Here is a 54709-nt window from a genome sequence, read left to right as displayed (position 1 = left end):
AGAGAGAGAGAGAGAGAGAGAGAGAGAGAGCGCATAAATTTAACACTTCGCTTACCAGGTTCATGTACATAACACAAAGTTCTGAGGAAATAGGGCAATTGGACAATATATGGAAAGGTGGACTTGCGGTCAAAGGCCCTGGGGCTCAAATCCAGGCTCTGTGACCCTGGACAAGTCACTAACTCTGACCTCTGTGGACCAGCTATAAAAATCCAGCACTAACTCTGATTTTAGGGGAAATAGGGCTGAATTGAAATATTTGCTTCTAGGGGCCATCTCTGAGACCAAGCTGCCCTACTTGCTTTCAGCTGACCACATGACCTCTCTGGGGATGACCAAGCAGTTTTCTTATGAACTGTTGAGTCAAAAGAACCAATGATTCAGTGGATCTTTAAAAGTGAGTGATTCCGCCCTCACTATTCTTTTCCTTTGCAGTTGAGAATCTCATCAGGATTGCTTCTATTTTCCATAAAGGGTAAAAGGAAGGTGACTTTCCCTATCCCCTACCCTGGGCACCATGCAGCTGTGACATATGGTAGCTAAAGCACATCTGGGTTCTGCTTAGGTGAGCCTAAGCCTGGGTTTGGCAAGGTGGCCTCTTTGGTGCTTTTTCCTTCCTGATCTTGGGTGAATGAATATCTAGCCTGAAGCAGATCTGTCCAGGCTTGGAGACCATCTTGTGAGTTTGAGAGGCCCAGGGGTGCTGGACCCTCTGGCTAGAGCTGAATAGGGACAGAGACCCCAGAAAAGTTTTTCAGGGTTCTTAGAAAAAGAGAATCACCCCTCACCCCAGAGGGTGAGCCCAGTCCCTGGCCAGATGTTCCAGAAAACATCAGCTTTGGAGAGAGACTGTGCAGAGCTGAGGAGAGATGTGAAATACCTAATCAACAGTCTGGCTAACTATTTCATCTTTAGATGGCTTTAAATTTCTATCATTGTATACCGAATCTAGCAACGGTTACGTTATAAGCCACTGTATCCTCATCTGTCTTTCTGTGACAAGTTTGTAAGAGCCTTGTTAAGTGTTTCTTTAAAGTGTAGGAAATAAATGCCTGGCCCATATGTGATCCATATTGTCTGTTGAATACAATTCTTCTCTCCTCTTTGGGAGGCCCTTAGACACGAACCGATGGCTACGCCTTAAGTAATGTTCCCTGGAGCCCCAGGATGGAGCTTTAATAAGCCGAAGAAAGTGCCAAAACAGAGTTTAACTCTTCCCAATAGAGGCTGCCTCCTCCCAGGACTGAATCTAGTCTGGACTGTGTGTATGGGTGCAGAACAGAAGAGTCCCTTAGGAGAATAGGAGTAGGAGATTGCCATAGCCCCTAGGGCCCAACAGTATTTTCTCTGTTAGATTATGATCTTGTAAATTCCGTCTGTATAGATAGCCAAACCCAAGAAGTGGCCGACAGTGTCAATTGTCCCCTTTACTTTCTACTGGATTAGCCTAACCTAAGGATCTGGTGGTGTCTGTTTGGTGTATGAGGTTTAGGTCCCTGTGGCATGGTAATCTGAAACTTGAGAGAAGTGCACTTTAGATTTCAAGTCTGTCCCTGAACAGTTGTCACCTTTTACTAGATCACTGCCCCACCTGAGACTGAGGGCCACCCCCCCATCAAAACTCCCACTTCACCCCCAGGCATCCCCCATCCCTTACCCCACACAGGGGAGGGAGGCAACATTCCTACTGGGCTGCTGGGCAGAGGGGCGGGGGCAGTGAGGAATGTCCTCAGGCACATGGAGAGGTTGGGGGGAACAGCTCTGCCCTAAGTTTCTCTGGCTTTCTAGTAATGAACTCTGGTGGGGCTACAGGCATGTCCATAGAGAGGGCTCTATGTGTCCTTTTGGGCACATGTGCCATAGGTTCACCATCATAGCTTATACTAAAACCAACCAAAACAAAGAAAATAAAGAAGACAGGAGGAGCCAAGATGGCAGATTAGGGCAGCCACCAAGCTGAATTCTCCCAATGTTCCCTTTCAAACAAGGTTAAAATAACTCCCCAAATCAAATTTTGGAGTGGCAGAGCCAACAGAAGGTCAGAGTGAGACATTTTTCCTGCCTGTGACAACTCAGGAGGTCTGCAAGAGAGGTCTGTAACCCCAGAATAGGAGTTGTTGACTCAGAGTACAGTAGCAGACCCAGTCATGGAAGCTGCTGCAACAAGGGTGGCAGCAGCAACTTGAGGAATTCTCAGCCCAGAGGTGGTAAAAGAGTCAATAGATTGGTCAGAAACTGATTATACCATAAAATGTGATCATGCTGGCAGTGGGTACGGCTGGGGCTGATTAGCAACTCTATTGCTCATACACAATTCTGGGCCATAGTGCCAGGGCAGAGAGGAGTTCTTTTGGCTGCAACACAGCAGGGGCCCTGATTACAGTGCCAGGGCCTAGAGAAGCACCACACTTGTGGTTGCAAGGGAACACACTTCTCCCTGGAATACACCACCTTCAAAGCACTTAGAAGCTGCAGAGCCCTGGAGTTACCTCTGAAAACAGCTGCACCAAAAAAGCCTGAAGTCTGGGACAGTACTTCCCCACCCCAAAGTGAGCAGAGTCCAACTTCCATATAACAATCAAAGTCAAGAAACAGGCTGGGAAAAATGAGCAAACAACAAAAATAGAACTAGACCATAAAATATAGCATGGTGGCAGGGAAGACCAAGACATCAACTCAGAATACAATATAGTGGGGGGGCAGCTGGGTAGCTCAGTGGATTGAGAGCCAGGCCTAGAGACGGGAGGTCCTAGGTTCAAATCTGGCCTCAGACACTTCCAAGCTGTGTGACCCTGGGCAAGTCACTTGACCCCCATTGCCTACCCTTACCACTCTTCTGCCTTGGAGCCAATACACAGTATTGACTCTAAGACAGAAGGTAAGGGTTATAAAAAAAAAAAAAAAAAAAAAAGAATACAATATAGTGAAAACAGCTACAAGCAAAGCCTCAAAGAAGAATGCTAATTGGACCCAATTACTAGGATTCAATTACTAATTGCAGCACTACTAGTCTGTACCCCAAAGAGGTAAAAAAAAAATGAAAAGGACCTCTATGTGTTTATCATGTACTTATATCAACCCTTATGTGCCAGCAAAGAATCAGAAACTGAAGGGATGCCTATCAATTGGGGAATGGCTGAATAAGTTGGAGCCACAGTCAGTAGCACACAAGATTTAGTGGCTTCCACATTATAGGAGTGGTAGACATGATTGTGATGGAGTACTATTAGTCTATAAGAAATGACAGAGTGTGGCTTCAGGGGAAAAAACATGACAATACTTGTATGAATTCATGCAAAATAGTGAGCAGAACCAAGAGATCATTGTGCCCAGTAATAGTAATGTAATGATGATCAGTTTTGAAAAGATTTGGTTACTCTGATCAATATGATGATCCAAGACAATTCCAAAGGGCTCAAAATTTTTAAAAATGCTCTCCTCCTCCAGAGAGAGAACTGATGAACTCTGAGTACAAATTGAAGTATAATTTTGTCATTTTGTTTTTTATTTTTTTGTGATTTTTGTTATATGGCTAGTATGGAAATAGAGTATGACTTCACAGGTGAAATTGATTATTATTTTGTCTTCTCTGTGAGTGTGGGAAGTGTGACAGAATTGGGAACTCAAAATTAAAAAAAAAGAATATTAAAATAAATAAATAATGAATTAAAAACATAGAAAGGTTTAGAAAGACAGAGAGAGAAAGGCAGAGAAAGAGAGAGAGAGAGAAAGAGAGAGAGAAGAAAGAAGGCAGAAAACCCTTTTTTAAAAAAGATAACAAAGAAATAGATGTGGGAGAAACCCAGAAATTGTTCTTGGGGAATACAGGGAAAACCTCAAAGCATGATACTAATTAATAATTCTAAAAGATAAATGACAAATGATCAAGGTAATAATACTTTAAAATAGGGGTTGTCATCTGGTGTTTGTGACCTTTTTAAAAATTAATTAATTAATTAGATTTAGAATATTTTTCCATGGTTACATGTTTCATGTTCATTCCCTCCTCCCTCTCAGAGCCAACAAGTAATTCCACTGGGTTTTACATGTGTCACTGATCCTGACCTATTTCCATATTATTGATATTTGCACTAGGGTGATCGTTTAGAGCAGGTTTTAATGGAGGTGTGTGGCACTCAGTCTCAGGTGGGGCAGGAGCCATAAAGTCCATTTTTTTCAGGCGCTGTTACAGAAGCAGCACTGTGAGCACTGTACGGCTCTCACGAAATGACATTTTAAAAAATGTGGCGTTTATGGCTCTCACGGCCAAAAAGGTTGCCGACCCCTGGTTTAGAGTCTACATCCCTGATCATATCTCCATTGAACCAGATGATCAATCATATGTTTTTCTTCTGTGTTTCTACTCCCACAGTTCTTTCTCTAAATGTGGATAGCTTTCTTTTTCATAAGTTCCTCTGGATTGTCCTGGATCATTGAATTGCTGCTAGTAGAGAAGTTCATCATGTTTGATTGAGCCTGTTTGTGACCTTTTAAAAAAATTGCTAACTGTATTTCAATATCATTGATTTTCTTTGTAATCGTATGTATTTTATGCATTAAAAATGTTGTACTGAGGAAGGGGTCCATAGGCTTCCTCGGATTACCAAAGGGGGTCATGATACAAAAAAGGGTGACAAGGCTCTGCTATAAACATCTTAGATTTAGAATTAGAATGGACCATAGATGGAATCTAGTACACCCTGCTCATTTTACAGAGAGAGAAATTGAGGCCTTAGAGAGGTTAGGTGATTTGCCCAAGTTCACACAGGTGGCAGAGGCAATACGTGAATCCAGGCCTTCTAAAACCAGTGGGCTTTCCCTTGTACCAAGGTTAACATTTATATCTTGGATCAAGAAATCTGTAGGGGCAAATCAGCACAATGCCTTCAATGATCGTTCCTTCAAATGATAAAATAATGGTTTGCAATTTAAAAAAGTAACTCACTTCTCCTAACTGAGTAACAGGAATCAGCAGATGTGGGCAGGAATCCTGACTATCCGACTCACTGACCATAAGATACTGGATGAGATACATTGTGTTTCTGAGTCTGCTTATCTCTTCAGTGAAATGGGTAGAAGGATCTTTCTGTAACAGGACATTGGAGATAGAGAGATAGACTTGCATTTCTAATTTCACAGGGTGATAAAGAGGATGGCTTGTAACCTTGAAAAAGACCACAGAAATAGAAGCTTTATTGTTCTCCCTCAGGCTTGTTCTGATAATGATGCTGACTTTCTGAAGTGCTGTTGGGAGAGCACTGGGATTCTAGCACCCTCTTGTGGCAAGATTCAGAAGTTCTCGCTTCCAGTTGCTCTGCAGTCCTAGTATTGAATTTTCAACTTTACCAATTCCCTAATAGTTCAGTTCTGTTTCACTGCAAGCTGGGCTTCCTCATCAGAACTTATGGCACAAAAGAAAAAAGTCCAGTGTAAAGGATGAAGTAAGTGTCAGTTGCGTGAAAAAATACACAATAGCAAAATGAGAGAACTGTTCTTCCCTCTGTTCCTACCACTTCCAGTCTCAGTGCCTTTGCACTGGCCATATCCTCTGCCTGGAGTACACTCTTTCCTTACCTCCACCTTATAGAATACCTGTTTTCCCTTAATATGCAGCTCACATACCATCTTCTGCATGAAGTCTTTCTTGATTCCACCAACTGCTAGGACCCTTCCTAACAGACTGCCTGGAATGTAACTCCTTTGTAGAGGCTTCAATTTATTCGCCTTATGGCTATACCATATTTGGTTTTTTACATATACTTATGATCTTCCCCACTAGAATGCACATAAACTCATTGAAAGCAGGTATTATATCATTGAGTGGACTTGTATTCTGTAGGGCAGTGATGGCAAACCTTTTAGAGACCTAGTGCCCAAATTGCAACTCTCATACCACATGGGAGCCACCTGCTTTACCCCAGACAGGGGAGGGAGGAAGCGCTTCCATTGGGCTGCTGGGCATGTGAGAAGTGTCCTCAGGTGCATGTGGAGAGGGAGAGAGGAGCAGCCCTCTCTGGCACATGTACCATAGGTTTGCCAACACAGTCTTAGGGTATAACACAGAACATGTCACCTATAGGCAGCTAGGTACATTTGCTAGAGCACCTAGTCTGGAGTCAGGAAGACCTGTGTTCTAATCCTGTCTCCTGCCCTGACTAGCTGTGTGACCTCAGTTAAGTCACTTAACCTCTATCTTGGTTTCCTCTTCTGTAAAATGGAGATAATAATAGCACCTATATCCAAGGGTTGTTATGAGGATCAAAAGAGATATTTGTAAAATACTTTGCAAATCTTAAATACTATATAAATACTGGTTATTATTAGTAGTAGATTAGGAAATATATACTAATTGAACGATAGATACTAAATGTTAGAATGGCAGACAAAGTAGGTTGCCTTGGAAAAAAAACAACCTGACAGTTGGAACCCAGGATTTGGAACAATGGACAGAAGGTACAAAGAGGTAGATTTAGGTCCCATGTAATGGAGGGACTTCCAAATAGTTAGAGCTATCCAAAAGTGGAAGAATCTGCCTTAGGAAGGAGTTCATTATCCCCTGTCTAGGGATCTCCCATCAGTACCTGGGATACCCACTTGGCCAATGGGGATCCTAGGATAATAGATTCAGAGCTGAAAGGAATTTCATATGGTCATTAGAACCATAGCTCAAAAGTTGGCAGGCAATACTTAAATTTCACTGGAGCATAAGAGACTAGATTTGAGGCTTGAAGGGACAGCAGAAGACATCTTAGGCCAGCCTCTATCATTTATTTATTTATTTTTTTATTTTAAACCCTTAACTTCTGTGTATTGACTCTATAGGTGGAAGATTGGTAAGGGTAGGCAATGGGGGTCAAGTGACTTGCCCAGGGTCACACAGCTGGGAAGTGTCTGAGGCCGGATTTGAACCTAGGACCTCCTGTCTCTAGGCCTGGCTCTCAATCCACTGAGCTACCCAGCTGCCCCTCCCTATCATTTTATTGATGAGGATATAATTAAGATATAAAGAGGTCCAGTGACTTACTTAAGGTCATACGTATCAGAGGTATCAGAGATGGGATCTGAACCAGGGTACTCTAACTTCAAATGCATCACTTTTATATATAGAATAATCAAAATTTAGAATTAAAAAAAATTAAAAATTAAAAAGCAAAAGCTGATGACTCCATGACTCCAAGAAATATTAGAACACAATCAAATGTGTGAAAAAGATGAAGAAACTGTAAACTGGTCGACATAAAAACAACTGCTTTGGAAAATAGGTCAAGGAGAGATAAATTAAGAGTGAACTCCCCGAAAGCCATAAAACTGAAAAAGCCCAGACACTATATTTTTAGGACATAAAAAATGAAAACTGCCCAAATCTATTAAAACTAGTGATGATAGGAAAAGCTCCAGGAATGTCATAGCCCAAATCCAGAGCTCCCACATCAAAGAAAAAATGCTACAAGTAGTCAGAAAGAAGCATTTCAAGTACATTCAGGATCACATTAGACCTGGCAGCTTCTATTAAAAACGAGGAGAGATCTTTGAATACAATATTCCAAAAGGCAAAAGAGAAAGGTCTACAACCAAAAAAATAAGCTACCTTAGCAAGCTGTGAATAATCCTACTGGGAAAAATGGATTTTTAATGGAAGAGAGAACTTTGAAGCATTTTTGATGAAAAGACCAGAGCTGAGAAGGAACTTTGAAATAGAGATGCAAGAATCCAGAAAAACCTAGACAGGTACATTTCTTTGAGCAGCTGGATATATGATGATGTAGATGTAGCTCTCACATTCTAATAGGGACAGAAAAAGAAAGTGTCCCTTGAGAGCTTTAGTGTCTTCTAAGAGTATTGAGGAAGTTAAATAAGGAAAACAGAGACCTGAAGATGGATGGGTTCTATTCTGAGGTTTTGAAAAGGAGAAAGAAGAGAGTAAAAGGAATACATTAATTTTAAAAGGAGGAAGAAGGGAGGATAACTTGCTTTAAAAAAATTGAGATTCATGAGAAGAAAGGCATGCACACAGGGGGGAAGGGGTGGGGGAGAACTGAACATCAGATCTCTTATCTTATTTCATCTCTCTCTTAGCTGAAGTGGACAGGGGAGGACTGAACATACACGGACAGCATGCTGGAAAAATATATCAAACTCAACAGGGAAACAAGTGGAGATCTAGACAAAGGCATTGAAAGGTAGGATAATATCCAGGTGGGAAGAGTAAGAATGGAAGCAAACTTCCTGATACTGAAAAGGGAAAAGAAGAAAAGAACTAGCATCTAAGAGGAAGGATGTCCATCCGCTGTGCAATGGCCGAACAGACTGTGGTATGTGAATGCACTGTACAAGATGACAAAAAAGGATGACTTCAGGGAATGCTGGGCAATACGAGCTGATGTAAAGTGAGCAGAACAAGCAAAATGGTTTCTAAAAGGACCACAGCATCGTAAAGAAAATAACTTTGAAAGGTATAAGAACTCTCCGCAGCGTAGGGACCACCCATGTATCCAGAAGTCCCATGATAAAGCACGTCACTTACTTCCTAACAAACAAGGAATAAACTCAAGGTTCAGAAAGACCACATACATTTATGTATACGGCCATTGTTTTGCTGGTCTAAAAATGATATGATACAAAGATGTTTCCTCCCTTCTCTATTTTAGCTTTTGATTGGGGGGAGATAGGGAGAAGGGGCTAGCAATAGTAATGCAAAAAAATAGAGGACCTTTGAAATATTTTAGAAAATACACAGAAAGGAGATAAAGGAAGTTCAGGAGGAAGCAGAGATAAGCAGAACAAAGAAACCAAAGGCGGTTTGACCACTTGTAATGTGTATCCTAGTGATACACACACACACACACAGATATGAATTCAGTTAGATGGGGATTGCAGTGCCTCCTGATGCATATTCTGTATAAGAGATAGTTTTAAATAGAAAAAAATGAAATGAGCTTGTACAAGGAAAATTTTCCGAGTGTCCCCTTAAATATACTTATATATCTTGCTCTTTGTTTTCAGAATCCTTGAGGTAATAATTGTGTGTGTGTGTGTGTGTGTGTGTGTGTGTGTGTGTGTGTGTGTGTGTGTTTGTGGGGAGAAGAGTATAGACTCCTAGGCAACTGCCAAGATGCTTATTTTTTTTAATTAACTATAACTATGCATCAGTCCACCGGGAGGAGTGTGCCCAGGGCAGAATCTCGGATCATGTGTATAACCTTCTAGAACAGGGTTCTTTACCTTTTTCTGTGTCATGGACTCTTTTGGCAGTGTGATGACATCTAGAGGCCCCTTCTCAGAATGATGTCTTTAAATGCAAAAAAAAGCAAACACATAGGATTACACAGGAAATCCACGTGTTGAAATTCAGTTGTCAAAATTATTCTTATAAGAATGCTGCTTGTGAGAGTCAGTCTTCCCTGGGTCAGAACCGAATAGACATCAAACGATGGAGAAAAGTATTTGAAACAGAGAAACACAGACTTCGTTCTGCCCACCCAAAGTCTCTAAATTAGTTCTCAATGGAAGAAAAATGGGAAAGCTCATACCCTATAGTGAGGTCCTCTCTACCCCACCCCAGACAAAGAGGAGTAAAGATGGATTTACTCCTAGCATTTTGGCCAAGCTTGGAGGTCTATGAAGTGCAGCATGACCATGTGATGGAGGGAATCAATGGGCAATGGGCAATCTTTGAAGGAGAAAGGATCATAGATCTGTTATCTAGAGAGACCTCAGAGACCACTTAGTCTAACCACCTTGTCTTGGTATGAGCCACTTAATTTCCTGCCAGTTGCTGAAGAATTCATGCATGTAAATAATTCAATTATACAAACCTCTCCTCATCTCCTATTCATACCATGGGAGACACAGATGAATGAAACGCCACCCTTGTCCTGATGAGCCTACAGTCCGGTAATAATGACTTATCATATCAAGGAGGGGCAGAGAAGGGGATGTATAGCCGGGCCTAGATTCACTGTCACTAGGAAAACAAGATTTGGTATGGATAACTAACTGATGTTTCCCCATGAACCCTTTTCACCGCAGCATCCAAAGATAATATAAAAGACAGTGATGAAAATTCACAAAAATCCCCCAATGACCTCATCTTCAGCAGGAAGGTGGATGCGATGGGACCTCTAAGCAAATTCAATGCAATGTCATTGTCCCTTTAAGAAATCTTCCCAAATCTACTCAATCTGGAAAGTCTCTTGGACACGTTAATCGTGTTGGGCTTTGTCTGCATGCATGGCGTTGCTCCTCCATTGAGTCCTAGTTTCTTCTTCTATAAATCCTTAGCAAACCAATTTCCCAGTCTGTGCTGTATGCCGTAGCAGGATAAGGACAGAGCTTGGCAACATCCTGTATCCACATTGCTTTTCTCTGTCCCCAAGCCTTTTGCTAGTCTGGAGGCTCTGTAAAGTATAAGCATTTTGGCCTTAGAGTTTTGCTGGACTCAGGATCTCAAGCTTATGAGTAATGACACTCTGCACTAATCAGATTGTCTTTTCAATTCGGTTCCCACAATAATAGGCTAGCTCAATTTTGAGCAGCTTCAGGATGGAAGATCTAACATATGGGGGTAATTAAAAGGCGTATGTTCTAGTTGGACATCATTCCTTAAACATCTGGCCTAATGTTACAGGTTGAGGACCCGGATTTGACCTAACCTTGACTGGAAACTCTTAAGTGGAAAAAGAGAACCAGCAATCTGGAAGGGAATGGAGAGAGAAGTTCATTCATAGGCCACATGGGGAGAAATTTCACTAGGAACAGTGGGGATGCCATAGTCTTATAATTCAGGAAGAAGATCTGTCCCCCCTGAGTCTGTGCTGATGTATTTATTTCTTATCTACACTCATGGTGTTTTGTGGGGATGGTTTGGGGGGAACAGCGCTCTGGCCTTGGTCTCTTTTTCCCATCCCATCCTGTAAAAGCAGATGTTGCATCATTTGTTGTAGATAACATAAAAGTGATCTCATGACCCAGAAGGTGAGAAGAGACTAAAGAGAACGTAGGATTTTAATTCTATTCACCTAACATTTATTAAGCTGTTACTCTGTGCTATGTGCTAGGGTTACAGTTGAAACAACATGTATAAAGATACATTTATTCATGCAATAAATATTGATTAAGTGCCCACTTTGTTCCAGGCACTCTGATAGGTGCTGGGAATATAGAGACAAAAATTTAAAAGTACTCCCTTCCCTTAAGGATCTTTCATTCTGTTGATGGGGGAGACTGTATGTAGGTAAGTATAATGAGGCAGAATGTAGTACGAGTCAAAGAGAGAACCAGATTAAGTGGCCTAAGAAAGTTTAAGGAATGAGAGATTCTGTTCAGCTAGGTGAGATCCTGGTATGTTCCTGAGGGCATGGCACCTACCTATCTTGTTTAACCTCTGCATCCCTTTCGGTGCTAAGCACAGTACTCAGCACAAAGTAAGTAATTCCTCGTTAGGGATAAGGATTGGACTTCTAATTTCCTTGGTAGAGGAAACTTCCAGGTGAAGAAAGGACCACTACCAAATCAGGATAGCATCTTCTCTGCCACTTATATTTTTAGACACCTGCCTGGACCACTGAGAAATTAAGTGACTTCCCAGGGTCACTCTGCCAGTATGTGTTAGAGGGGGGGCCTTAAACACAGGTCCTCCCGATTTTGAGTCCAACCATCTATCTAGTATGCCAAAGTGATTCTCTTAAGTTAATTTATTAAATTTACTTATTCAATTTATTCAAATTCAGTTTGCTTTTAGAATTTCAGGTTGGACACCAACTCATAAATTGAGATTAGTAAATGACACTAATTGCATTAATATATATGCAGTTGACAAACTGGCAAAGTTCTCTTTCACAAGGAATTGATAAGAAAAGCTCCAGTGGGAGCTATAGGCTAATAAGGTTATCAGGCATATGTGTGGAAAGAGGTAAGAATGCAAATAAAGTGTATTTAAATAAATATGGAACATACTACATAAAGTGTATAAATAAGTGAATAAAGTATAGAATGAAGGCCACTTCCCAGAAGGGACAATGCCTTCCTCATTGGCCTGAAAACAGCCCAACCCAGGCCAAACCAACAGGCTCTTTCCCCTCCTCCTATTCCATCCCATTCCCCTACCCACCATCTCCAAGATCTTCCCAAGGGGTCTGGCTCATATCTTTTAGATCAGTGGTTCCCAAACTTTTTTGGCCTACCGCCCCCTTTCCAGAAAAAATATTACTTAGCCCCCTGGAAATTAATTTTTAAAAAATTTTAATAGCAATCAATAGGAAAGATAAATGCACCTGTGGCCATCACCGCTTTCCCTGGATTGCTGCAGCACCCACCAGGGGGTGGTAGCACCCACTTTGGGAATCACTGCTTTAGATAATTGCCTGTCTAAACCACTAGGTTTCTACTGCAAAAACTCACCTGCCTAAATGTATGGTCTCCTAGTTAGCTAGTCAGGGTGATGCTGTGAAGATCACCAGATATAGAAGCAGGAACCTTGGGTTTTTCTCAGCTCTATGATTTAGTACCATTTGTAACTTTGGTCAAGTCACTTAACGTCTAAGCCTGATTTGTGGAATGAGGAGCTAAACGGGATAAACTAATAAGGTTCCTTCCAACTCAATCCTACTCTGTCCTGTGACCTCATTCTTTGTCCAATGGAAACATGTTACTAAGGATGGTCCGTCCAAGAATTTTTTGAGCTAAGCATCTTTTGGTTGGTAATAGCTCCACTTGGCAGGCCTTACCCAGCAACTCACACAGAACCTTCTTGGAAAAGAGATGTGCTTTTGTTAAACAGAATGTCTTAAAATATAGTTGGATTTCTTAGGGGAGATTTTAGTTAAAAGATAAATATGCGAATCATTGTTTAGCAATGAAGAGGGAATGACTCACTCAGAACTGTTTTTCCTGAGGAGTTCATTTGCTCTCTCCCTCCCTCCATGCCCCCATCACTGTACTGTAGGCTGAATGTCAGGAATGCTACAGATCAGAGGTTCTGAAAGGAAATCTGAGAGTTCAAAACTATTTTCATAAGAATACTACATTTGAATTTCCAATATGGTAAATATCAATAAAAAATAAAAGATCAAAAGATCAATAGATCAATCAATATCAACAAAATCAACAAACAAAAGCTCTTTGTGGGGTCTTCAATAATTTTTAAGACGGTAAAGGGGTCCAGAGACCAAAAAGTTTGAGAACCTCTGCCGAGACAAGGGACGAGGAATGCTAGTGGAGAACTAGATGCTGAGATCCCTTTTAGCTCTGAGATTGTGTCAAAGTCCACAATATCTCCCTGAGGCCATTTTACTGTGATAGCAGCAACTGGTATGCCCTCTGAGTTTTTGTTGTTCAATTGTGTCTCACCCTTTGGGACCCCATTTGGGGTTTTCTTGGCAGAAATGCTGGAGAGGTTTGCCATTTCCTTCTCCAGCTTGTTTTACAGATTAGGAAACTGAGGCAAACAGGATTAAGCGAGTTGCCCCGGCTTACATAGTAAGTATAGTGTCTGTGGCCTGATTTGAATTCGGGTTTTCCTGACTCCAGGTCTGGCACTCTATCTGCCCCGTCCTCAGTGTTAGCTTATTTCTTTTGCTCACTTTTCCCAATCAGCCAGCTCAATGCTAATATTATTTACACTCCTGGTGGAAGGGTGTGTATGTGCGCGCGTGCTGCATTTATTACCCCAGTGTGTCAGGTGCCCGGGTGTGTGGAGTGGAAAGTAGATAACAGAAGTGTTCATTTCCTCTTTCTCCTGGTTGGGCCTGCTGCCTGGGCCTGGCTTTTTTCTCTGGGGTTCTGGTGCTCAGGTTCTCCCTGCACAGGTTCCCCGGGGAGTTTGGGGCCAGAGCCAGAGCTCCCCTCATTCCTCTCCTAAGCCTTCGCTGCCAGTGGATAGATCGGTAAAGACACGCCTTCTTTTTTCAACCCTACAGGCTGCTAAACCCCAGTTCCGACCCAGTTCCCTATGGCTAGCTGGGCACTGGGCGCAGGCGCGGCCCGGGTGGGCGGAGCCAACTGAAATTCTCTGTAAAAGTCGCGGGTTCTGCCGCACCTCTTGAATATACCCTAGAGATTGGGGAAAAAACTCGTAGGCTTAAAGCGCCCAGATCCTGACGGAGACGAAGGGCTAGAAAAGGACGACAATGCCGAACCTGGGCCCGTGGTGTCTGGGGCTCACGCTTTCGCTGGCCTTCGTGCCTCCCCTGCTGAGCGCTCCTACAACTGAAGGCCCAGGGTACAGGAAGCCCCAGAATCTGTTGGACGTGGTCGGGGTCGACTCATGGAAAGGTGCTGCGGCGGAGCTTGGGCCCAGAGGGGGTGGGGGTGGGGGTGGGGCCGGGATGAGGTGGATGGAGGGACAGGTGGGTTGGGTGGAGGCCGCCACGGTATGGGTGCCTCCGGTTAGGCTGTGGAGCTGACTGGGCCCCGAGGCTCCGCCCCTTCCCGGCCTGGGCCGGCCTGTTTCTACTTTCCCCTCCCCTTTTCTCGCCCTACTCCTCTCACCCGGGTGGAGGGAGGGAGGGGTGGCCTCTCTCTTCGCTACCTCTCCGGGCTCTGCCCCGGCCGCATCTCCATCCTGCCCTTCGCCTGCCTCCCCCTCTTCCCTTCTGCTTTGAAGTCCAGCCCCTCCCCGGCTCCTCCTGTATTGAGTTTATGGAGCCTTCTGTCGTTGGGCCATTCAATCCAATCTCCAGGGGACCCAACTTGTTACCAGATAGGGCTGGGGAAATAATAGGTGTTGCCCTCTCTTCCCTCCACTTAGATGGCCTGAACGTTCTCTTGATCGTCGTGGATGACCTTCGGCCTGCCCTAGGCTGCTATGGAGAGGTTCTCGTGAAATCTCCAAACATTGATCAGCTGGCCTCTCGGAGTGTGGTGTTCCAAAATGCCTTTGCCCAAGTACGTTAAAAGAACTGGCAGTCATTCTTATTTTTCTATAAATTGGCCACCCAGCTGACTGTGATTATTTCAGCCTCCAAGCCCAAACTATAGGGCTCTGCTGAGATAAAAGGCAAAAGTGGCTGGTTCCATTGGGTGTGAAGGAATTTTTAAAGACTATTAACTGTAGCTTCTGAATATTGTGTCAGATCTTTATGATTTCTTTCCAGAAACTCAAACTGGGACCACTTACATAAGGGAAAACTTGCTGGGGAGAGTGTATGTGAGACATCAGAATGTCTTAATGGTATTATTCCAGTTGGTGGAAATTAGACTTCTGGAATAAGAATGGGGTCTGGTGGAAATAGCTCTGAATTTGTTGTCAAAGGACATGGATTCAAATCTCTTCTCTGCTATTTACTGTGATACTACAGGTGACCTTTGAGCCAAATTACTTAATCTCTCTAGGCCTCAGTTTCCTCATCTAATAAAGGAAAGGAGTTGAGTGAGGTGACTTCTGAGTGTCTAGCAACACTGGACTGAGAGACTGAGGTCTCTCCTTGCTCTAAAAATCTGCAAACTCACTTCTTTTTGGTCTAGATGAGTTGCATAGATGGAAAGACTTTAAGTTGAAGAAAGGAGTAACTCTTCTGTAACTTAGTATTAGAGTACTACCTGTAGCAATTAAATGTTATTGTGGCAATTGTATATGTACAATTGTACATATGTACAATATACAAATGTAGCAATTAAATTTTAAAAAGTTAAATGACTTGCCTATAAAATGGTACTTAAACCCAGGTCTAAGGCCATCCCTCTATCTGGAGTCAGGAAGATTCTTGAGTTCAAACCTGGCCTCAGATACTTACTAGTGGGTTGATCCTGGAGAAGTCACTTAACTGCTGACTTCCTCAGTTTCCTCAACTGTAAAATGGAGATAATAGTGACCTTTGCTTCCCAGGGTGTTTAATTCTCTCACAATTTGATCAATATGGAAATATGTTTTGCATGCTTATATATGTATAACCCAGATGAAATTGCTTATCATCTCAGGGGGAAGGAAGGGAGATTTGGATTTTATATTTTTGAAAAGTGTATGTTAAAGCTATTATTATATATAATTGGGAAAATAATTTTTTTAAGTAAAAAAAGGGCTTATCCCAGTGCCTGGCACAGGCCTTCCTTCCCTCTATTCACTGTTACACTACAGTATCCCTCAAATCCTTTTTGCTCACTCCTACCTAAATAAGCACTACTCTCTGACTTCATTCAAAAACTCACTGGAGTGATCTTAATGCTCTTTTAGTTTCGGAACTAGACAAAGGTCCTCTAAAGGTCTTGCCTGAGTAAGAAGGTAGGGCTTGCCTCAGAGAAGAGATGTTACATGCCTGGAATTTAGTAGGAGTTTAATAAATATTTATCCAATGAATGAATGAATGTTGCTAGACACTCTTTTGAGTCGACTGACTTACTACTACTGAGCCTTTGGGGAGCTTAGCTAGTTTCACCTAACAGGCAGGACCTTCTGATGCTATTAAATTATGGAGCCAGTTTTTGATTGACTGTACCAACGAGGCATATCTTGCCAGTGACATAATTTAATGACATTGAGAAGTAACCAAGCCACTTAAGATGTCACATATAGAAATGTGTGACATCTGTTAGTGTGCTGCCTTTGATATTAGACTATCAAGTGATGATTAATAGTATTTTGGCTTGAGTTACTAAATTCAGAACATTTGTATAGTTAGGCCAGACACTTTTATTTCTGGGAACTGAGCAGGTAAGAGATCTGTCTGCCTGAAATGTTATTTATCTTAACCCAACAGATTGTATGACAAAGCTTCACTCCTGGCCTAGAAAATTATTTGCTTCTTCTACACTTTAGTGTTGTTTTATTTCTTCCTTACAGCAAGCTGTCTGTGCCCCAAGTAGAGTGTCTTTTTTAACTGGGCGAAGACCGGACACTACCAGATTGTATGACTTCAATTCCTACTGGAGAGTGCATTCGGGAAACTATTCTACAATCCCTCAGTATTTCAAGGAGAATGGCTATGTGACTTTGTCAGTTGGAAAAGTGTTTCACCCTGGTACTGTATGTTTTCAATGCTCATAAAGTCAAGTCTTTTCTTTTTTTCTTTTTAAATGCTTCAGTGAAGACTCCTCCCTCTAGTTGTTCAGGGTTATTTTGCACAAAGTCAGGTTTTCTAAGACTGGTTGTAGTTTCTTTGTAGTCACTTTTAGATCCAAATCAAACATGTAAGTCAGGCAGCTTGAATTCTAGACCTAACTTGGCTACTCACTAGCAATTTGACATCACCACTAGCAGTATTTTTCATTTGACATGGAAACTCTAGATTTTGATTCTACCATTTCTGGATGTTTCAATTTGATGCTTCTTTAAGAAAGTGACAAGGGGATTCTTTCTCTTTGTAGTTTGACAGTTCTAATAAATTCGAGCAGTTTTTAGAATTTCTTGAAAGGCATGTAAGTTTTCTGTTTGGTCATAGTTTGAGGGGCCTCTGAGGGTGTTTAAATGATCCCTCCTTGGCATATTTCCCAAATCAGTGCTTTTTTGTAATAGATATTTTACATATTATTCTAATTTTTCCATCTTTTGACTTTGTTCTCATTTATGTTAGTATACTCTCTCTTTTTCTATATCATCTTTTCTAGATCCTATCTATTTCTTTTTTTGTATTATGATTTTAATTATTTTTTAGATATTTCATTTTTACCCAATTACATGTAAAAATAATTTCCAAAGTTTTCTTTTAACTTTGAGCCTTGAATTCCCTTCCCCCACTGAGATGCTAAGCAATCTGATTTTTGAATTTTAATGTGATTTTAAAATAACATTTTACATGTGAAATCCTGTAAAACAGTTTTCCATATTAATCCTTTTGTGGAAGGAAACTTTTAAAAAATTCAGAAAGTGAAAAAAGTTTGCTTTGGTCTAGATTTAAACTCCCTCAGAAAGCACAAGGTATTTTTTTAGCATGAGTACTTTGGCATTGTTTTGGATCATTGTATTGTTGAGAATTGCAAAGTTATTCACAATTGTTTATTGTACAAGATCGTTATCACTGTGTACACAGTGTTCTCCTGGTTCCGCTAACTTCACTCTGCTTCAGTTCATGTAAGTCTTTCCGGGTTTTTCCGAGCTCCTTCTGCTTGTCGTTTCTTATAGCATCACAGTATTCTAGTACAATCATATACTGTAACTTATTTAGCCATTCCCCAATTGATGGGTATCCCTTCAGTTTCTGATTCTTTGTCCCCACAAAAAGAGCTACCTTACACATTTTTGTGCATATAGGTACTTTTCCTTTTTTTAAAATCTCTTTGGGATGTGAATCTAATAATGGTATTGCTGGGTCAAAGGATATGTACTGTTTTATAATCCTTTGAGCATAGGTTGAAATTGTTCTCTAAAATGATTGAATCAGTTAACAGTTCTCACAACAATGCATTAGTGTCTCAGCCGATCCACATCCCCTTCAAGTTTTGTCATTTTCCTTTTCTAACATATTAGCTAATCTGATAGGTATTGGGTGGTACCCCAGAATTGTTTTAATTTGCATTTCTCTAATAGTGATTTACAACATTTTTTTTTCACATGACTATGGAGAGCTTTAATTATTTTGCCTGAGAACTTCCTGTTCATATCCTTTGACCATTCATCATTTGGGGAATGACTTGTATCCTTATTCATTTAACTCATTTCTCTATGGATTTGAGAAATGAGGTCTTTATTAGAGAGACCTGTAAATTTTTTTTGCCATTATGATTAACGTGTATTACTCCTCATCCCATTCCCCCCACCCCATTTATCCTTTTCTCTCTCCTTTTGTTCACTCCATCTTTAAAAATGTTTAGCTTCTGACTAACATATCCCCCAACTTGCCCTCTTTTCTATCAGTACCCACCATCTCTTATCCCCTTCCCCTCCTATGTTCCCATAAGATAAGATAAATTCCTATACCTAGTTGACTATATATGTTCTTCCCTCATTGAGCCAATTCTGATGAGAGTAAGATTCAAGCACTTTCCTCCCCACATCCCTTATCTTCCCCTCCACTGTAAAAGCTGTTTCATGTCTCTTTTATGTGAGATAATTTACCTCATTCTTTCTTCCTTTCTCCTCCCAATGCATTTCTCTTTCTCACTGCTTAATTTTATTTTTTTAGGTATCATTCCATAATGTTCAACTCACACCCTTGCCCTCTGTCTATGTATACTACTTCTAATTGCCTTAATAATGATAAAGTTCTTAGGAGTTACAAGAATCATCTTCCCATGTAGGTATGTAAACCATTTAACCTTATTGAATGTCTTTTGATTTCCTTTTCCTTTTTTTACCTTTTTATGCTAATCTTGAGTCTTATGTATGAGGGTCAATTTTTCCATTCAACTCTGATCTTTTCATCAGGATGTTTGAAAGTCTTTATTTCATTGCATTCCCATTTTCCCCCTAAAGGATTGTACTTGGTATTTCTGGGTAGGTGATTCTTTGTTGAAGTCTGAGGTCCTTTGTCCACCAGAATATCATATTTCAAGCTCTTTGAACTTTTTATGTAGAAGCTGCTAAATCTTATGTTATCCTGACTGAGGCTCCACAATATTTGAATTGTTTCTTTTTGGCTGCTTCTTGTGATATTTTCTCCTTGACCTGGGAGTTCTGGAATTTGGCTACAGTATTCCTAGGAGTTTTCCTTTTTGGGATCTCTTTCAGGATATGAGGGGTGGATTCTTAAAGTTTCTATTTTACATTCTTTTTCTAGAATATCAGAGCAATTTTATTTGATAATTTCTTGAAAGATGATGTCTAAGCTTTTTTTTATCGTGGTTTTTGTATTTTTTTTGTCCATTCATTCTTAGATTATCTCTCCTGGATCTATTTTCCTGGTCAATTGTTTTTCCAATGAGATATTTCACATTTTCTTCTATTTTTTTTATTCTTTTGACTTTGATTGTTTCTTGATGTCTTGTGGTGTCATTAGTTTCCAATTGCCCAATTTTAATTTTTCATGCATGATTTTCTTAAGTGAGCTTTTCCACCTCCTTTTCTATTTGGTCAATTCTACTTTTTATGAAGTTCTTTTCCTCATTTAATTTTTGTACCTTTTTTTTTCCTTGTGGCTAATTCTACCTTTTCTTCATTGGATTTTTGTGCCCCTTTTACCATTTGACCTATTCTGTTTTTTTAAGTATTATTTTCTTTAGTATTTTTGGCGCCTCCATTACCAAACTATCTACTCTTTTTTCATGATTTGCTTATATCACTCACATTTCTTTTCCCAGTTTTTCTTCTGTGTCTCTTATTTGAATTTAAAAATTCTTTTTGAGCTCCTCCATTAATTCTTTTTGTGTTTGAGACCTATTCATATTTTTCTTGGAAGCTTTGGATACAGAAATATTGACTTTGTTGTCTTCTGTTGAGTTTGTATTTTTGTTTTCCCTGTCACCAAAATAACTATCAGTGCTGTTCCTTTTTTTCTTAATTATTATTTGCTCATTTTCCAGCCTATTTTTTTGTCATTTAATCAAAAAAACTGTGAAAGTTGGGCTCTGTAACTGTGGTGAAGGGAGCACTATTCCAAGCTTCAGGTTCTTTATGCAAGCTGCCTTCTGAACTGGCTCTGGGAATTTATGTTTTCAGTTCTTCTAAGGTGGTACAATGTAAGGAGAAGTGTGTTTAATACTCTCTTAGCCTGTGCTCTGGCCTGTGAGCAACAAGCCTTTTTTCTACCTTACAACTATAACCAGGGTTCCCTGTGTCCTTGGAGTTGCAAGTAGTGGTGTGCTAGTGCTCCTACTTACTCTGGGTCCATGACACAGGACTGTGACCTGAATCTGCATATGAACAATGAGACATGAGTCTTGTACCCAGACCCAGCAAAAGGACCCCTGTAATCTCTTTCTTAGCAATTATCTGATTCTCCCTACATTTACTGTCTGTGGCTGAGAGCGCTGGAAGCCTATGCTGCTGATTCATCTGCTTCTAAGGCTTGTTGCTGAAGAAGGGCCTGTCTTGGCATGCTTTTTGGTGCTTTACTTCTACCCCATGGATCTTTCATGCCAGGCTTCTAAGTTGTTTTGGGCTGAAAAATTATTTCACTGTATCTTTTTGTGGGTTATGCTGCTCCATAATTTGTTTTGAGGCATCGATCTAAGTTGTTTGGTGGGTAATTTGGTAGAGATCAGATGGGTTTGTGTACCCTCTCTACCATCATGGCTTTGCCCACCCCCCAATCCTGCAGTTGTTTCCTTTAGATGTAGCTCATAGAAGCTTTCTATGAATAAACTCAATCTACACTTATAACTCTTTTCCATAAGATTCTTTGGCACTTGTGCAGTCTATCCTATATTATTTAATTGTTTGTTGGCAGCACATTTATCTTGTCTCCCCAACTAGATTGCAAAATATTTGAGGTGAGGAACTTTTTTTCTATTTAAAAAATATCTTCTAGAGCAGTGATGGGCAAACTATTCCCCGCGGGCCAGATCCAGGCCGTGGTTTGCCCATCACTGCCTGCGGGGAATAGTTTGCTCATCACTGTCCTAGAGTGTTTTCATAGGACTGAGCACCCAACAGGCACTTAACAAAAACTTAGTCGATTTGGATGTAGGTATGAGGAAGTGAATCTCTATATAGAATTGGAAAGGGACATTAGAGATCATCTAGTTTAATCTCAACCTTCCGCCATCTATCTGAAAGATGAGGAAATAGGCTCAGAAAGAAGAAGGAAGGCCTTGTCTTTTTGTATACAACTCCTACTTCTTTCTGGACCTTTGTAAGATTCTGTTTAACAATTTTTTTTATTTTTCTTCAAGGAATTTCTTCTAATCATAGTGATGATTTTCCATACAGCTGGTCTGTTCCACCTTTTCATCCCTCCTCTGAACAGTATGAAAATAGCAAGGTAAATATGTGAGCAGATCAGTTTGAAGAGTATCAGCTTTCTTTTTTGTCTAGAAACTGAGTATTTGGGCTAATTCCAATGTATGATTTATTTTAGACATTTTTAAAAGTTTATGATACAACTAAATTTACTGATTTTATGTAAATATTTGTGTATACATATGCATGTACACATGTACATATTGAAGTATAAATCTATATATAGACAGCCTTTTTTTGAAAGCAAAAACACAGTACCTCTCTAACCTTTTTTTTCCCCTTTAGCTTTTCCTAAAGTGCAGGTCCAACAATGTTACACACTCCCCCTTCCTCCCTCTGCAAACCCCCCCCCCCAAAATTAGTGTTTCCTTATCACTTCCAGGATCAAATTTAAAACCTTCTCTTTGGCATTCAAAGCCCTTTATAACCTAGTCTCTGCTTGCATTCCTTGAATTTGGCCCTCCATTTCTTGGCTTTGGGCATTTTCATTGGCTACCTCTCGTGGCTGGAGTGCCCTCCCTCCTAATGTCCATTTCCTGGCTTCCTTCAAGTCCCAGCTAAAATCCCTCCTTCTACTGGAAGCTTTCCCCAAGCCCTCTTAATTCTAGTGTCTTCCCTCTATTGATTATTTCCCATTTATTCTGGCTATAGCTGGTTCGTATGTAGTTGTTTGGATGCCGTTTCCCCCATTAGACTGTTGGCTCCTTTAGGGCAAGTCCTAATTACTTTTGTTCTTCTTTGTATCTCCAGTGCTTAGTACAATGTCTGGCACATGGTAAGTGCTTAATAAATGCTCGTTGACATAATGACCACATCAGATCAGCCTCAAAGGTAGCTGCATTCTAAAAGATGCTACACCCATTATACCATCCTGATATGATGGTCTAGTCTACGGTAAAGTGCCAGGATAGGAACTGTGGGGATGTGGAAATAGATAAGCCATAGTCCTTGTCCTCAAGGCACCTATAAGCCAAAAAGGAAGGTGATATCTACACAAATTACAAGAATCAAAACAGTTTCTAACTGTATTATGAGAGGTAAATAGAAGGGTCCTCATCCTAACATATGAAAGTGTTGAGTCTTTTTGCCAAATGGGCTACACACATTAGACAGTTGGATTAGAGAAAAGCTCATGGAAAAGAAATAGAGCTCCTCAGTGGGTCTGTTTTCCCTTAGTTAAAGTGAAGGAGTGCATCCCTAAGACTGCTTGTAGCTCTAACATATTGGGAGAAAAATTGGAGGTTGAAGTCAACTTATTTTAGTTTGGAGGAACAACAAATCTGTACTAGGGCCGTGACCTGAGGGATCATAATTAAAAGGTAAATTAGAAAATCAGATGGAATTCTGGGGAAAATGACTGCTCAGAAAAAATTGTGAAGGTTGATGACTTTAACATTGAATTTTCCTTTTCTCCTTTCCCCCTTCCCTTCCCATAGTACTTGAAATGTGACAAAATAACACCATCCCTCTTCCTTTTTTGAGGGTTTGATTAGTATTTCACTGCTCTCTAGGTCTTACCTAAAGACATGGGACCTGGAGACAGAAAAACAAAAGGTTTTCTCAAAGCAGCAGGCTCATCGGTGTAACCAACACTGTAGGCACACAAAGGACTTGTACTACCCACTAAGGCAGGCTCTCTGAACTTTACTGTTGATGTCCTGGCAGCAAGGTTGTGAAACTGACTTTTTGTATTTAGGAAAAAAGTGTCTCTCTCACTCAATAAGCACCATTAAGCCTCTGTACCTAAACACTGATGACAAAAAAAGGCAAAACCTCACCCTCAGAGAGCTTCCTATGGAGGCAAAGAACATATAAAAAGTGCCATAGCACAAGATAGAGTGTAAATGGGAGATCATCTCAATAGGAAGAAGGCAGAGGGAAAGGAAGGCCTCTTGCAGGAAGGCCGGGAAGGCAGCAGGCAGAGGTGAGGAGAGATAGTATTCCAGGAACAGAAGAAAGGCCCAGAATCAACACATGGAGGATGTGGAATAGCAAGTTACCCTGTTTAACTGGACCACAGAGTTTGTGGACTTGAAATGTGGGAAAGGGACAGATTCTGAAGGAAAATGTCAAGAAAAGCATTTTATATTTGATCCTAGAGGTGATAGGGAGCCACTGTAGTTTACTGAGTCTGGAGGAGTGTGATATTGTCAGCCTTGTGCTTTAGGAAATTCATTTTGGCAACTGAGTGGAGGATGGACTAGAGCAGGAGTCGGCAACGTATGGCTCTCGAGCCATATCTGGCTCTTTTGAGGGCCAGATCTGGCTCTTTCTGCAGGAGCCATAGTCAATTTTTTTCAGGTACTATTAAAGGAGCGTGCACTGTGAGCACTGTATGGCTCTCATGAAATTACATTTTAAAAAATGTGGTGTTTTTGGCTCTCACGGCCAAAAAGGTTGCTGACCCCTGGACTAGAATGAGGAGAGATGAGAGCCCATGCCTTGTGGCTGATTTGGCCTGCAGGGGGAGGCAGCAGTACTTGATAAAACAATCTGGTAACTGAAAACAGTAGATATTCCCTTATACTTTCTATTTGGTTGAAAATCCAGAATTCTCATGAAAGGAGAACATGACCGATCCCAGTAACTGTCCTTGTTGTTTCTTATGGAGTAATTCTTGAGTCCCCATTTTTGTCATCTGCATAGATTGTCTCCTCACATTTTGCTTGGGCCTCTTTTCATTTAGATCAGCACTGGAGGGAAGTTATCTACAAGAAGATGGGCAGTAAAAACTTTATGAAATCATTCAGAGGAATATGATTTTATTACTGCTCCCTTCACTGATAGAGAGAATGCCACTGCTCTGACTCTGGACAGTGCTTTAGGGAGCTACACTGGCCAAACCGTTCCTTACCCTGTGTCCAAACTATTTGTGGACCTCTCCTGGCTTAACTAGTCTCACCCTTGGACAATAGATACGTAACTCATCCCAGTAGGCATGCCTGAAGTTTTTTTGGCTTGGTGTGGAACCAACTGGGTTTTATACTGATGGCATAGCTATGGAGAACCAGAGTTATCTATCCAATTTGGACTGACTGGTAGCAAAAGAAACAATTCCTCTTTGGAATTTGGTTTCTCATTTGCTTAAGCAAATCCCACAACTGAACACAGTGATTTGATGGCGAGATGTTCTTTAATAGCGATAATAATAATGGGTGACATTTATAAAGTTTTATAAAGCTGATTTATACAAAATTTATAAATTTATAAAGCTGACATTTATGAAGGCTTGCAAAGTCCTTGACATACATTATCTCTATGATTCTGTAAACCTTAGTGATTTTTTTTGTCTATTACCTGATATTTAAAAATCTTAAATATTTTGTTCTGTGAAAGACATGTAAAGGTCAGGATGAAGAACTTCATGCCAACTTGATTTGCCCTGTGGATGTAGCTGATATGCCAGAAGGTACCTTGCCTGATAAACAGAGCACCGAAGAAGCCATACGATTGCTAGAAAAGATGAAAAAAATTGATGACCTTTTCTTTCTGGCTGTTGGCTATCATAAACCTCACATCCCTTTCAGATACCCCAAGGTAAACAAGTGGACGAGAGTTGTCCCTCAACTCATAAGTACTGTTTATTTTTTTTTTCCTTTTTCTTCCAAAATGATGGCTTAGACTGTGCTCAATTTCTTGAATTACTTTTACTAAAACATTGATTGCATTCAGCTAGAAGGCAAGCAACAGAAATATTGGGGTTAGGGTAGTTTCAAAATGGTCCAGAGATGAAGAGAATATAACTAGTTTGCTGGGGTCATGATTAGCTTTAAATATGTAGAAGGAAAAGGAATGTGTTGTCTATGGAGAAAACCAGACTGATTTCTAACATGTCTAGTCTGTTCGATATTTACTAACCTGGTAAATGCTGGAAGAGATGGCCGAGGGGCCACATCCAAAAAATAGATTGCAGAGTTGAAGAAACCTCTCAAAATTAGTTCATTTTCTTTTCTTCCCCTGAAGGATTTTATTTTCTTTCTTTATGCTTAGTGAAAAAATGTTGGGTTTTGACAGTGAGAGAACCTTAGAGAAGGGTGCCAGAAGCAAGAAGCAAGATGCAAGAGATAAATGATGAGCCTTGGGTAGCAATTCTAAGGAAACTAAACTGTTCTCAACAATTGAAGTATTTCTCTGACCTTGTCACCCCCAATAACTTGAGCTAAAGGAAGCACTGGAACCTTGGACAAATTCATAGCAGATTAAGAAAATAATAATAGTATATTTGCCAGAGTTTACTCGCCTCAAAACATGATTTTTCCCCCATCCCTGTTTTTTCTAGGTGACTGAATATTCTATCCCTTTTAGCTTTCTGAAGAGTGGTTCTTACTCTGAGAGTTGTGATCAGAAAGCATGATCTTAAAGAAATTGTCTTGTTTTCACTGGTCCAAGGGATTTTGCTTCCATAGCAAGAAATTTTCTTGACTATGTTATCATCTCGTCCCTCTTGCCTCTCACCTTCCCCTTTTTAGCTCTCTTTTTGCACAGTGGGCTGGTGGGGTTTGTGTTTTCCTGAAAGGCCCAGGCTTTGGAAGGCCCTTCCTGGACCTTTTCCCAGACTGGGAAGGATTTGACAATCAAATCAAATAATAAAATAAAAATCCAATCAAATAATCACAGTTTAATTTCACCAGTGGTATTTGAAAGATTGCAGGATGGTAGTACCACTGGGATGATCTGAAGGTTGAAGGCCTAACCTGAGGAGCAAATTCTCTGATGAAAGTGATAGCAAAATTCAAAAGGTTAGATTTAGGTCTGTTTGAAAATGCGTATGGAAAACATGACAACTCTGTATGGCTTTTTCTTCACCCCAAGGAATTTCAGAAGTTGTATCCCTTGGAAAATATTACCTTGGCTCCGGATCCTCACATCCCTTTTGGACTACCCCCTGTGGCCTATAACCCCTGGATGGATATCAGGGAGAGGGAAGATGTCCAGGCTTTAAACATCAGCGTTCCCTATGGCCCAATTCCTGCAGAGTTTCAGGTACCAAAGACTTAAAATATAATTTACTGTCGTTTTTCACTGTACAGTCTTTTCCTTCCTACTCATTCCCCCCATGGAACCCTTCATCGTGACAAAGGAAAACATGTAAGCAAAACCAGTCATAGTGGCTGTGACTGACAACAACAACAAATAATAATAACTAGTATTTATACAATACTCTAAGGTTTGTAAAACACTTTATAGTTATCTATGGAAGGTTGGTGCTATTATGATAACTATTTTACAGATGGCAAAACTGAGGCAGACAGGAGTTAAGTGTCTTGCCCAGCTAGGATGTATTCGAGGCTACATTTGAGCTCAGGCAGTCCTGACTTCAGGCTTGGCACTCTTGTCCTCTGCAGCACCACCTACCTATACCACCATATATACTTCAATTCCTCTCACCCCACCACCACCACTACCGCATTGAAAGGAGGTGGGTATATGCCTTATTATCAGTTCTTCAGGCTCCAAAGTGGTCAGTAGTTACTCAGTTTGACTGCTTCTTAGGATTGCTCTTTTGACATTAGAGCATATTCCCCTGGTTCTACTGCTTTTATCACTGTTCATACTGGTCTTCTGGTATTTCCTCAAATTCCTCATTTCTTACGGTATCATGATTTCTTAAATTCATATATCAAATGACATCCAGACCAGCCAAATGCCTCCTCCAATTCTTGTGGATTCCATGATATAATTTGATGGCTTCAGAAATCATTGGATGGCTGGAATCATAGTCATTACTGGCTCACCCTTCTTTAGCTAGAAGCTCTCCAGTGGAATCCCTCCAGGGATCTGCACTGTTAAATCGTTTTTATTGAGGATTTGGATCAAGGTGTAGGTGGCAGCTCATACAGTGTGCAGGCAACACACTGCTGGGAAGGACAACCAACATGCTGGCTGACCAAGTCAGGAGTCAGAAAGATCTTGACAGCTTGAGCGTCATGCTGAATTCAATGAGATGGTGTTTAATAGAGATCCTTGTAAAGTCTTCCTCTTGATTTAAACAGATAAGCTCTGAGGATAATCCATGGGAGAGCCAGTTTGGCTGAAAAAGATCTTGGGGTTTCAGTGAACTTGGAAGTTTAGTTTAAGTCAGTAGAGCAATGGAGCAGCCCCCAAAGTTGGCATGCTTCTGAGCTCCACTAAAGAGAGGTCCAGCTCCAGGGGTAAGTGGGTAATACTGATAAACCCCACCTTGGTCACCCCATCTCTGGGGTTCTGTGCCCAATTCTTTTGGCCACAATTGAGAAGTGAAAGAGCATTGAAGAGTTAGCCAGTCAACAAGCATTTATTTGTTATTTTGCAAACCTTAAAAAATGCTATATTAATGCTAACTTACTGTGTTATCAGGCACTGTGCTAAGTGCTAGGGATATACAGAGAGTGCGATAGCATGGTCTCTGCCTTCAAAGAGCTTAATATGCTAATAGCAGAGACAATAACCATGTGTATGTAACGCTTTCAGATTTGCAAAGAACTTGACAAATATTCTCAGAGCAACCCTGGGAGGTGGGTGCTATTATATTCACTTTTACAGATAAAGAAACTGAGACAGACAGATAAAATGACTTGCCCAGAGTCACCCAGCTAGTAGGTGAAGTTAAATTTGAATTCAGATCTTCCTGACTCTAGCATCAGCTCTCTATCCACTTTGTCAGATGATTGGGAGATTATAGGAAAGCCTCCCATAGATGGTGGAATTTGAACTGAGCCCTGAAGGAAGCCAGGAGGCAGAGGTGAGGAGCAGGGGCATTCCAGGTATGGGGGAGAGCAAGCAAAAAGGCATGGAGTTGGAAGATATGGAGTATTGCTTACAAGGAATAGTAAATGGGCCTGTGTCACTGGATTGTTGAGAACATGGAGAGGTCAAAAAGAAGACTCGATTTGATTCTAGAAGCTACTAGAGGTTATGAGTGGAGGTAGGGAGGATTATAATGTGGTCAGACCTATGCCTTAGGATAATCTCTTTAGCATATAAATGGAAGATGGATGGGACTAGGAAGTGACTTTGGTCAGGGATACCAGTTAGAAGATTACTGCAATACTACATGAGTCATGAGTAGATGAGAGCCCACAGCCAGGTGGCAGCATTGTGAGTGGAAAGAAGGAGCCGTGTATTAGGCATATTGTGAAGGTAGCAACCACAAGACTTGGCAGCAGCTTGGACACATGGAGGAATTACAAGAAAGGAGTCAATGCTGAGATTTCAGGGCCTGGGTGATTGGGAGGGTGGTGGTGCCTTTGATAGTAAGGGGAATATTTAGAAGTTGGAAGGGTTTGGGGGACAATATAAAGAATTTTGTTTTGGCAGGACATCCAGGCCAACGGCACTATCATATGCGTGCTGGCCACTGGAATAGCAGAAACCAAAAAAACCAGGCCAGGTTGGTACCAGAGTGTCTTCCAAAATCTAAAGACTTGAGACAAATGAGGAAAACGAATCAGAGAAGCCCAGATATACACTAGTAGGCCCATTTCAGATCAGGAGGCAAGACAAAGGGAATATTGTGCCAGGGAGTTGGCCTAATGATTTGTTTGCAGTGACTTGCCTTCCCTCTCTGCAAAAGCTTCAGTCTTATGGCAGCCTTGTACTAACTCGTCACTGCTGTGGCACTGGTGGGGTCCTCTCTGTCCCTGCATGATTCATCTCCACCCATCAGGCCGGGGTGTTTGGCCAGAGTCACCAGAAGGGTGTTCCTTTTTGCTTCCTGCAAATTTCACCCTCTGCCTACTTTATTCTGGAAACAGTGTTGGCCACATCGGCCATAGTAGCGTATGGTAACACAGGCTGTAAAGGTAGTCTATATAGCTCTCCCTCTGCCCCTGTTCTTAATCTAGTCCTCTCCTCTCAGTTGAATTGATTCAAAAATATTCACGTGTTATATTTATTTATGCTCTCAAAGTGAGGAAAAGAATCTTGAAGAAAAAACCTGTGGTACAGCTCAAAGTCAGGGTTGCATATGTTTCCACTTCCCAATTCAGCTTTTGGTTTATGGAAGGGAGTTGTTAGGCTATCTGGAATGAGAGTTTTCATCCCTCTCCCTTCTTGAGGTGTTTAGTCTCCTTATTTAGCTCTTTTTCACAGATTTGGGGAGAGAGCATGGGAAACTGAAGTTCTACTTGCAATGGGCCAAGAACTCTTTTTCCCTCCCCTTGGTTTATTCTTCCACTTCCATGGTCTTGTCCATATTCATGTGGCTCTGGTAGGTGATTTCCCTCCATCTGCAAAGGGGGCTCTGCCTGTCCCTGCCTTACTTTCTGGCACTGTGTCAGAAATAATCCAAACAAAGGGAAGTACATATTTGACAAAGAGAAGCTTCCTAGGGGTTAGAGGACCTACTAGGCCTCTGGGGATGCCATGTTAGAGAATTAGAATTGGAAGGAACCTCAAGCTATATTTGTCTAGAGATCCCCTCTGATTTAGTCTGTGCTTGTCCAGGGATCCCCTCTGCAACATGCCCAACATGTAGTCATGAAACAAAATCTACTTAAAACCAAATGGATGCCTGTTATTTTGCATTGCTGTTGCTTCTTAGTGATGTTGCTTCCCAGAAAAAAAAAGCCTGTCATTCCTCTTAGAGACAGCTGACTATTGGGAAGTTGGTCTTTATAGCCTATCAAAATCTGCTTGCTTTTTCCACCCATTTCTTTCGGCTGTGCCCTCTGAGGCGGTGAGATCTCCTCTTCAGGCAGACCATTTTACTTGATGACTAATCATGAGGGAGGTTTTCTTAACATCATGGAGACAAAGCCTCTTTCTCCCTGCTGCCTCTCTCTCTGTACTCACATTCCTTTTAGACCTCTCCCAGCTTGGCCCTATTTTCTTCTGCCATCCAAAGTCTGTGAACTCAGTCATTTTCCACACGTTGCTTTCCGTTACCCCTCTGTATCAGTTGCCAAGCCCTTGCTGATTCTGTCCCTCACAGCAAACCCCCTTTCTCTGCTTACAAGGCCAATATCCCCATCAGTTGTCCCACACTATCATTATAGGCCACTTGTTTGCCCCCCCCCTCCGCCTCCAGTCTCTCTGATTCCCAATCAGCCTTCCACTCAGATTCCTTAAAATAATTGTTCTAAGCTGCTGGTCTGGCCATGTTATCAAACTGCCTATTGCCTGGAGGAGAAAAATATGAACTCTTCAGCCTGACATTTAAGGTCATCCATAATCTGGCCTCAAGCTAGCCACTTAACTTAGGTTTAAACTCTCTATTAAAAGACTTTTCCAGCCTAGATAGCATTCTCCTTGACAGAGAAAACAGGCATTCCGACACTTGTGTAGTTCTACCTTCTCTCCTTTGTCCATTCTCATGATCTCATCCATGTGTATGGAGCAGTGTGGCCCGCTTTTCTCTTGATCATCTTTACGCTTCTCCTCAGAATAGCCCACAGGCCCTCTTAGTTGGCCTTGGCATTCCTTTTTGGCATTATCTCATTTCTTACAGTGTGCTGTGTCCTCCAGGGATGACCTCTAGTTCCTTGCTCAGTGTTTCTAGATACCAAGCCAGATAATAAACGTTTGAGTTGGAGGGGCCTTAGAGATTGCCTGGCTCTTCATCTTCCAGAGGAAGAAACTAGCCTGGAGAAAGGAAGCATGTTGGCTCAGTTGACACAGCTAATTAGTGGTAGAAGCTGAGCTAGAATTAATTCCCCTAACTCTAGCCTGAGTGGTTTTTTTTTAAAACAATCCTTATCTTAGAATCAATAGTGAGTATTGGTTCCAAGGCAAAAGAGCCGTGAGGCCTAGGCAATGGGGGGCATGGGGTGGGGGAAGTGACTTGTCTGGGGTCACACAGCTAGGAAGTATCTAAAGTTAGATTTGAACCTAGGACCTTCCCTCTCCAGGCCTGGACTGAGCCACCTAGCTGCTCCTTGAGTGTTTTTTACTGTATTTGAACATTTTTGTTCATTTGTCCTGCTTTTGGGAGTTGGAAGAATACATAGGGTTGCTAGACAACAGCAGTAAGAGGCAGACATACCTGAACAAAGTAAGCATTAATGAATTAAAGGTAAGTAGGAATCTCATTTAGAGACCCCAGTTTAGCCACGGCTACGGGGTAAGTCATCAACATGCACATACTATGAACCTCCTTTGGGACAATCATTGTGCTAGGCACTGAGCAGAGACCGAAAGCAATCATTGCCCTCAGGGAAGGTGGAGAGGGCAGAGAGGCACAGACATATTGAAGCATATACAAAATAAATACTAGGTAGTTGAGGGAGGGAGGAGGGCACTAGCAGTTGGGAAGGAGCTTGGTGCTTGAACCGAGTTGTAAAAAAACCCAAAGCTCAAAAGAAGGGCAGAGGTAAGGAGAGAGAGCATTTAGGGTATGGCTGATAATATCCAAAGGTAGGGACATAAGAGATGGGAGATGGGGTGTCATGGGTGATTAGTAGTAGGAAGAAGTCCCATTTGACTAAACTGTATCGTGTGGGAAGTGGCGTAATGAAGAATGATGCTGGAAAGGTAGATTATGTAAGACTTTAAAAACCAAACAGAAATGTTTCTATTTTATCCTAGAAGCAATAGGGAGCCATTGGAGTTTATTGAATAAGGTAGTTAATCTGGATAATTATATGCTTAAGGAAGATCACTTTGGCAGCTATATGGAGCATAGAATGAAGCGGAGCGAGATTTGAGACAGGGAGGCCAATTAGGAGACTGTTGCAAGTCCAGGCTAGAGGTGCTAAGTGCCTGAACTAAGTTAATGTCTGTCAATAGGAAAGAGTGGACAAGTGCAAGAGATGTCATGGAGGTAGGAATGACCATCTTTGGCAGCTGATTGGTTATGTGTGGCTAGTGGGAGTGAGGAGGTCAGCATTAAACCTGATTTGTGACAATAGGGGACTACAAGGATGTCAATACTCTTCCCAGAAATGAGGAAACGTATTTGAGGAGTGGGGGAAGAAACTAAGATCTCTTGTACATGCGAATTTGAGATGATTATGGAATCCTCATCTTGAAATGTCTAATAGGTAGTTGGTAATGCAGGAATGGAACTTGGGAAAGAGCCTGGGGCTGGATATATCATTAGCATCGAGATGATAATTAAAACTGTGAGCTGATGAGGTCACCAAATGAGAGAGGAGGGCCCTGGAGACAGTCTTTAGGAACACCCACATTTGGCAGGTGAAATATAGAGGATAGAGTTAGGAATAGGACAGTGAGGAAGAGTTGTCAGACAGGTAGAAAGAGAACCAAGAGTACCTGGAGAAGAGAGTATGCAGAAGGGAGCAGTGGGCAACAGTTGTGCCAAATGTTTTGGGAATTAAAGAAGGATGAGGACTACGAAAAAGCTACCAGAGTTGACATTTGAGTTATGACTAGGAATTTTGGAGGGAGCATTTTCACTTGAGTGATGACTTTGGAAGCTGAATTGTAAAAGGGTTAGAAGAGATTGATGGGAAAAGTAGAGATAAGGAGTGTAGATGGTTTTTCCTAAGAGTTGGGCTGAGAAAGTAGGGGACAATAGCTTGAAGGTATGGCACCATAGTGATGGTTTTTCCAGAATGAGACAGATTTTGACATGTTTGGAGACAGCAGGGTAGGGAACATAAGGAATGATTAATGATTAGAGAGAGTAGTGGGAAAGTCTGCTAGAAAAGACAGGAGAGGATGAGCTCAAGAAGGGAGTGAGGGATGATGGCAAAGGCTTGTGAGATGAGGGGGAAGCTTTATTTTCTCGGTAAATTTAAGGTAAGAGGATGATAGAGGGCAGGAAAATTTCTATCATGTTTTAGCTGAGAAAAATAAAGAACCCAAATTGGAAGGAATTCTATAAGTGAAGTCTGAGTGAGGGATTGCCACCTTTTTCTTTTTTAATTTGCAGCGGAAAATCCGTCAGAGTTATTTTGCATCTGTCTCTTACTTGGATTCACAAGTTGGTCACCTGTTAAATGCTTTGGATGAACTTCAGCTCTCGAACAACACAATTGTTGCTTTTGTATCTGATCATGGTAAGCATTTTGAAGTGTTCTGGTAAGTGATTCGAAGCTCTAGATTTTTTCTTGAAATGTTTTGGGGCCTTGGATTCACTACCTGTGCTCTTGGGTGAGTCATCTCTTCCTTAGCGTTCATGCTGTGTGCAGCAGAGCACCCCCACTTTGCCAGCCTCTAACCGCATTTCCTTTTGAGCCAACTTCTTCCCTTTAAGGGAATTCTTTGCAACCTCACTGAATTGCTGCTGATTAGATATAGCCCTTCCCTAAGGCACTGGCCTGTGGTCTTTTTGAGCCAGAGAACAGGGGTGGCATCACACTCATGGAGCTCCTTTGAAATTGCACCCCAAACCAAATATGACCATTGCAAGTGGCAAGAACTGTGCAGTCCTCCTGCCTGCCCCACGTGGGGAGCTCACAGTCCCTCTCAGGACACTGGCAAAGCCATCTTCTTAGCAATTCCAGGATCAAGCGCTGTGTAGAGAACTCTCCTATTTCACTAAACCGGTAGTCCCTCCCTGAGGCGGAGTTGATAAGTCAGAAGGAGTAGAAACACTTATTTGCTTGGCATAGGACTTTTTTAGTGAGCTTCAAGGATCTCTGGTGAGCATGATGCTCAGAAAGGGGAGGGATTAGTAGATGGGGAAAAGAGGTTGATGAGTAGTAGAGTTATGTGTGTGTGTGTATACATACACACCCACCCACCCACCTATATCTTTATACACATAAATCTATATACATACACACTCTGTATAGTATGTATACACATGGGCAATGGCAGTTGAGGAATGTGTATATGCATGTATACACATACACATACATATGTGTACACATATGTGTGTATCACTTATAAATCATGTCTTTGGTCAGCAAGTTTGGGAATGACAGCTATGTAAACTTTTTATTCAGTGAGGGTTTTTTTTTATTTGAAACATTTTTTTAAGCCCTCACCTTCTGTCTTAGAATCAGTACTGGGTATTGGTTCCAAGGCAGAAGAGTGGTCAGGGCTAGGCAATGGGGGTTAAATAACTTGCCCAGGGTCACACAGCTAGGAATGTCTGATTGGAACCTAAGACCTCCCGTCTCTAGACCTGGCTCTCAATCCACTGAGCCACCCAGCTGCCCCAATGTCATATTATTTATGAATTTCATTTGCTATGTATTTAATGGTGATTATAATTTTCGGTTATTGTAGGACTTGTTTTTTTCAAAATGAACAAACAACTTTGAGTAATCTAAACAAATCAAAGGTTTAGTAGTTGGGCTGGATAAAGGAACTGGAAGCAGGCGTTGTATTTTGTCATGACAATATGACCCAGTAGAAAACTAAAGAAACCCTTTGCCGATGGTTTCCTGTTATTTCTTCTTTGGAAACTTAGACTCTATGGCCATTCCCTCAGTAACTGCTGCCACTCAAGACCCCTCCCAGTGCTTCTTCATGGCGTTGGAATTGACCTTCTGTCAATGGAACATCAACTCTGGCATTACAGAACCATGACATTAAGGTGCTGGAGAGGGACTTCTGAGGAGCTATAACAGGAAATGGTGTCAAAATTGAGCTTACCATGATGTCATTCTGTTCCTGTAATTTTTTTCTATGTGTGTGTACATATGTGTGTATGTATGTGACTTGTGCTTCTTATTGTCCAGGATGGGCTCTGGGTGAACATGGAGAATGGGCCAAGTACAGCAATTTTGACGTAGCTACTCGAGTGCCCCTGATGTTTTATGTCCCTGGAAGGACTGCTTCATTTACTTCTCCAGGAGAGAAGCTTTTTCCTTACATTGATCCTTTTGATTCACCGTCACACGTGAAGGTTCCAGGTACAAAAGATGAGTCTTCTAAAGTAAAACTTACTTGGTTACTCTAATTCCGCCTTTTGGTTTGCATAGCACCTAATTGGATTGTTTTGGCCTGTCAAGACATCACTAAATCCTGATTTTACTTTTTACGTGATATTATCTATTTCTTCCTGCCTACAAATTTACCTACAAATTTAGTCATTGTGCTTTTTGTGTTATCCAAATCATTGCTTAAAAATGCTGAACAACACAGGGCTGGGAAGAGAGCTTGGAACATGCTACTAGATACCATCTTTCTTCTCCTCTCCTCTCCCTTCCTCCACCCCCACTCCATTAATCAGTAGGGTTGGTTCTTCAGCCAGTTGCAAATTCATATCAACATTATCTCAACTTTTTTCTTGTATTCTCAGATATCATGGAAAACTCTTCGAAAAGACTTACAGAATCCTGTAGTTAGAAAGAACCTCAAGTGGTTGTCCAGTTCAATCCCATCTATATCCTGAATCCCTTCTATAGTGTTTCTCACGGGTAACCATCCCACCTCTGTGTTGAGTTCTTTTTTTTAATCCCTTACCTTCTGTATTAGAATCAGTACTGTGTATTGGTTCCAAGGCAGAAGAGTGGTAAGGGCTAGGCAATGGGAGTGAAGTAACTTGTCCAGGGTCACACACCTTGGAAGTATATGAGGTCAAATTTGAACCCAGGGCCTCCCATCTCCAGGCCTGATTCTCTATCCACTGAACCACCTAGCCGCCACTGTGTTAAGAGTTCTAATGTCATTCATCTGTGCTTTGGAGACTTGAATCACTTAACATGAAAGGCAGGGTGGCATAGTAGATAGAGTGCTGGACTTGGGGTCGGGGAATATCTGGATTCAAATCCTGTCTCAAACACTGACTTTTTGTGTGACCCTAAGCTCTTCTGTAATGAACTAAATATTTTCCAAGATTCCTTTCCAGTCTAACATCTTACTATTCTGTGAAGCTGGTTATGTGTTCTCATTATTTTCTCCTATGTTTTGAGCTTCATCCTGTGTCTGCCTTTTTCAATTTGAAGCTCCTTTATGGAGCAGGCAGGAGCAAAAGTGAAGTTTGGCCTATTCTCTCATCTGTCCTCTCTCTTCTAGTGTGTAACTTGGTATCCATTTCAGCTTCCTCTCCTTTCAAAAGGATGAGCTAGTTCTTGGCCTATCTTAGAGTCCTCCACCACTGTTGTAATCCTTCTTAGTTGTGTAATCTAACTTCTGTGTTCTGTGGAATCTAGATGCTTTCATCTTTCTTTATGTTCTTTCTTTCTTCCTTTATGTTCTTTCTTTCTTTATATTCCTTCCTTCCTTCCTTCCTTCCTTCCTTCCTTCCTTCCTTCCTTCCTTCCTTCCTTCCTTCNTATGTTTTAAAAGTTTAAAAATGGCACAGCGTTATTATGAAGATCCTGGTATCATTTCAGGTTGGAAAATTTCTTCTTGGGGGTAGGTTGGACATAGCAAAGGCACAGGGATGAAGCAGGGAATATTAGAGCTAGAAGAGATCTTGGAGATCATTTGCTAGAAACTGCACCTTTTACAAAGGAGGCGGCAGAAGTCCAGAAAAGAAAATGGCCTAGAAGAACCTCTAGTTCAACGGTCGGCAACCTTTTTGGCTGTGAGAGCCATAAACGCCTGCAGAAGGAGGATGGAGGCGGAAGGCGCTGGAATATGGGGCGGGGGATGAAGGGCCCCCTGGGGCACATCCTGGGGCTCTGCCCGGACTGGTTGGTCTGGAGGTGGAGCCAGATATGGCTCGAGAGCCATACGTTGTCAACCCCTGAATTCTAGTTCAACCCTTTATTTTACAGAGGAGGAAATGGGCATGGAGAAGGGAAGGGAAGAGTGGGGTCCTTAGAAAGCTCGTCCTATAATGCCAACTTTTTTTTTAACCCTTCCCTTCCATCTTGGAGTCAATACTGTGGATTGGTTCCAAGGCAGAAGAGTGGTAAGGGCTAGGCAATGGGGGTTAAGAGACTTGCCCAGGGTCACACAGCTGGGAAGTGTCTGAGGCCAGATTTGAACCTAGGACCTCCCATCTCTAGGCCTGGATCTCAATACACTGAGCTACCTAGCTGCCCCCTTCTCTTTCTTTATGAAGATTATTCTCCATTGTATAGCTTGTCAAAAGAGTTCAGAATCTTCTTAATGCCAAGGGAAGCAAAGGGCAAGATTATTAGACTCTGGGAATCCAGAGATGCGAATTCTAGTCTCAAGTCTACTATTACCTTGCTCTGTGGCCTTGGACTAGTCATATGACCTCAGAGCCACAGTTGCTTTATCTGAAAGGAATGAGTTGATCCAGCTGATTCTTTTTTTATCGCTTTTACTTCTTTGAGGCATAAAGCATCAACCTTGGTGAAGTCTCTGTAATAAGTCATATTGCTGTAGTTCTTTTAAGTTTTCAAAGTACTTTACCATAGCAGTTATCCCCATTGAACATACTATGAAACTGAGGCTCTTTCAAGTAGCAGTGTTTTGCCTTGGATCACGTAGTAGTGTAACAAATAAAACGGATATAGAAGGGTATATTTAAAGATATTAGGGTTTTATTTAAAGCCATATTGATAATTAAAAAAAACCATGTGCCTGCTAAGAACTAATTCAAATGCCCCGCCATGCTTTCCCCCTGGCTGCTTCATAGGAAAGAGAAAATTCCATTCCCAATCTCCCTATTGAAGCTTCTGTTTACATTGTCTTACTTCACCACGTAAGGACAGGAAGCCCATTGAATCATGGGAAATGTAGTATGTAAGAGATCTAAATGTCCACAGGAAATTTAGATCAGGGATCTCAACACTAGGCTCAAGGACCCCAAATTTTCAATATCACAGTAGTAAGTCCTTTAGCCTGGATTCGAACCCATTTCATTTATTTATTTATTTATTTGTTGAGTATTCTTCTGTGTATTGGCTCCTTGGTGGAAGAGTGGTAAGGGTGGGCAATGGGGGTCAAGTGACTTGCCCAGGGTCACACAGCTGGGAAGTGTCTGAGGTCAGATTTGAACCTAGGACCTCCTGTTTCTAGGCCTGACTCTCAATCCACTGAGCTACCCAGCTGTCCCTGAAACCATTTTATTTTTGAGGGAGAAGAGGATACTGAAAAATTATAACACAGAATATGTAATTCTTACCCTTAAGGAAGGGTAATCGTCTAATTGGGAGTTAAGATCCAACATGATAAAGAAAAATAATTTTAAGTACAAAATTGGGTGAAGTAGGAAATGAGCAGGTATTCTTAGAACTTTATAGAAGAAAAAGGATAAGCCAGGTAGACTACTGTGAGGAATTGAGCTGAAATTGGACTATAATCTCTGAAAGGGAAGGGACCAGAAGCCAGGATGACAAATTCGAAGCCAGGTTTCCAGTTTTGAGTATCACCACTCTTAAAGCTTAAGACTCAAAGTAGATCCTAAGAGCCATTTACTGCCAAATGCTTGCCAGTTGATTGCTATTGAGAAATCAGCTTCATAATCTAAAGAAGAAAGTCAAACTGAGTAGAAAAGGTTTTAACTTTTGTTCGAGTTATTGATTTAATTATATAGGATGTCTCAAAAGTCTTAGTGTAGGTTCAGGCTTTTATGTGCACTGATCCTTTGGAACACCCTGTATGTATGCAAAATGTGCTGGAACTTATTAACAGGAAATGAATTTTACTGTACCTGTAATTTTAATTTATTCTTTAAGAATTCATAACTTCATCACTCACTCAATCAATCAAGGAGTGTATAGGGTATTCAGGGAGGACTAGCACCTCTGCTGAATTAAGGAGATGCCTATCCCAAGCATATGAAGACTTCTCCTGGTGGCACAAGGGGCACATGACAGCAATGGCCATGGAGGCAGCTAAAGCAGGTGTTACAGAGTGCTTAGAGCTTGGTCAGACATGAAGTCATCCACTGCATCCTGGGCCATCGTCAGTCTTCTTGGCTTTTATCTTGTCACTGGCCTTTGATGACTCTGGAGGACAAAGGACAAACAATAACAACTTCATCAATACAAATCACAGCTCTTCTTCTCACTTAGCAAGATCTTAGCAAGTTGTGGCACAAAAATTAGTTACCCCAAGACTAGTCTGGTTAGGAGCCTTTCTCAATTGACGGAGGTTGGTGCTTAGACCATAGATTTTCAGCTCACCCCAGGCCCATACGTGAAACCTTTCCAAGGTCACCTTCATGGTGCAATGAGATATCAGAAGAGGACATTGGGGATGTCACTTTTACATAGCTACGTTTATTCTCCAAATTTCCCTGTCATTCAGCAGGTGGAAGCTTGACCTTTGTGTGAACATCCTGGTCAGGACTGGTTTACAGAGAATGCTTCTCTCAGGGGTAGGGCCTAAGTGAAAATTGATTATTCCATTCTCTTTTCAGCTAGCAGGCTTAGTAATTAGCAGACTTTGACACGGTAATAATAACCTTTTAATCCTCACAGATTTAAAGCCTTACACAACAAAATTTCGAAGTTTATATGTAGTTGAGATGGCTTTGCTGTAAGAGTTTTTTTCTCTCTCAGAGAGTCACCTGCATTATTACACCATTTATTATCAAACTGCTTTTACAGAATATGGCATCTAGCATATTGGTGGCCACTTAGCTGTGCTGGAAGAGCAATTGGGAGGGAGTTAGAGGCTAAGATACCTTTTTTGGATTCACAGATATTTTATTTTCCCAATTGTATGTAATAGTAATTTTCAGCTTACATTTCCCCAAATTATAAGATCCAAACCATCTCTCTCCATCTCCCTACCCCCCAGAGATAGTGAGCAATTTGATCTGAGCCATAAGTGTGTTATCATGGAAAACACACTTCCATATTGGTCGTTGTTATAAGAGCACACTCATACAAAACAAAACCCCCCAAATAAAACCATAAATAAAATGATGTGAAAAATAGTCTGCTTTGATCCTCATGCATAGCCTTCCCCATCATAAGTCTTTCAGAATTTCCCAGATCATTGCGTTGCTGAGAGTAGCCAAGTTTTCACAGCTAATCATCAGACAATATTGCTTTACTCTGTACAGTATTCTCCCAGTTCTGCTTATTTCACTCTGCATTAGTTCATGTAGGTCTTCCTAGCTTTTTCTGAAATCATCTTGTTCATTATTTCTTATAGCACAATAGTATTCCATCACCATCATATATTATAATTTCTTTAGCCATTCCTCAATGGAGGGACATCCCCTCAATTTCCAATTCTTTGCCACCACAAAAAGAGCTGCTATTAATATTTTTGTACAAGTAGTTCCTTTCCCTTCTTTTATAATGTCTTTGGGATCCAGACCCAGTAGGGGTATTATAGGGTATGCTCAATTTTTGGGCCTTTGGACATAGTTCTGAATTATCCTCTAGAATGTTTGGATCAGTTCATGACTTTACCAACAATGCATTAGTGTCCCAATTTTGCCACATCCCCTCCAACATTTATCATTTTCCTTTACTATCATATTGGCCACTCTGATGGTATGAGGTGGTACCTAAGATGACTTTCTTCTCAACAAAATAAAAATAACAAGAAAATATGTGTGTAGCACCAAATTATGTGTGATTTATCCTTTTTGCCTCTATTTTGTTCACTCAGATAACCCTCTTTCAACCTTGTTGCTTATTTTTTTTCCAGGAAGGCGAGCCACGGAGCTTGTTGAACTTGTATCTCTTTTCCCAACTCTCTCAGAACTTGCTGGACTGAATGTACCTCCACGCTGCCCATTTGAGTCATTTAACATTGAGTTGTGTGTAGAAGGACCAAGCCTTGTTAGGTATTTAAACTTCACTGAATGGGAAGAAGACTTTTTTTACAGCACCAGGAAACCTCTTGAACTCGTTGCATACAGCCAATATCCACGCCCTGCAGATACCCCTCAGTGGAATTCTGATAAGCCACATTTAAAAGATATAAAAATTATGGGCTATTCCATACGTACAGTAGACTACAGGTTTACTGTATGGGTCAGCTTCAACCCTGAGAATTTCACTGCCGATTTTACTAATATCCATGCAGGTGAGCTGTATTTTGTAGACAGTGACCCCCTGCAGGATCATAATGTTTATAACCAGACCGTGGGCATATATTAAAACTTGATGGGTCATTGGGGCCATAAGTTTTATATGACAAACTGACTTCTTGTTTTTTGTTGTTTTATTTTTAAACATGTTCCTACTCCCTACCTCTACCCTACATGGTAGATGTGAGAATGAACTGAAGATTTTGTGAGGTTCTGGCATTAACAGAAGTGACCTGGAGAGCAGATAGTTGAGGAGAGGATATATTTCAAGAACCAGTAGTTTATTACAGCAAAACCGTAATAATTTGGGTTTCTTCACTTTGGAATTTATGATCATTTGGACTAAAGGCCAGGTTGATACATTATTGATGAAGAAAAGGTTTGCTAGAAAGTAGGGAGTGTAAAGGAAAGGGAGAAATATATAGCTATTAAGGACAAGAAATTGTTTTCAAACATCCATTGATAGATATCTTGCTACCATTAGTATGCCTTCCTGTGATATTAGACTTTGGTGTTTATAAAAATTCATTGGTCTTCCTTAAAAATGTAACATTTTTGAGGTCATTCATGTTTATAAAGTTGTGAGGTTGGTCATGGAATTTAGCAGCTAGAGTCATGGAAGACTGTTTTCCTTACCTCCAGCCTGTGAAAATATTCATGGAGTTTCATCCATCAGGAAACATGCCATTTAAAGGCGTTTGTCTGGTCATCCAGCAAGGTTTTGCCTAGACAGAGATCTCCCGTTATGATCACAGTTTCTTGGGGTGTTAACGTAGTACTTCTTCCTCTTAACCCTGACCAGTCATCATTCAGTTCCTTCACACTCTAAAAAGCTATGATCTGAGTTTCTAGGCTGCTATTAGGTGAATGATGAAAAGGCACCCATATTTAAATGACTTCTTCCCTGAATGTGTGTCTACCATGCTTCAAAGCAGCCAGAGTTTTTTATTTTGGAATGTGTGCGATGGCCCTGTGTCTCGAACGGGCCACCCTGCCTCTGAAAGTGGCTCTCAGGGTTGCTCTGGGTGAAGTTTGAAGGAGCCTCCTGAAATGCTTTTCCTTCCATCCTGTTGTGTGCTCAGCCCGGAGTATTGTTCCAGCTAAGCAGCAGTCTGTAAAAGAATGGCATAGCTAGTGGGGAGAACAAAGAATTAAGATCTAGGGTAGTGCTGCTGGCTGTAATGGGGAGAAAGGGCTAGTGTGGAGACAGTAAAGAGCAAAGAACAAAAGTTAACCAGCTTTTCTTCTTGCTGGCTCTTAAGCCACAGTCTATTATTTAGGAGGCGAAGAGGGGTTCGCAGCTGTAATGAGATTGACATTTACAAAACCCTTGCTCTAATTTATTGTTGCTGTTTTAGTCGTGTATTTTCCAAAACCTTTGCTGGTGATTTATAGGCAAAACTCATTATTTACCTAACGGGTTTTCTGAATTCATCTCTTGCACACTATTGAAAAATGTACCCTGGTATTTGTGTTAAGTGCGTCGTGATTTATCATGAATAAATCATATTAAATTTCCTATTATCGTTGCGTGCAATTCTTGCTGGTGTTTTTAGTGCTGTTTGATGCTACATTAAAATAAACGAATCCATGAACTCTTAGGGATAACATGCTACGTGTTTTTGCCCTACCTTCCCCCCTAAGTCCCCAGCTTTCTCATTACTGTGGATTTTATGAAGGACTTAGCAAACATATATATTTTAAGCCCTTACCTTCTGTCTTAGAATCATTAATGTGTATTGGTTCCTAGGCAGAAAAATGGTAAAGGCTAGACAATAGGGGTGAAGTGACTCATCCAGGTCCCACAGCCAGGAAGTGTTAGAGGCCTGATTTGATACAGGATCTAGGATTTAGCAAATAGTAACTTGGATCTCCTTCATTTTACAGATGAGGGAAGAAAGTAACTTGTCCAAGGTCATACAGTTGAATCTTTGACTCTAGTTGATGGATGCTGTTTGTACTTATTAATTCATCCTTAATATGCCAGGAAATATCTCCAAATGGCCACTGGAAATTGGTGCTACAGGCGGGCCTTGCTTTTTTTTTAAAACCCTTACCTTTCATCTTAGAATCAATACTAAATATTGGTTCCAAGGCAAAGGAGTGATACGAACTAGGCAGTGGGGGTTAAGTGACTTGCTCAGGGTCACACAGCTAGCAAGTGTCTAAGATTGGATTTGAACCCAGGACCTCCTGTCTCTAGGCCTGGCTCTTAATCCACTGAGCCACCTAGAAGCCGCCCTATGGGTGGCCTTTGCTTTAAGAAATCCCTGCATACAAAATCCAGATGAGTAACTTGGGGGATGATTATTTATCCTCCACAAAAGGATTCAGCCCAAGTTTTCTTTTGGCACACCTCAGTGCATTGGAAACATGATTTGCCTTTTAAAGTTCAATTTGCTTCTTGGCTTTTGCAAGAAACTGTAAAGTGTGAAGTATGTGTACCTCCAGTTTTGAAAATGTCTTCCAAAAAGAACAATGATAATTGACAGTGATACAGCACTTAGGGGTTTATTTCATCTCTAACCTGATTACCTTAGGGATTACCCTCCTTACAGAGAAGGAAACAGGTCAGGTGCAGAAAGCAGCAAGAAAGTTAAAGTAGATGTGGGAGAAGAGATGTTGGCCTCCTTGAGTTGTGGCGCTCATGAGCTATCAAAGTTCCTCCTTTGAACCCTGTCCAGAAAGATCCTGTCCCTTCCCCAGCTCTGGGCTCAGTCTCCTGAGCTTGGAAGTGATAGGGCGATAGCAGATGGCCCCTAAAGTCTTCCAAGTCTTCTGCTAGATAAGACAGTAAATGCCCCCTGCAGCCCCTGGAGGGCATTTGCCTGGTCCACCTACTTCTAGGAATGTCTGTGCTCTCTCTCTTCCTTCCCCTAACCCCATGCTCTCATTCTCTGCTTCTCTCTGCCAATGGCACCTAATTATGGCGAATATTAATTGCCTTCCTTGTGAATTTGTCTGGAGTCCATCCTCTGCCAGGCAAGTGTGCTTCCTGACAACAAGACTTTGCTATCCCAGCAATGTGATGTTCTCTTTCCTCTATAACCCAATTAAAGCTTCCATCTGCAAAGGGGACTGCCTAAAAATAATCGTCTTGCTCCTATCCTCTCTGAGATTGGCTCTTTCCTAGAAGCCTTATGGGATTCGCAGATACCCGGTGAAGATGGCTACAGGAAGAGGTTAAACCTCTCAACAAGGATTCAACTCTCGGGGCTTCTTGCATTTGATATGTGTAAGTGTTTGATCATTCATTGCCCAGATAGAGTTGCTTCCCTTGTTTAGATACTCTGAAGTCCTGAAAGATGGTGTCTGTGTTTTTCTTTTTTAGGAGATCAGCTTCTAGTGCAGGGTAGTTCTAGAATAGCCTTAAGTTCTCTTCGTTTGCCCTGGTGGAAATTTTTAATACTAGGTTGGATGAAACAATCAAAGTCAGGGCTGTGATAGAACAAGCTTTCATCCTTCTCTAGTAGAGAGTCTGTATAGACCAGTGATTCCCAAAGTGGGAGCCACCGCCCCCTGGTGGGTGCTGCAGCGATCCAGGGGAGCGGGTGATGGCCACAGGTGCATTTGGGGGTGGTGAATAACTGTAAGGGGGCAGTGATAGTATGTGACAGGAGGCTCTAAGTAATATTTTTTCTGGAAAGGGAGCAGTAGGCCAAAAACGTTTGGGAACCACTGGTAAAGACCAAAGGCTGAACTGTATACCACTGAGGCCTAGGAAATAAGACCTGCGCTGCCATAATCAGTGACCCCCACCCCCCAATCCATTATTAGATGTCCACCAGGTCATGGCGTGTTTTATAAAAAAAAAATGTCCTCAAGAAGCTTATGATCAAGTTATGGGATAAGATAATTAGGGAAAATAACAAAAATGGAGCCGTATATAATGTGAGCCATGAGAGGTACAAACCAGTGAGGGTTTTGAGGAAGGAGAAGTCACCCCTAGTTAGTGGAGAATTGGGATGGGTTCATGAAAGGGATATTTTAAGCTGGAGCTGGAAAGATAGAATTTCAACAGGTAGAGAATTATAGGGAGGTGGTGTCCCAAAAGGGGACTGCATGAGCAAAGGCAAAGAGGTGAGAAAATTTGGAATGTAGTCATTTGATTTAGTCAGGTTAAGGAGTTGGGGAGGGGAGTTAGAAATTCAGTTCAATTCTACAAACATTAAATGCTTAGCTATGTGCCAAGTGTTGAAAAGGTAAATTTATTGTTTAGTTGTGTCTGACTCTTTTTCAGAAAAACCCCATTTGCATTTGCCATTCTTGGCAAAGATACTAAAGTGGTTTGCCGTTTCCTTCAGCCCATTTTATGGCTGAGGAACTGAGGCAAATGGTTAAGAGACTTGCCCAGGGTTGTATCACTGTTAATTGTCTGTGGCCTGATTAGAATGCAAGTCTTCTTGATTCTGGGCCTGGCATTTTATCCACTTTGCCAACTAGTTGCCCTTAAAAAGGTAGATTGGGGCAGATAACAGAGGGCCTTGAATACCAAGCTAGAGGCATTTGGGCTTAGTTCGTATGGGGAGCTATCGGAGGTTTAAAACAGTTCTGTGAGATGGTCAAAGCTATGCCTTCAAAAGGTGAATCCAGCAGTGGGGTGCAGAATTGATTGAGAGGAGCAATTGGAGATGGGGAGATTGGTTAGGAGGCCACTGACAGTGCAGGTGGGAAGTAAATAGGCCCTAAACCGGCACGGGTGGCAGGGGGTAGTAAGTGGGAATATGAAGTTGGGATGTTTATGTTTGAGATAATTAGAGGAAGCATTTGGCAGGACTTAGCAACTGCGTGGAGGTGGGTGGTAAAGGGAAGAAACAAAGATGACTCGAAGGATTCTTGCTTATGCATCTTCCTCTTCAGGGGGTCCCTCAAGCTCTCCCTCAGAACTTATTTATGTTGCTTTACATATAATTTAACAACTTAGAAGCAAACGAGGAGACGGGGGAGAATGGATGCTAGTTGAAAGCCAACCGCCAACATGAAAAATTGAGAGCAGACAACTTTCCAAGTAAGAAAAACTATTCACAGCGGATCTAGTCATTTAAAGAACAGAGCTCTTTTAGGCCATTTAGCATAGGGACTAAATGACCTCCCTATCCCCTGCTGGTCCTCCATGGCAGCAATGCCCACCACCACCCTGGAAGACCCCTGTTTCTTTTTATTGCTGCATGCCCTCGCCCTGCGCCATCCAAGTGAGAAAGGGCTCTCCAACACTTGGATAGTTCCAAAGGGCAAGCCAGGCCTAGGTATGCTAAGGATTGCCCCTGGGATTTCTTTAGCATAAGTAAGAGGAAATTCCCATTTACTAATACAGATTGGCACCTTCTCATCAGACTTCATCAGACTGCCAAAGTGGGACATGATAAACAAAGGCCAAGAACTCCTGCTCTAGAGTATCTTAGGTTTAGAGGGTGGCCTAGAACACTGAGAGGTTTATTGACTTATATCTAAGGTCTCCCACAGCCAGGATGCGTCAGAAGCAGGACTAGAATTCCAGGCCAGTTTTCTATCCACTGTGCTACATTGCCTTTTTGTATTCGGAAGTATAGGAAAATAATGTCCCCCAGAAAAGGCTGGATCGGGGGCAGCTGGGTAGCTCAGTGGATTGAGAGCCAGGCCTAGTGACAGGAGGTCCTAGGTTCAAATATGGCCTCATACACTTCCTAGCTGTGTGACCCTGGGCAAGTCACTTGACCCCCATTGCCTATCCCTTACCACTCTTCTGCCTTGGAGCCAGTACACAGTATTGACTCCAAGATGGATGGTAAGGGTTTAAAATGAATAAATTAATTAATTAAAAAAAGAAAATGCTGGATCCTATCAGTATCTCATCTTTAGAGAGGCAGGCAGGGAAACACACAGTTAATAAATATCATCATCCAGAATGGCAGTATTGGAAGCGATCTTCACTTATGTGAGGCAGTTCATTTTCTGGCCATGACAGGTCAAGATATGTGTTGTGAGAGTTATATGATGAAACTCAAGTTTTAGAAGGTTTTGTTCCAGGGGCTGGCAATTAGTGGCTCACGAGCCACATATGCTCTCTACGTATGTTATTGTGGCGCTCAGCCAAAATGAGGGAGCAAAAAGCAATTATGAAGACCTTGCCATCAGCCAGGTACCTCGCTATGTGCTGGGGGTACAAACACAACCAAGCAAGAAAATCCGTGCCCTCAATGAGTTTGTATTCTAATTGAGGAAAATGATAGAGCAGAGCGTCAATCAGAGGGGTGTTTGGGAAACGAGAGAGAAGGTATTGACATGTCATTCTCAGAAGGGAGGAGCTGAGAGGGAGAGGTATACACCTGGTGGAGTACCACGGAGCTGGCAGGCCCGAGACTGGTCTAGACAAGGAGAAGGCCCAGCAATCACAGGACAGAACTGGGAAAACTGGGCTCAGCAGTGAAAGAATTTGGAAATATGAGTTGACTTACCTCACTGCCATAGCAGAGCTCAAAGCCTGATGCTCCTATTCTGTTCTTCTACCCTCATATCAAACAAACAAAAACCCCACATACTTATTGAAGCCCAGAACCCCAGATGAGAGTGGCCCAATTGGACTTATTCCACTTAATGTAGGGTTACTAACTTGGGGGCCTCTGAACATATAAACAAATTGATGACCATATTTCAATATAATTAGTTTCCTTTGGACTCCTATATGTTTTATGCATTTAAAGGCATTATCCTGAGAAGGGGCTCATAGGCTTCATCAGACTGTCAGAGGGGGCCATGATACAACAAAGGCCAAGATCCTTTGTCCTCCAGTAATATCCACTAGTTCTAAAGGCTCTGATTGGCTCTGACGAACAGCAATATAAATCCACCCTTTCGCTACCCCTCCAACTGCCCCTTTCATAACAGAAATTCATGTGTGCGTGTGTGTGTTTGAAACTTTTCCCCAAAAGATACAAATCTTTGTATGCTGGGGTTGAATCCCCAAACAGGAAGACCAAGAGGAGACTATAATAGCTCTGCTGGGAAGAGAACCCCAGTATGTATGTACATCACCAAGTGGCCATCTAACCTGTTCCTAAAGAGGTTATCCACTGAGGGGGAGCCCACCACCTCTTAGACAGCCCATTCCACCTCGGGCTAGGTCTCATTTTGGTTAGGATTTTTTTATGAAGTCGAGCCTATAAATGTGCCCATTTGTATCATCTACCTGTTTTTACTGGTCCTGCTCCCTGGGACCAAGCAGAACAAGACTACTCCTTCTTCAGAGTACTTGAAGGCAAATATCTCAAGATAGTGTGTTAAGTTCCAACATCTACACAGCACACTAAAAGTACTTAATAAATGCTCATTGAGATCTTCTGGCTAAACTTCGGCTTTTATAGCCTCCATTCATCATCTCCTTTATCATTGCTCCCATCATCCAGTTTAATATCAGTCTTGCACGGAATGACTTTTTAGTTGTTTTACAGAATACCAAAGTGGGAAGGGACTTCAAAATCTAGCTAGATCTCAAAGAAAAGCCCAGACATTATCTATTGACAAGTGTTCTATGTGTTTATCTTCTCAACTAGATGGAAGATGCTTAAAGGTAGGGACCATTTTTCTTAGTTTTAGTTCTTACCATAGCATTGGCCATAGGGAAGACACCTAAGATAAACTTGCTTATTGATTGATTGACTGACCTGCCCGTCTGGGGTGGTCCCACTTACTTGATCTTGCTCTGGTCTCTGTTAATGATGAATGAATGAGAAAACATTTCTTTTTTTTAAACCCTTACCTTCTGCCTTAGAATCAATGCTGTGTATTGGCTCCAAGGCAGAAGAGTGGTAAGGGCTAGGCAATGGGGGTCAAATGACTTGCCCAGGGTCACCCAGCTGGGAAGTGTCTGAGATAAGATTTGAATCCAGGAACTCCCCTCTCTAGGCCTGACTCTCAATCCACTGAGCTACCCAGATGCCCCTTGAGCAAACATTTCTAAAGTGCTTACTTTGTATAAAGCACTGGGGATCCAAATAGAAAGATAAGACTATCTCTGCTCTCAAGAAACTTACTTCCTAATAGTGGAAGACAGCACATGGACACACCCATCCTTTAGGGTAGTCAGTGGCTTTGGTCAAGTGAGGACTTATCTGGTAGCTTATTCACAATTGTTGATTCTCTGGATGATGGTGATAGCCCTGTGGTCTCCATGGTCCAACTGGTACTCTTGGCACTTGGTTAAGAGTTGGGCCTGTGCTCTTTCCATCCATATCTGATGAGAGGTGGACTTGTGATGCTTCAACTAGGTTGGCTTGACTGTCCTGTGAGTAACAGTTGGTGGAGATGACAGTGTGAAAGACATAATAAATATATCCAAGGTCAATAAGATTTGGGCTCTTAACATTAGCTGTGTGATCCATGACAAATCATTTCCCTGTGCCTCAGTTTCCTCATCCATGAAAGAGGGAGAACAAAACTCATAGTTCTTGGGAGGTTCAAATGAGATGGCAGGTATAAAGCATTTTGCAAACTACTAAACTGAAACTATAGTTATGATTTTGACTCAGAGTTTGAAAGGGAGAAGGGGCATCACAATAAGGAATCTTAGAAATCATTTAGTATAACCCTGTTCCTCTCTGCAGTCTGAGAAACTGAGATCCAGAGAAACATCTAGCTGGGAGCAGAGCTGGAGGGAGAATTCCCTTTCATGGCCTTCTGCAGGGCTCTGGTGCTATCTCCCATCCAAAGTGTGGGAGAGCCAGTTCATCTTTTTTAAAGCCACAATTTAAAGAACAGGGCATATTTTGCATTAGCAGCTTTCTGTGAAGCAAGGTGGCATTGTAGATAGAGCAGTAGATTTAGAATGAATGAGGCCTGTGTTCAAATTCTGCCTCTGTGACCCCAGGCAAGAGTAGGGTTTCCTTTGAGCTGTGGTTTCCTCATCTCTAAAGTGAGGACAATCTTTGCCATAGAGCTGGTGAGAAGATCAAATGAGATGATGTCTAGAAAGCATCCTATCCCAATATCATCTCATTATTAATATGCCTCAAGGGACCCTCCCTTAGAGGGTGGTTTCAGGTGAAACTATGCTTACTGGACCAAAGGAGAGACTGTAAGGTTTCTGGAAAATTCCCTTTGTCCATGAGGATGAGCATGAGGGTATAGAAGCAGCAGGCCTTTGTTCTATGAACGGCGAGGACTCTTTTACAGCCCTCTGGCACACACCAAAGTTCCACAGCTTCTTCCTCCTCCCTCTCCCCCATCTTTGAGGAAATGGACAACTCGTTGGTACCCAGGGAATCTTTGAGCTTCTCAGTCTTCAGTGATGGATGGGATTTCTTCTCTGCCCCTGACATCCCCATCGAGGCGTGAGCTGGAACAAAGGGATGCTTTCGGGAGAGGCCAAACTCCTGGGAATTCGCCTTAGCGGAAGCCAAAGAAACATTTTTTTGACAGGTACAGTCTCCCGTTCTATTTTAAGTCTTTTGTAATGTACCCGTCGCCACAGCTTGAGAGTTGGAGCAAATATTAAAAAAGCTGAGGCCTTTTTAAGCAGACGATCTGTAAAATTGGGTCACCGGCGATGATACACATTGGCGTGGAAGACAAAATGCCACTTTTGGCTTGGCCAAGCTTCCTGGGCACAGGGAGAGGCTTTGTTTCCCCATGACTCGCTTGCAACTGCCCCTCGGAGCTTTGATCCGCTGTCACCAGAGGAAGCAGAGACAGTCCCTGAGCCTTTTAACCTCTCTGCTAGGAATTGTCTTAATCCCACTTTATGGGAAGGCCGGCTGTCTTGTAGTTCTCTGCTTTGGCCACTAGAGATCGCTAAGACATCGAGGTAACAAACAAGGGTGGGGGGGCGAGGAACTATGGAAGGAAGGGATGAGTCACATTTCTGCACACTATAAATCTGAATCTTAGGGCTGGATTTTAAAGAAACTCTCCATCTTTAATAAAACAGATGAAGTTATGGCCTTGAGTGAGGAGGGAGCAGAGGGAAGGAAGAAACAGGGAAAGGGAGATGAAGGGAGGCACGGAGGGTCAAGAAGGAGAGACTCGCAGATTTCAGAGAAAAACAGGGGGAAGGAGGAGGAGGGAGCCCGAGGTACGGAGAGAGAGAAGTTCAGTCTATTCCAATGGGACTGAGTGTGGGAAACTGCGTTTTATGTTCACTTGAATTGTGGGCTTCAGAGTGTTATCACTTCCTTTGAAAGATTAATGAGATGATAAGCCATTGTTGGAAAATGCTCTCTTCTTCAGCTGGGCAGCCTGGTGTGCCAAGTAGAATTTTGTATCCCCTTCCTAGGTTTGGGATGGGAATTGTAACTGGCTCACACGCCTGCGCCAGGCTCCCATGGAACACAAGAGCTCCTTTATTTATTCAGGGAGAGGCACCAGGCTAGGGAATTAAATGATAAACTCTTGAGCAAATCATATATTTATTAAGGGCCACTCCTGCAAGGTAGTGTAAATAGCATCATTTCACGGCTGCTTCCTGCACTGCACATGTAGTGTGTGCTATTGCTATGGTCGGCATCCCTCCAAGGATAAAGACTCACGTTGCTAAAGCCTTCTTAAGGTTTGTAAAGCACTTGATAATAAATGACGTTCACAGGGCACTTTCTGGCTTGTAAGACACTTGACAGACATCATCTCATTTCATCCTCACAATAACCTGGTGCCCTAGGTATCATACCCATTTTACAGGTGAAAGACTGAGGCTCACAAGGCTTGTGCTTTGTTTAGGCCCTGCAGTTTGTCAGTTTCTGAGGCAGCATTTGGAGCCAAGTTGGCTGAGTGCAGGCGCAGTATTCTGCTGTCCTTTGCTGCCTTCTCAGTAGGCATAGGAGGACAAGCTAATAACTCTATGCTTTAGTAAACCCGCCTGTTGAATGACTGACAAGGCTTGAATTGGTTTATCAATAGAGAACATTTTAAAATTTTAATGCTATTAAATTATTATCTTGTACATATATTGGAACTGAATAATACTAGCTTCCCCATAAGACTTTGTTTTCCCCATATTATTGGTCTCAGGCAGCTATCTTCCTTTTATAGATGAAGAAACAGAGACGCACAGGGCTAAAATGACTTGTCTAGAGTCACCCAGAAAGTAAATGTCAAAGCTGTGGTTTAAACCTAAGGCTCTTTTTTATTGATTAATTAAGAAAAATTTTCCATGGTTACATGATTCATGTTCTTTTCCTCCCCTCCTCCCACCCCCTCCCATAGCCAATGTGCAACTCCACTGGGTTTTACATGCTTCATTGATCAAGGCCTATTTCCATATTATTAGTATTTGCACCAGGGTGATCATTTAGAGTCTACATCCCCAATCATGTCCCCAGCGGACCATGTAATTAAGCAATTATTTTTCTTCTGTGTTTCTGCTCCCCCAGTTCTTCCTCTCGATGTGGATAGTGTTCTTTCTCATAAGTCCCTCAGAATTGTCCTGGGTCATTGCATTGCTGCCAGTACAGAAGTCCATTACATTTGATTTTACCACAGTGTATCCATCTCTGTGTACAAGGTTCTCCTGGTTGGTTCTGCTCCTTTCACTCTGCATCAATTCCTGAAGGTTGTTCCAGTTCACATGGAATTCCTCCAGTTCATTATTCCTCTTAGCACAATAGTATTCCATCACCAACAGATACCACAATTTTTTCAGCCATTCCCCAATCAAAGGGCATACCCTTCGTTTTCCAATTTTTTGCCACCACAAAGAGCGTGGCTATAAATATTTTTGTACAAGTCTTTTTCCTTATTTCTTTGGGGTATAAACCCAGCAGTGGTATGGCTGGATCAAAGGCAGGCAGTTTTTAAAAGCCCTTTGGGCATAGTTCCAAATTGCCATCCAGAATGTAAACCTAGGGCTCTTGATGACAAATCCAACTTTATAGTAAATTGCCCTTTTTGCCATTGAATAAAATTCACTATAAAGTAGATCTCTCTTAGACCTTATCCAAAAATTCTAATATGTCGAAATCACTTTTACAGCATTGCCTCCTGGGAACCCTGTGGCTTAGACTCAGAGGAGGATGAGACTCATAGCTAGGTTTATGTATTGGTGAGAACAGACTCTCAAAAGTATATTTTGTCCTAATAAGGACAAATGAAGAAAAGTGGAGGGAGGTAGTAATGGGGTAGAGAGAAATGGAGAGGTGGCAGAGCATGGAGAGAATGAAGAGAGAGAAGGTCAGGCATTCAAGACTATAGGCAAATAGCTTGTCTCAAAGCAGAGTTTTTATTTTTTGATAAAATCGAATGTTTTCTCTCTGGTATTGATTTCTCTTTTTATTAACATAACTTTTATTTTTTAAAATTTCTTCCCACTCCCTTGATCCACTGAACAAAGAAAAACAGAATTCTTGTAACAAATATGTGTAGTTAAAAAAGACAAATCCCCATATTGTCCCTGTCCAAAAAATATATGTCTCTTTGTGTATCTTGAGTCCATCCCCTCTCTGTCAAATCCTCTAGAATCCTGACTGGTCATTGCATCAATCAATGTTCATAAGTCTTTTCAAGTTGTTTGTCTTTTCCATGTGACTGGGATTATGTATAAGTTGCCCTCCTGGTTCTGCTCACTGCACTCTGCATCTGCTCATACAAGCCTCTCCAGGTTTCTCTGAAACTGTCCTTTTCATGATTTTTTTATGGCAAAGCCATATTTCATCACATTCATGTACCGACCACTTTTGGTTTAGCCATTGCCTAATTGATGGGTACTTCCTGAATTTCCAATTCTTTACTATAGTAAAAAGAGCTGTTATAAATATTTTTGTACATTTGGCTCCTTTATCTTTTTCTTTTACCTCTTTGGGGTATAGGCCTTATAGAAGTATTGCTGGGCTAAGAAGTTTGAACAATTTTATGACTTTTGGGGAATGTATACTTCTAAAATTGCTTCCCAAACTCACAGGACCAATTCAGAACTCTATCAGTGAAACATCACTGTGCCTATTTTCTTGCAGCCCCTCAAATATTGATCATTATCCTTTTAGTGGGTGATATTTACCAATCTGATGAATGTGAGGTAGCACTTCAGAGCTGTTTTAATTTGAATTTCTTTATTAGTAATTTGGAGCAATTTTTCATATGGCTACGTTTAACTTGGATTTCTTCCCTTGAAAACTGCCTGTTTATATATTCTTTGGCCACTTCTAAATTGGAGAATGACCATTTTCTTTTGAATTTGAGGGATTTCTTATATATATATATACATACATATATACATATACATATATATATAT

General features: G+C 41.6%; 1 protein-coding gene across 1 annotated transcript; it reads left to right on the top strand.

Moving 5' to 3' along the window:
- Positions 1 to 14126: 14126 nt before the first annotated feature.
- Positions 14127 to 41866, top strand: IDS (iduronate 2-sulfatase). The gene is made up of 9 exons (XM_044682513.1): positions 14127 to 14271; positions 14747 to 14883; positions 16775 to 16952; positions 21700 to 21788; positions 25103 to 25303; positions 26579 to 26749; positions 33579 to 33705; positions 35338 to 35511; positions 41132 to 41866. The coding sequence occupies exons 1-9, from the start codon at positions 14127 to 14129 to the stop codon at positions 41584 to 41586; spliced, it is 1677 nt and encodes a 558-aa protein (XP_044538448.1). The 3' UTR covers positions 41587 to 41866.
- Positions 41867 to 54709: the final 12843 nt, after the last annotated feature.

The sequence above is a fragment of the Gracilinanus agilis genome, chromosome X (genome assembly GCF_016433145.1).
Source record: "Gracilinanus agilis isolate LMUSP501 chromosome X, AgileGrace, whole genome shotgun sequence".
Classification (NCBI taxonomy): domain Eukaryota; kingdom Metazoa; phylum Chordata; class Mammalia; order Didelphimorphia; family Didelphidae; genus Gracilinanus; species Gracilinanus agilis.
This window is presented reverse-complemented; position numbering and strand designations above follow the sequence as displayed.

Coding starts and splice junctions, on each gene's coding strand:
- IDS (XM_044682513.1), top strand. CDS start 14,127: ATGCCGAACCTGGGCCCGTGGTGTCTGGGGCTCACGCTTTCGCTGGCC. Junction 25,304..26,578: donor TCCCTTTCAGATACCCCAAG/GTAAACAAGTGG, acceptor CTTCACCCCAAG/GAATTTCAGAAGTTGTATCC. Junction 26,750..33,578: donor CAATTCCTGCAGAGTTTCAG/GTACCAAAGACT, acceptor TTTAATTTGCAG/CGGAAAATCCGTCAGAGTTA.